We start from the raw sequence: 71,252 nt of genomic DNA, 5'->3' as shown, positions 1-71,252 counted from the left end.
TTTTATTCATATGATTTCTAGTTACATATAACTATCCTATAGCAAGGGTCACTTTTTCACCAAAAGTAGAATGTATCTAGTGATTTTGTAAAAACACCAGAGCCAGGTGATGAGATGAGTAGGAGGAAAAAGAGCCTCTCTTTAGAGTAGAGGTCAAAAAACGTTCCTGCAAAAGGCCAGACAGTCAGTATCTTAGACTTTTGTCACAGCTTTTCAGCTCTGTCATTGTGACACAAAAGCAGCCACAGACATCACATTAGTGAGTGGATATAGCTGTGTTCCAATAAAACTTTATTTCTAAACACTGAAATTTGAATTTCCTATCATTTTAACATATCATGAACTATTATTCTTCTTTTCAGTTTTTTTTTCCCTGCAACCATTAAACAATTTAAAAACCATTCTTAGCTCTCAGGTTGTACAAAAACAGGTGGTGGGCTAATTTGGCGGATAGGCAATGCTTTCTTTGGTTTAGAAAATTTCCAAGGCATAAACACAATGAAGGCAAAGCTTTGTTCCTGGTTAATGTAATCCTTTCCTTATGGCTCTGGTACTTTAAAATAAGACAAGTGGGTAAGGAAAATGAAAGTCAAGGGAATGCATTATTAACACAGGAATTTCAAGAAGAATAAGGGAAAATATTTTGAAGAAGGTCCCCAATTGCCACCTTGTAAACAACTATTGGCTTTACCTTCAGGGGGAATAAGTTCACCTCTATCCAATTCAGCAGACTTTTACTGACCTCTATACCCATATATTCTAGGAACACACCAAGTGCAAAGATGATGAAAATAGCCCCTGCCCTCTCTTGTGGGGGGGGGGGGGACTGCCATTAAATAATGAAGGATCCTTCCCATTTAGTAGTAGGAGTCAATCATTCATTGACCATACACTTTTGAGCACTTACTACAGGGTAGGTCCTGGGTTAGGTGCCAGATGTCCCTAGATAAATACATTCTGAAGAGTTAAGTGGTTTCCTTCCTCATTCTCACTTTGTCATCTCATCTTGAGGGGAAAACAGAGGCACAGAGGGTCAAGATGGAACATCAAAGAGGAAACCAACGTCTTAGCAGGGCTGGGACTGGGATGAGGTGAGTGAGGCCTCTAGGTACAAAGGTTAAGCAGGCATTCAGATGCAAGTACCTGCATGACCTTGAGAATGAACACCTTAAATTTTGTAATTAGTGCTTTCCTTGCCTCCCCCTTGTTCTGGCTGGTGTCTTAGTTTCTCCTTAGTCCTGCTGTGGTCCTGGGGGGGGTGGCTAGAGTGGGCATTTGTGGGTTTGGGGTACCTTCCTAAGTATCCTTCTTAAGATGTCCCTACTTCCTGGTGAGGAATTACTTCTTTCTCACTGTCTAGTCTTATGGAACTCTCTGGGGCCTCACGCTCCCAGGACCTAGCCTGGTGTGGGCATCACATGCTCCCTCCCTGGACTGCGACTCCTTAACTGGATGAGCTGGTTTCTGCTTCTCCCCACCACCCACGTGACAGCCCCAGTCTCCCTGAGAGGTGCCAGCATCACACACCACATCAGCCCTCCACCTGGAGCCTTGCTGCTCCAGGTAAGGCGGGAGACCCGCAAGCCAGGCCGGCAAGGACAGGAGCTGGGGAGAAACAAAGAACTGCACCCGGCCCGACCATGGTCAGAATTTGCATTTCAACAAGAACCCAGGTGCTTGCTGTGCTCACTTAAGTGTGGGAAGTTAAAATCTACACCCTTTACCCGCTGTCCCACCACTGTATCTCCATCGCGGCTGCCCTTGAGCTTCACAACCACAGGGTCCCGGGAGAGTGACCGTTCCTGGAAATACATGACTTGCTGAAACCCAAGGAAACTCAGGGCTGGCTCTGCCCTTCCCGGTGGGCCTCGCTCCCTGGGGACACCTCAGCCCACAGCTCCTCAGGCACATTCCACCTGGTCACTAGCTGACGGCTGAAGCTAAAATAGAGGAAAAAATTAGGCACTGAATTTAGAAAATAATCACAGTGCCACCCTTTGAAAAAGTCTCTGCAGAGAAGCCCCTCCTCTTTAAAAGTTTGGGGCCCTGGAAGCAGGAGACTTAGGAGTCTACTTACTCCAAAGGGTAAAGTTTCCCTACAAAGTCCCTCAGGCTACGATGGGATGGTGGTGGCTCTTTTTTTTTTTTTTTTTTTTTTTTTTTTTTTAAGAGGAGGGACCTGCTTTGTCTTCCTTTGAGAAAGAGCCAGGAGTGAAGAAAGGGTATTAACAACACTAATGTACACTGACAGCCTGCCATATGCCAGGCCTTGGATATGTTTTACCTTTTACTCTTTAACACAACCATAAACGACAAGCTTTTGCAGAGGAGGAACCTGAGATTCAGAGAGGCCACATAACTTGCCTCAAATTCCCCGAATGTTAGCTGGGGAGCACCGGGGATTGAACCCAGGTTTTATCAGTACTGCAGACTCACAAAAACACATGAAACAGAACACATAGGATGTAACTGGTGGTGTGGATGTGGATGTGGAGGAATGTGTGTTGGTGAAAGCTGGGGTGCGGTCCTCAGGAGCATCTTGGGCGAGAGGCTTACAGAGGAGCCCAGCACATGGTGGCGGTGGGCCACGGCACTGATGGGACAGGCCGTCTACTCAAGACACACTTCACACGTTTGTAACACCAAATAAAATATAAAAATTCACCATAAAATAAGTGGAAGTAGACCAAGGATATTCAGATTTTTCCAGTGATGACCCTCAATACTTTTTTTGGGAAATATAAAATATTAAGTTCTATTATTTGTTCTCATTCTTTTGGGGGTTCTGCTTTTGCTGGTGCACTCAGTACACAGCCCTGTAGGACCCGTCTTAGTGCCGGCCGAGAGGCTGAGGGAGGCCCACCCATCTATGTGTGGGGGGGTGCTGGGGCCCTCTTCCTGGAAGTCCAGTGGGGTGCAGCGTGGCCAGGAGGTGGGGAGGTGGAAAACTCCAGTGAGTTGCTGCTCTGAGGATTTCTGGAGTGCCTGCTATCCCCATTCCAGGGCTCTGAGTCAAGAATGTAACCCAAGCCTCAGGACAATAGAGTGTGAAAGGAAAGATGTTCCCTGGTGTCGGATACCCTGACTGCCAGACCCGAAAGCACACAGCAGGTGCTTGGCTTTTGTTCCTGGTGTTGGCTGGGTCCCTGTGCCTGGCCCCACACCCCAGACCTCTCTAGACAAAAGCCTCAGCTGCAAAGCTGGGCTCCTGACGTATCCAGGCCCCGCTCTGGCTGACAGTGGCCTGCTTCCTCCTGCAGACCCCTTGCCCAAGGCTTAAGGTTCCGAGGCAGGAGCACATCCCCAAAGAAGAAACCATGAAACAGGACCTCAGGTGCTAAGGATTTCACATGAGGAAGATGAGGATATTGGTATTGTCTGAAGAAAACTTCAAGTGCCCCAGGTAACTTTCCTGTGTCTGGGAATAGGATCAATAACAAGGTGAGCTGGGTTTTCAGAGTGTCATCGAGAAGTCCCCAGGAAACCAAACCCGGAGGCCAACCCCAATCATGCCCTGGTGGGGACACAGGACCTGAGCACTCTCAACCGGATGCCATGAGGAGGCAGCTCCCAGACAGCTGGTGATGGCGGGTCATTCCTTCTGTCATTCGGAGTCTGCTCAGGTCCCACCCCACTGGCCTCCCGGTGGTTTCAGGAGGAAGGTCCCACTGGGCTATCCAGCCCTGAACCATCCCGATGAAATGAACATCAGAGGCAGCTTTGAAGGAGCAAAGAGAGCACCCCGTGACAGCCTCACAAGTGAGTATGGGAGTGACAAAGGGCAGCCTTTCCTTTGAAGCCTGGGAAGGAGTGGTCTAAGGGCCGATGTCAAGGACAGGAGACTCGGGTGTGTTCAAACAATAACACACCAGAAGCAGCTGTCCACCACTGAGAGTTTGCTGTGTCCAGCGCTCTGCTGACAGCTTTACATGCAGCAGCATCATGCGCTGAATGCAGGTCCTGTTTTTCATCACTCCCATGTTGCTGACGGAGTAAGGAAGGTAAGTAGCTTACTCAAAGTCAGGCGGCCAGTGAGTGGCAGAGGTGGGTTTCAAATTCTGGTCTTATTGCAAAGCCTGGGATTCTAACCACTATCTTAGACTGTGAGCAGTTTAAGCTTCTTGTATCTTTACTTCCTTCTCTCACTGTTCATTTCCACTAATTAAGGGTCTTCCCAGAACTGAGGCAAGAAGGGCCTCTGAGCCCACACACCCATTATTCACTTTTACCTGCTCTGGGTCAAGACATGAGGTACAGGAGAGAGTGGGGCGGCCGCTGTGAAAGTATCTCTTCAAGTTCAAGTCTGTGTGTTTTGTTGGTGGGAAGAAGGGGGAGGCAGAGCAACAGAGGTAACATGCTAGATTTCTTAAAGGCCTCTATTCCAACTAGTTCGCAGGAAGTATTTTGTTCCTTTTTTTAAAGAACGCAAAGCCTGGAAATCAAATGGGCTGTCGGTGCAGGCTGGAGCAGGAATCACTACATACTCGAAGAGCTTAGCACTGTCCAGGGCGGGGCAGAAGTAGGTTTACAGTTGTGGGTAAGTGAAACACAGGGTTTATTTTTGCATTGTTATTTATTAATTATTCTATTATTTTCCATATGAACACCTGTAAACTTACTTTTGCCTCACTCAGTATTGAGGGCATGCCTACACTTAAAAGGAAAAGCTGCTTTTTTTAAAAGTGTATGTTTTCATTTCCTACAAGTCAGAACATATTCAAATTACAAAAATTCACATCAGTTCTAGTTATGAAAGCAACAAACCAGAAATAATCTAAATGGTCAAAACTAGGAGGATAGATTGTGGCACAATAACCAGATGGAGCATCATATAATGATATCATGAGGACTAACTTAGCAACACGGGAAGGGGCTTATGCAAAAGTTTTCAAATAAAAAAAACAAGTTTCAACAAAAAGCTCTGCATGCAGGCAAAGTACATGGAAAATATTTTAAGTGGTGGTGAGATTATGAGTGACCTTTTACTTTGCAGAGTTTTTCTATTGTTTTTGTAATGTTTTGTGACAAAAAAATCAAAATGCATACAATTATATGGTGGCTTGTACCTTATGTGTATATTTTGGCCTATTTACCTTGAAACTCTATACCAAATGTGGCAAAGAGCTTTTCATTTGAACCCGCAAACTGCTGCATGAAATGTACATCTTCCTTTAAAATACAACACGTATTATTGCTCTTATACAAATTGGAATTAATCCTTCAGGTCAGTCTTTTTCATCCAGATTTCATTATGCCATGTTCATCAGTAATACTTTCCCTTTCTTAGGTGGGAACCAAAACTAGAAAAGCAGAACATCCACCAGCAGTTCCTATCATACGGCAGTGAAACCTAAATCTCTCTGGCACACCACCTTACTTTTCGTCTTTCCTGGAAGGCTGGAAAACGCAGGGCTCCGAGCCCACTGGGAAGGCTGAAGTCTGGCAACCCCAGCAGATTAGGCTGCTGTCTTCTCTAAGGACCACAAGAGCGAGCACTGGGGAGACTTCCCTGGAAGAAGGGTTAGTGGTAACTCTCATTCCCTCCAGACCTCCCCAATGGAGAAGGAAGCAGACTTTATAGTCTCTAAGGGTCTATGCAACTATTTATTTATGCTCTTTGTTCTGAAGGTTGAGAGATGCTCTAGGACAAAAGCAAAAGAAGACCAAAAATTTAAAAAAAATTAAATGGCATAAAACAAGGGGTGGATGCAGGAAAAGAAGGGAGAATTTTTAAGTTAAGCCCATGAGAGGAAACCTACAATAAAGAACAAAAAGCCTGGTGACTAGGGTAAACAGAAAAACCAAATTAGCAGATATCTTGTTTCTAAGGTTGGACAGGTAAGGGCGGGTTGTGAACTGCCCGTGGCTGGGGACATTTCCACTGATGCTGGGTGGTTAATAATCTTTCAGGAAGGAGGCGCAGCGTCTGTTTTCAGCGTGTTCCTGTTACTCTCCATTTGCCCTGCCATCGTATCCTGTTATTTGTTATGTGTGTGCATTCTTCCTCTAGATCACAGACTCCTTAGGGGCACTACTGTATGCTTTTTCTATATTGTCCTATATCTACCTATGTCTTCATTTCCATATATTCTCCAGTGACTAGAAGACAACATGAAAGTCCCCCCTCCCCGTGTATAAGAGGAAGTGAGCAGAACAAGAGGTTAGAGAAGCAATTTTCAACCGGCATGCCACAAACATTGGTCTGCCACAACAATTTTTAAAAACATGCAATACCTGATTATTTAGTCAGGGGAACTGACCTCTTTTCCCTTAGACTGTCAAATAAAAAAATGACAACAGCCAACACAACACTACCCATCCGGTGTGGATGCCCTGTCTTGAACCATAAATGTATAGATCATATAATAGAGTTGCATCTTATTGGTCATGTGATATAATGAGGTTGCATTAGATTGGCTAATTACTTTTTTTAAAAAAGATTTATTTACTTTTAGAGAGAGGGGAAAAAACATAGATATGCAAGAGAAACATGGATTGGTTGCATGGCCCCAGCTGGGGACCTGGCCTGCAACCCAGGTCCCTAATGGGAACTGAACTGGCTACCTTTTGGTTTGTAGGCCAGCACTCAATCCACTGAGCCACACCAGCTGGGGCTGACTAGTTAATGCTTGATACCAGAAATCCTTATATACAAGTATAGGCACCTGAGTTTTTAAAAAGTCACTTTGGAGCAAAAAGGGTAGGTGATTACTATTTTTGTTATTTTTTGTAAATCAGTAAAAATATACCTTTTTTTTTTGCTATACAGCAAAATTTTAGTAATTAGTTTACATGTGCCATGAGAGGAAAAAGGTTGAAAATTGCTAGGCTAGAGTAATAAAAAAATACAGCCAGAAGGGAAGGAGAGAGCGTAAGACAGAAACAGTAGACACTCCAGATACGGACTTTCAAGTACAGGATCAGTGACTGAAGAGATGTGAGTTGTTTTTCTAGGATTTGAGAGTAGAAATACTTCATTGAGGCACATTTACGTTATACTTGGTACATTTCTATTCCTGGGCAAACTATTCTACCTTGTTTCTTTTTAATTTCTTGGGCATGTGCTAAGGCGGACGATCCTGGAGTGTTCTAGAAAGGAGTACTCTCTGAGAACACAGCAGGAAGACAAATCATGGAATGGCAATCTTCGAGTAATCCAGTAATCAATCATGCCCTGGCTGGGTTCTGAGACACAGATATGCCAGCCGTCCCTATGAAGCCACCTTAAAAACAAGGATGAAAAACCCTAGTGCCTGGGTGCCCGTTCACATTTCTAACAAGCTGGTCGCTGGGCTTTTGGCAACAATGCTGAACCGTTTGGGGTCAGGTGATGGTGTTGAAGGGATTCAGAAGAGGCCTCCCCAGGATGTGCCAACTTGGCATGTAAATTACTTTGAACTGAAGGTAATCGAGACCCTGTGGGCTCATGAAAAGCTTATACCTCTCCCTTAAAGAATTTAAACTTGGGCCTTGCCCGTAATAAGGGTGATTTCCAGAAATCACCTTTTCTGACCTGTTTACGGAGCAGGGCCAAAATCTAGTTACTGAACATCCGCTTTTCTTGCTGTCTGCAAACCACCCTTCTCCCCTCCGAAGCTCTGAAGCAGCTTACAGCATCCTCACTCAGTCATACGTACTTCATTTTAACCTTCTATCCCTGAATCGCTCACGTATGCGAAGTTCCCCATATGAATGGACATATGCAATTACATTTGGTTATTTTCACTTGTTAATCTGTCTCATGCAGACCAGCTGAAAGAAACTTCAAGGGCAGGGGAAAATCTCTTCCTCCCCTAGAGTCCTTAGACCACAGCATGATTTAAGTAGTTACTTGGCAATTTGTTTTATTGTGAAACATGGCTTTCACAGAAGTGGGCTTGGGGTGGGATGGGGGCTGGTGGGGGATGTGGTCAGTGTATCAGGCTCTCTTATTTCACTGCATGTACCTGGGAGTTTAATATCTGATTTATGAGTGTAGGCAGCGAGTTCCACTGGAAAGAGTTCTGAATCCCGAGTGTCTCCTGAATTGAAAACAGATCAGGATTCCCCACCTTCTCATCCCCATCCCCACGCGGCAGCGGCCCGGAGGAGCTGACTCTTCCACGACTCTGGCCCAGCCAGGCCCCTCGGGATACAGAATGAAGAATCGTCTATCCCTTGGTCTCTAACACACACACACACACACACACACACACACACACACACGGCTTTTTACCGCCCATCACTAGCTTTCCTCTGGAGACAGCAGATTCAGAGGTGGTCCAGCCAGGTGGTTCCTTAAGAACCAGGGAGGGCTGAACTGCCCTCATTTGCACCTGCACAAGGCCAGTGAGCAGGATGCTGCATTCTGTCTCCTTTCACTCAGCAACACGTCCGAATGCAGTTCACGGATGGAGCAACAGAAACTAATTTTCAAGGGTCAGTGTTCTGCTTAAAAATGAAATTCGACTCTATTACTTTGAGACATTCTTCACCTCCTGTGTACAGGTGATTAATGACTCCGTTGTTACTACTTCAGCATGTGTCTGGGCCATTTGTCCTATGAACAAACGTATTTTGACTCTTTTATATGCGGGGTGCCCTTGCAATGCAATGAGTGGCCTCTGGGGGAATGGTACTGGGGATTTTCATCTTAAAAGGAAAAAAGTTACTTTCAGTTTCCCCAGGGCCCCAATGCAGGGGGGGAAAGGCTCAGGGCTGAGCAGAGAGGGAATGGAGGAAGAGTAAGGGGGAGCACTCTGCACACCTCACCTCACTTTGTTTCTTTCTCAGCCCTGTGAAGAAGTGCACAGGCATGTGAAGAGGCAAAACATCTGTCTCCTCTAAGGACAAAGAAATTGCTATTCAAACGGTAAAGTTAACCCGGGGACACACAGTGAGTGGTGGAGCAGGATTCAAAGCTGGCCCCTCTGCTTCCCAAGCCTCGCCCTGGCTGCCTGCCCCACAGGAGCTGAAGTCCATGGGGTTGATCCAGCTAGCTGAATGACCTTGAGCAAGCCACTAGACATCTCTAGGCCCTGATGAGTATGAGCCTTCTTCTCACTCTGAATCAGCATTTCAGTTAGGGCATCAGCCCTGGCAGGCCCTGATAAGGCCTTGACTCGGCTCTTTGTTCTCCATGGCCTTGGTAACAGATGGAAATAAAACTCACAGGCAACAGGGACCAGCTCCACCCTATGGGTCGATACCCATTTGTCAAAAATTTGGCCAAAGTTGCATTCATGTTAGTGAAAGCTCAGCACAGCTTCGTTAACTGTCTGACACAGAAAATTTATGACATCTGTTGGAGATTTGTGGCCCTGAAAACCTTCAATGTCAGAAAGTGTGTATAATGCAAGAAGCACTTCTTGCATTGCCTGACAGTTCTTTCTAAACCCGTCTCCAGTTCCAGAAATGATGGCTCCCTGAGCACCCCAGGATTTTTTTTTTTTAGTAGAGAATTTGTATTTCTTTTTCGGACTGCAGATTGAAAAAAATCACATTTACAAATCATGTTGACAAGTAGAAAAAAAATGGTTAACACACACCCAAATATTTAAGGAAAAAAGACATCCCCTGCCCTCCCGCAAAAGAAAAAAATCAGGACCAGGTTGTTCAGACTCTGGAGGGTACAGACCAGTACACACTACCGGTCTCTCTAGGAGCAGCAAGTAGGGGAGCTGTTCCCTTCCATGTCAGCCTCGAAGAGTTCAGGATGTGTGCACAGAGCACTCGTCTTTCACCTTAGTGAGAGTGTAGAACTCTCGTCGAAAACACCTACATTCTTTTTCTTAGCCTTTCTCCACAGAGTCCTACTGTGCTTTATGATGAACAGGGCAACTTTTCCAGCTCTTCATTCTGAAATCTGGGCCTGCGGAGTTTCGGCAATGGAATTCAGAGTATGAATCTTGAATTCCTTCTCTGTGCTTCACGGTTTCCTAACTGGTGATCTGATCGGCCTCCAGCCTCAGAGCCCTAATCTCTCCCCGGCCTTGCAGAACTTCGTGTCCCGTTATCGCACAGGGTCAGACCCGAGGTACGTGTCCTGTGGAGCTGGGGTGCTCTCCCTCTTCTATATATCAGGAAGATCAGGTAGTAATTCTTTGAAATGGCATGACGTTTCCTTGGTTTCTCCTGATCCTGGGGACCCAAGGAGGGATGTTAAGCCACCCACTTGGGATCACTGTGAGCCACATCTTTCCAGTTTCCTCCTTTCCCAGAGACACCTGCTACATCATCTGTTTCTACCTAGGTAGCAGTTGCTTTGCTTCTGCTGAAAAAACGTCTGAAACGAGGAGAGCGAGCATCCAAGCAGGGCTTTGCTGCCACACAGGGCTGAGCGGGGAACCCAGCCCGCTACTTGCGAGCTATGGAGCTGCGAGCAGGCTCACTCTGCCTCCCTGAGCCCGCTAGTGAAAAGGGGACAGGTGTGATGCCAAAATAACACTGTCAGGTGCCTACCATGGGTTCTGGCATGTGGTATCCGAGCATGGCATTCATAACCACCCTCTGCTGGGCCAAAGTTGGTGTCGTCCCAGCTTCACCAAGCAGAACACGGAACACCCTTTGGGGCCGTCTCTGGCGGACACCAGCAGTTCACGGCACACCCTCGGGGCAGTGCTACATGCCGTATTAGAGGTTATACATTCGAATTCCACAGCAATCACCCAAAGGCTAGGTGCTCATCTCCCCCTCTCACAGATGAAGAATCTCAGGTCCAGGGATCTGACAGGCTAGGCAGCCAGGAAAGCAGAAGCCAGGCCTGGCCCCCGAAGTGAAAGAGCCCTGGGTTTAGGGAAGGCCCCGGGACTAGGCAGGCAGACAGCATCTGTCCGACGAGGACGGGCAGGGGTGAGACCGGGGCAGTGAAGACGTGGGAAGGCTGAGACCCAGGGCATTTATTTGCCCCACACCCTTTCTGTGGGGAGAAACTACTTGATCCAAGGGCCTGGAAGAACAATTCCAGAGACATTTGATACTTTTCAGTGGAAATATTACCCATGCCTCCAAATGGAGTTTTCCTTTATTTCTATTCTACCATGTTTGCTTTTCATAAGGATGTGTGTCCTCTTGCTCCGCCCCCCAGCACAAATTTGGCCAACTAACACTGTTTGGAACCTTTTTCTGCTTGCTTCAAGTCTTCAAGAGCAGCCTATGATATTTTCAGTTTCCTAGTCTGAGAAAACGAGCATGTATCGGAATTTAGAACTCACTGTTAGAAAGCAGGAAATCACAAAGCCCCCGTCAGCAGTACCTCCACGCAGACGCACACTGCTGGGGGACAGCCGCAGGTTTGGGGCCTTGGCCCACAATCTGTTGACGTGTGCGTGCCACTGCCCAAGACTCAGAAAACCACACAATTACTGCCGAAGGCTCCATGTTTGCGCAGACATATGCCAGTAACGGGGAGAAAGGCTTTTGGAAAGCGTCTTTTCAGTGGGTGGTAACTTGCACAGATCAAAGGGGATGCTGCAGCCTTGGAGGCTTCTGGGGAGACAACACACGAGACCCAGTCTTCCCCTGAACTCGGAGATACTGTTTTAAGAAACCATTCATGAGGGAAGGTAGATTAATCACACAATCTAAAATTCACAAAGTAAAAACATACAAACGACAGAACCACTGACTTTAGAAAATGTCCTACAATGTGCATTTTATTCCATACAATTATACAATGTTTATATATACAGGAGTTCCCCCCTTATCCGCGGTTTCACGGTCCTCGGTTTCAGTTAACTGCAGTCAACCATGGTTGGAAACATGAAAAATTTCAGAAATAAACAATTCCTAAGTTTTAAATTGTGCATCGTTCTGAGTAGCGTGACAAAATCTCGAGTTGTCCCATTCCGTCCTGCCCAGGACGTGAATCATCCCTTTGTCCAGCCTCTCCACACTTAGTAGCCCTCTTGGTTATCAGACCCACTGTCTTAGTGCTTGTGTTCAAGTAACCCTTATTTTTACTTAACAACGGCCCCAAAGTGCAGGAGTCATGATGCTGGCAATTCCGATCTGCCCAGGATAAGCTGGACAGCGCTCGCTTTGAGTGGAAAGGTGTGTATGTACAGGAGAAAACACATAGTGTCTAAGGTTCAGTATCATCTGTGGTTTCAGGCACAAACTGGGGGTCTTGTGATGTATCCCCTGTGGATAAAGGGCGCTACTGTAGCTATAACTCTTAAATGTTCTTTATAAATTTAGTGTAGTGACTAAGTTTTCACTGTAACATGGAGACATGAAAGGAGTGGAAACCCACACTGAATGCTTTCCTGTGAGTTGAAATGAGCTCCAGGGGTGCCAACTGGAAGGAAGTAGAAGTCTTAAATGAGCAGTGTGGCTTACATACCCTTGGCTTTAGTGAATTCAGACACACAGAATCCATAGTCTCGTCTCATAGTAAAACTCAAGAGAAAGTAAGTGTTGGACAGATTTCTAAATTGTACAATATTGAACAGAAGACCACAGTGGGACCTTTTGTTTCAAGTAGCACCAATCCACACCTGATTGTTTCCAACAGTAATCTTCCTGTTGAATATATTGTTGGCACTTGGAGCGGAAATCTTTCTGCTTTGGTGAGGATTCCTGGATTGACTAAGCGTACTGTGTTGCTAAACTCTCTACAAAGTGTGGCAATGTCACCCTGGGGAAATGGCACAAGTAAATCATCGTCGCTCTGACATGGGCTTGCCTGTGTGTGTGTGTGTGTGTGTGTGTGTGTTTCCCCCACACCAATGTCGAGGGCATTTTGCAGAGGTTTCTGTGACAGTGGTAAAGGTAAATAAAAATGCATTTAAGGGGTTTCATGGTAAGCATGGTGTTGAAAAACAAAATAAAACAAAAAACAACAAAAACATGAAAGAATGTGGTCGCAGCTAAGGAGGTTTTCACATGTTGTTTAACTCCAGTAAAGTCTGATCCAGCATCTGATGCATACTAAGGTTTTCTTCTTTGGCATGAGCCACTTTCTCTGTGGTGGGATTAGAAAATCAAGTCATGAATAGCTGCGCTTTGGACACAATGATGGTTTGTACATTTAGGCAGGCAACATCAATCACAAACACAGGATGAGACGATTAGGACTAGGCATGCTTGTCAGGCATTACTCATTTCCAGACAAGGACCTACAGAGAAGGAAGCCGTCTTGGGCCCGAAGGAACCACAGGCACAGCAGGTTCTCACAGGGCAGCAGGGTGAACCCTCACCAACACTCCACTCTGAGGATAAAAGGCAGGTGGGCTGGGTGAAGGTTCACTGGTCGTGCGCTGCGGGAACAGGGAGAGGCGCTGGCAGCGCTGGAGTTAATGACAGCAGACACTTCGGGGTTACAGGCAGTTAACGGCCTGGGAATTGTGCGGTAACACAATCTCACAGAAAACAGAGATGCCGTAAGTAGGTTTTCTGACAACTTTTGAAATAATTTATTTCTGTTGCTTATTAAAAAAAAATTATCAACATGTTTCATGCACACTTTAGTAGGACATTCTCTTACTATTCTTACAGCGGTCTATTCATTATCAGCATGACATTCTCACCAGACTCTTATAACACTGTCAGACTGGATAAAAGCATACCTTCCAGACAATCAGGGACTTCTGACATGAGTTCCTGTTTTCAAAAGCGGTTTTGCCCAAGCATAGGTACATTTAATCACATTTCAAACACTATACCAGATATTAAGAAGGTAGGAATAGGAATATGTAATAGGAATATATATATTATATATTACACCCTATATATAACATATATATATATAAGTTATACACATACACACCCCTCTGCTTTGGCTTTCTAACTTAAAGTAGGACTCAGTTCTCTGTAGGAAATAGAAAACATTTTTTTGAGGTCTTCTTTATGTACCAGTTCAAACAAGAGGACCTACTGTTGCAAAGAGGAGTGCTATATTGTTATATTTATTCATATACATAAAGATTATATTTTACCATAAAAGTTATTTGGAGATTAGAGAGAACTGAATTATTCCAGATAGAAAAGAAAAATGCAGACAAGGCCAGCCTTTCAGCTGAATCCTTTCATGTACATTTCTGCAGAAAGCTACCCTATAGCTGAAAGCATAACAGTCTTAGAGTTCCTGACCATGGGCTCCATTCCTAGAATTCAGCCCAAGTTCTTTCCCACTTAAATTTAATCCTCATTCAGGGCCAGCTTTAGTTGGTTAGTTAGGCGGCGGTTTTGCTCAAGTTGCTGGTAGAGTTGATCTGTACAGGTCAGCAAGCAGGTTAGCAAGGAAAGAGGCAGAAGAAGAGAAGTTAGCTAGACTTGGAGAGAGGAAGTTAACAGACAGAACACAGAGATACCTCTGACACTGATTACTTGCTGAACAGGTTACCCATACCCCACGGTCATCTGTCCTGTGCCTGGGAAGGTCAATGGAAAAGGCCTGGCAGACTTAGTAAGAGCCAAGACTTCTCTCTTGGTGGGAGGGGATGGGAAAGAAAGGGAGCAACAGGGTACGAAGAGGAGAGTGGGTGCTCCTCTTGCACCTCACAACCACCACTGCATGAACTGGGCTGAGTGCAGTTTCTGGCAACAGCCCGAGGAACCCAGGCAGGGCTGGAGGCAGGCCCAGCACGCCATCTACTCCTGGCTAGTGCTCAGTGGAGACTGACAGTGAAGCCTCAACCTGCCCATTTGTGATCGACCCTTCCTGCAACCCTCTTCATCCCCACTCTGGGGACTGGCTTTCCTTTCAGGTGGTACCAAGAAGGGGCGGCTACCTCTGCAGCATTAATACGTTTTGAAATGCAGAACTAAGCTCCTTGTCCCTGTCCCCCAGTCACCAAGATACAGAGGGGAGATTCTGAATCCTCATCCAGTTTTGATACAGGTATGTGTTATCCTACTCAGAACAGCAAGAGAACAGGCACATGTCTTCCCTGACTGAAAATTTACCTTTACTTCCTGAAGATGGCATGTATGTTTGGAGCCAGATGCACGCATATAAATGAATAAAACCTTAAACCTCCACACGGAGACCAGAGTGACATAAATTTTACACATTGGCATGCAATCTATTCAAATGGCAAGGAAGCCAGCCACAAGAATCAGTCTGTATCTGATGGTCCAGGGGACACCCAAACAATGAAAAGGCCTGGAACCTACCACAAAATCCTGGAGGACTCAAGATTGTTCTGAATCACAGTGACACCCCGAATCCAGAAATTCTACTTAACGATCTTGAAAAGCTGATAGTCCTACTGCTGGGGAAAATGAAAATGTCCAGTTTCTAGCCCCAGGTCTCTTGGTAAATTGATCAATTCTTATTTCAACTTCTTCTAATAAATGGCAGGAAATGGGGAAGACATTCTGTTCACTGTGCTTTCAGCTTGAGACATCTCCTGCCTTGTCTTCTTTGCTCATCCAAATTTTCTAAATATTTGAAACCCTGGCCAAATGTCACCTCCTCCAGGGAGCTCCCAGTCAGAAATTTCTTCTCTTCCTCTCTGACTCTAAATACACACCATTTATGAGACTCACTTCACTGCTCTATCTTCCCACCAGATGGCGAAGAACATTTCTGGTTCATCTCTACCATATCCAGACTACGTTCCACAGTATCTTGTGTATGGCATATGCTTGGGGGTTTCAAAATTGAAACCGTGCTAGCACATTCACACTCTCACAAGGGCAAGTACTGCCAAGGGCTGGCAGGCTGTCTCCGTTTGCTGAGCCAATGTTCAGCCAAGCTGGAATGGAAGAACTTTGGAGAAACCCTGGAGGATCCAGAAGATCGATGTGAATTCAGCTTAAATGATAGCTGTCCCTACCACACCCTCCTTGGGACCTGTTCCACTTCAGCTGCCATGGAGTTGGCAGGCCTGGGTGGCCTGAGGGCAGGGACCAGAATTGGTACTCAGGAGTACCTTCCCCTCCTGTGCTACCTCCCAGATGCCTGGGGCCTCTAGTGCCCAGACTCAGCAGTGCTTTTGGTTTGGTCCAACTGAGGCTCTTGGCAGCAGCTGAGCTATGGCCTGGTACTATGAACTAGAAGCCTAAGCTCTCAGTTTCTCAGTAAAATCAACTTGCTATTTATCCTTTTGTGTACTCATACCTTCCTGGGCTATTCCAGGTTTACCCTCCCAACCTATCAGTTTCTCAGTTCCCCTGTAGAACATACTTATAGGAAGTGCAAAGGTGCAAAGGTCTCTGGGAGGGTTTGAAAGCAACAGATGTGCCTTCGCAATTCCCTGAGCACGTGCTCAGCAGAACTTTCAGGCTTGTCGTTTTGTTTGCTGCAGGAAGCAGGCTCACTCAGAAGGGCCCACCTCTGTTACTCTGAATTTAAAAAAGAACAAGGCAGGAGTCACAGCCAAAAACCTTAGGAAAAGGAAAACATGAAATCACAGAAGTCTTGATACTCTCAAGGGACAGACATTGTCCAGAATCCAAATTTTAAAAAGCCTACTGTACCATTACTAAAATACTTTACGGCCCTCTTAACTATGTATTCTCTGCACTGAAGTCTTTGTAGAGTAACTGGTATTATTTTCAGTTTGTCCAAATTTACCTGAGTATAAATTGAGTATAAATAGTGGTATATCAAACCTCACAGGCTAACAAAACTACATGCAAACAGATAAAGATCACCCGTATTTACAAGAGGAGAAATACAGCCAGACCGTGGAGGATGGAGAAATGCTGGGAATTAGGAAACTGAAGTCCACATCATTATGAAGTTCTACAGTTTTTTTTTAATGACTTGATTACTGTTTTTGAAGGGAATAGTGAAGCCCAAATAAAATGTAATTGTATTCTGAACAATTTCTACTAACTACTTTTACAGGAAGAAGAATCAATGTTAATGACTATACTTTAAAAGTGCCCACAAATTTAAAAACAGCTATTATTGCAAAGATTGTGTATGTGCAACCCTTCCTAAGGAGCATGATGTGCTTGAGAGCACAAAAATCCCAACCTGAACATAATCAGATTTAGAAAACTTGAGATGTCATTTCATGATCCAAATGAAGGTGGCTAGGAATACACTTTTAAGAAGTTTTATCCTTTGTGCTGTAAAAGGAGGATCAACAATAACTTCAACTTACATAGTTTGATCCGGTTCTTTTTCACCTTCCCCAATATGGAAATTCTTGGCAATGTAGGATGGCTATGAAGACTTCATCACGAGCCTTTCATTCGTTAGCCACACCCTCTGAGGCAGGGCCACCTAACTACAAACCGAGAGGGCTCACCACATCCCCACCTAGACCTCTGGCAGAGGAAGACACTGCCCAAGGTGGATCTTCTGACTCCCAACAGGGAGCGTGTCCTGGGCAGTGGTCCTAATGCGGCCGCATACCAGATCCATCACAGTCCCTAACAACCCACGGATGCCCCGGGCCTCACTCTAACCTGGAAACCAAAACTCTTGAAAGGGGCCCAGGCATGAATATTTTCTTTTAGACGTTCCACAAAGAACTACTGCCTTAGAAACTCTTGAGATTAATGTATAATGTTCAGAATGCAAAAGAAAAAATAAAAATATAAAAAGCACAGCCAAAAATGAACCCTCACATGCGTGAAGCATATTTGTGTTTATTCAGTGTTGAAACTAAAATGTGAAGTAAAAAGAATAGCAAACAGAAATAGCTTACACAGTGTTTATTTTACACTGAAATGAAGCGCTTCTCCACAACAGGAAGCGCCGTGCGCGCCTGGCCCTAGGGCAGGGAGCTAAAGAAAAGAACCAGGGTCAGCTGGAGGAGAGACAGACGGCAGAGCTCAGAGAGGTGGGACATCCAGCTTGACGAAGGGGTCTTGGGAGAAGTGAAGCAAAGAAACTTATCTGCATGAAGAGAAAAGGTGGGAGAAAAAGAGAAAAAAGTGGCACAATGGAAACAAGGGAAACCAGACAGAGAGGAGAGCAACACCGGAAACGCAGGCAAGAAGCGGACATGCACACCTGCTGCCAGCTGCACCTGTGGGGGGTTGGCCCTCACCCCGCCCCCTGGGGCTGGACCTGAGGCTCCACAGGGCCTCTGGGAGATGGGCCATTTTATGAAAACCCATGACCAGAATTTAAAAACAAATTCTGAGCTAAACCCATCTTTCAGAATAATCACTCATACTTGATGCTTCAAATTTTCCCCACAGAAATCACCACGTTTGTGGTCTGATGGGAAAGACCTTGGAGACAGATGATCTGACCCACCCTCCGATTTACAAACGAGGGAAGAGAGGATGAAATTCTCTCTAGTTTCCATGGTGACTGTCATGTCTCTAAGGGAGATTCTATAAGCTGTAAGGCAGCAGGCACATGCCACACTCTTCCAGCTACCATTTTTCTGCATGGGTAAAATTAAATTTCCAGAGTATCTGGAATTCAGTGCCAGAATATTATGATGTAGAGAACCCTCTGTGAAACATTCCAGGTTAGAATTTAAAGAGGCAGAATGAGTTTAGCGCTTAGGTTCGGTTAGTAATGTGTAAATTAGTTGTGTGTTCAAGGTCCTCATGAGCACAAGGCTATCTACTCCACTTACTACCTCACAGCAGTAAATGCTGGGCCACTCACTCCCAGGGCTCATATTGTAATTGTTTATGTCCCATTTCTTTGACACAACTGTGGTGTGTTTTGGGGGGTATTTTAGTTCCTTTGATAGAACCAGAAAATTAAAGGCTTGGTTCCTCAGCAGAGGGTTCACATCTCTCTGTAATTCTTAACAGTGAGGAAGAGGTGATATTTTACAGCTATACTGGATCGATTTCCTTTCCCTCAGAGCCTCAGTAATCTGACACTTTAGGGCTCCTAAATTTATATTTCTTTTTGGAAGACAATGAAATTTTATTTAATGAAATCTCAGGAAATTAATTTTTGGTAGTTCTTTGGGAAGTTCCTGTACAACTGCATGGCCTTCTAATTTTACTTGGACCCAGTTTGATTTCCTGAAAACACGGTGCTCAAGAGATTCATATACCAGTTCACTGCTTGGTGGCGATGGTCTAGCTGAGAGACGGAGCAATGAATAGATTCTGAAGGGAAAATGGTTTGTACAGACCTACTTAATCTACTTGGCCTTTCTATTATGTGAATGTGAAAAAGCCCCAGTGACTACCCTAGGTTACGCAGAGAGAGTAAGCAGAGAGCTGTAAAGATGGAGATTCTGGAGGCACAGAAGGGAGCAGTGCTGAGCTTATCACATTAGCATGAGCGCACGGGTGTGAGCAGGCAGGGTGGATGCACATTTACATGGAAGTCATATCGTTGAGAGCGTGGTCCAGCTCCTCGCTGATGGCTTTGTACTTCAGTTTCTGAGCATACAGCTCGTCTATGACCAGGAAGTGGAAGGCAGAGGTGCAAGGACATGGAGAGTGATCAAGAGATGGAGGGTGAGTGAGGGTGGCATGGGCGCCATCCCGACACAGCAGCAAGAAAAGGGCAATGCAGGAAGGAAGTGGTGCCGCAGCAGGTGGCCAATGCAGGAGGCGTGCGTTTTGTTTTTAAATGAATTGAAACAAAAACAAAAGAACAAAACCCATTAGAAATTAAAACAAGGAAGACGCAATATGAAAATCATAACAAATATGGTAGGTATATCAGTAACTATGGTAAGCCCTAAACAAAAACCACACCAAAGGATGTCTCCTGGGTGGGTAACAGAATGTCTTTCTTTTCTAGAGCTGTATTTTAATTACACTGGAGTCGCCGGCCAACTGCAACTATAAACAGTGGAAAAAATATCCAAGGGCAGTGTTTTGGAAGAACGGTTCGTGACTACAGTCTGTAATCCTTATCTGGCCCCACCTTCCAACCACTGACTTCCTGAGCAGACGAGACCACTGGGACACGGACTCTCCGTGTGCTGCCCATGGTCTTCCCACTCTGGCCGCCCTGCTGGTGGCCCAGAAGGCCTGACCAGTGAGGAAAGCCACACTTTGCCACTGCTGTTGTGCCAAGCCTGCAATCTGGTGTTTGTGGTGATGGTTTCACACTTGGCTGCGGTGGGACAGACTGTTACGCAGCCTTTTGTTACTCTCTCCTCTCTCCTCTCTACGGTTATCGTCTGCACCGACCTCCGGTCCCTTCCCCAGCTCCTTCTGTCTTGGACGTGTGCCTTTTGTATTTTGTTCATTCTTTCTTTTTTACTGATCTTCACAAGACTCTGAGCTCAACATTCAGGATTTCTTTGAGACACAGTGGGTGTTACAATAAAACCTACATATCTTAGGGGACAAATGCTTAAATCTCGAAATGCAGTATCCTACCCCCACTCCTCCTTCAGTCAGTACACAGAGCGCCTACCAAGATAACTGATGACAAATCCCCAACCCCTTACACTGATTTCAAACTTGGAAGAAGATGGGTTGTGTCTAAGAAGAAATCCACACCATTTTGATAATTAAGAGGTATCCCTAATGAGAGAAAGTATACTGGAGTCATTCTCACCTACAATCACCTCACCCACAGTGAAAAATAAACTTGCCACACACCTGCGAGTGTGAGGGAACACTGGACAGCATGTGTCATTACAAAAAAAAGATGTGCCCGTCTGGTGGCTGAGAGTGAGTTGGTGAGCAAAGGACTCAGGTCCGAGTGTTTAAGAGCCACAGAATGAAACCCCAAGGACAGACAGGAAGAATGTGCAAGAGCAAAGGAGTATATCAAGGTGAATGAATGCACTGGGATCAGAAAATCGTTTTGCCAGGTTGATACTCAAACGTAAGGATTAAATGAAAAACACAACTCAAGATCTTACCTTCTAAGTCATCAATGCTCTTCTCCAATTTTGTTACTGACCTCTCTGCAAACTCAGCCCGAGTCTCAGCCTGCAATAATTCAATTTGTTTTGGTCAACACTGGGGTGTTTCAGATTTCCACAGAGAAACCGAGAAACTGGAAATCAAAATGGGCTCGAAACTGCGTGTCAGTCAATCACTACGGGGAGGGTGGTGGCTCGCACACAGGGAACCCGGGGACCACCTCTGCATACTCCCCAGGTGGAGCAGCACAACTTTGAAATGACACAGCCCTGAGCTGCTCCATGAAAACAAACGCATTTACAATTCAGATGCCTCTGCCCAAAACATTCACAGCATTACCTCCTTCAGCTTGTCAGAAAGGACCTTGATCTCTTCCTCATACTTGTCTTCCTTCTGAGAGTACTGTAATTAGAAAGAACGTTCCAGATGTCAGACCACAGCTCACTTTATACTCATGTCTTCCAATACAGAGGAAGCGCCAGCCCAGCAAACAGATGTTGGGGATCTCTCAGGAGGTAACGGAGCCTCCGAGATCAAATGGCATACGACAATGCAGTCTCGGTTTCCCTGCCTATTGTTTTACATGGGATGAGAACAAGATAACATCCACTTGGCACTTGGTTTAAATTAAATTGTTACAGATGACTCATATGCTCAACATAAAATATATTCTCTATTAAGAAAAAAAAGAACCTGTTATTCAATAACCATCATGAAATCACCTCAACACGATGCCATTTACCAAAATGCCTAACGGACTTATTGCTTTGAAAAGGAGGGCCTCAGAAGGGAAAAAGCAGGTGACTTTGGAGCAGCTCTGGAAACATGCCTTCTCCCCCACACCATGCTCCTGGCCTACCTTCTCAGCCTGAGCCTCCAGTGACTTCAAGTTGTTCGTCACAGTTTTCAACTCTTCTTCAAGCTCGGCACATTTGCTAATGTTTTCGATCAGAGGCAGAAAGGGTGGGAGACAAGCCAAAGGAAGGAGGAGAGAAAAAGGAGAGGGATGGGAAAACATGAAAACCAAGTCCTAGAGAACAAAGGGCTGCCTCAAAGTAGCCAAATCATCAGGCAGTGAAGCACTCACTCTTGCCGTGGACAATGCCCTCCAACCTTATAAAAGCAGAAAGGCAGGGTGACAAACTCCAACTACTCTGAAGTGTGATAATTTGGCTCCTTTTTTGGCTGCACCAAAGAGCATTTACGAAGGAAAAACAAAGGAGTATAAAGAACCCAAAGAAAGCACTTAAAGCAAGATATAAGACAGCAGAGGGCGCAGTGAAGGTGCGGTCGTTACACCAAACGAACCAGTAGGTAGTGGAAGCTGAAAGACGTCTGGGCTGGAGTTAAACCTAAAAACCACACATGAGCCATCAGTACCTTATCCTCTGCAGCCATTAGTGCTTTCAAGGTCTGATCCATTATTCTTAATTGTTCTTCCAGCTGTCGAACTTGGCTGTTAGTGGACACAGGAAATGCACAAGGCCATTCTCAAAATCAGTGTGCAGGTAAGGCATGCAGTGATACACGCATTCACACACAAACACCCCACACAAGTCCTCCGTGTTCTAGACTCGTGGCTCATCCATGTCAAATGAGCACATAAGGAGCCCGGAGCTGAAACAGGTCAATGTGCAGCTGCCAGAATGTCATGCTGTTTAGTCACTGTTCTGCAGCACCCCACACACAGCGTCCTGGCACCGGGCCCGCTTACCCTTCTGAGAGCTCGGCCCGCTCCTCTGCACGTTCCAGGTCACTCTCAATGATGACCAGCTTACGGGCCACCTGCAGCAGGACAAACACAGTACACACAAACACCATGGGCTTGCCAGCTTTGAGTAAGGGGGTGCTGGAGTGGGGACTGCATCCACCAGTCTCTAGAAGATCTTGTCTACAAAGAAGATGATCCTTTTTCTTGTGGACTCGAGAGAAGCTGCTCTCCATCAGGAGTGCCAATGGAGAGGAGACCAAAGACCCAGAATGGCTAGTTACGAATGGGCAGCCTCATTTTAAGTGACCCATGGGAAGTCTGTATAATTACATAGCAGCCAAACCAAAGTGTGGAAGAAGGGAGAAATATGAAATTCACAACCTCAAAAATAGCAGTATGATGAGACATGATGCATTTTATGCCAAAAGGTAGAGGCTGCCAAAAATATACTGTATACTTCAATCTCCTTTTTGTGGAGAAGGTTAAAAATGCCAACAGAATAGCAAGAGAAACTAACAGGAGACGAGCTGGTGAGGTAACCAAGGAAGTCAGCTCTGTATTCAGTGAAAGAACTAACTTGAGAGAAGGGATCCTCTGATCCCTTTCGAAATTAGCAGGCATAATGCGATCTGGAAATGATGGTGATAACCATAACAAAAAGGAGAGTCATGCTGTTTCAAAATAGCCATGGTACAATGAGGGCAAAACTTAAACCTTAACAGCTACGTTGCTCTGTTGTCACAGGAAGTTGTTTCCATGGAGACGTGATTGATCAGAGGCTGATTTAACTGTGTAGCTATGTTGATAATAGAATTTGACCATCTTGGAAAGAGAGGAGGGCAAACTGAAAATGTCCTCCGTGAATCAATCACCCACACAAGTGCGTGGTCCAGTATCTACGCTGCCTGAGCTGGACCATGGTAGGTGAATCACTCTGAGAACTCTGGTGACAGCATGACAGGCTCCTTCCACAGACACAGGGGCCCAACTCTTCCTTCCCTGGGCCGAAGACCCTTTGTCCTGGTCTTTTGGGGGTTGGGGAGGGGACAGGAGAAGCAGCTTTGGTCTTTCCTAGTGTTACTGATTGGCTTCAGGAGGAAGCTTGGGATCCCTTAGCCAGACCAAAAAGAACCATTTTCCACAGACAAAGGAACTCTGCTTCTCCAAACCACCCATTTCTGCCGAAGAAGCTGATCATTTCACTTAAGAATGCAAGGCGGTATACCCTGTTCCTGCCACCCCCCCGTCCCGGCCACTGCTGGGGGTCCATGAGGCTTTAGGCCCTAGGATCTGACCTCTTCATACTTGCGGTCAGCATCTTCAGCAATGTGCTTGGCCTCTTTCAGTTGGATCTCCTGGATCTCCATTTTCTCCTCATCCTTTTGGGCTCGACTTTCAATGACTTTCATGCCTCTGAAAAGGAAGACAAGCAACAAGACCCAAGATGCAGAGCTGACCTCCGCAAACCCACACAATGCACTGCAGGGGTTTGTGAGGCTTAGTTTAACTGGCAGATCGGAACAGAGCACAGAGCTACTTTTATTTTCCAAGCCATGAATCGAGAGTTTCCAATGCTGAAGGCAGAAAGATATACACTTCTGTTTCTTGCAAATGAAACCTCACACTTCCAGTACTGGTGAAACTGTCCAGAATCTCATGTTAAATAAAAGGCACCGTGTCAGAATCCTGTTCAAAAGTGTGCGGCAGGGAAACAGGAGAGCCAGCATGCTTTACTTGCTACATAAATAGTGGGATTTCTTTTCCTGGTGGGCAGCTTCAGCTTGAAAATGGACCAAAGTTAGAACAAAAGCATATTTATCTTCGTATACTTCCTGCCACAAAGAAGGTAGTTGTTCTTACCTCATCAGCCACAAACGTAAATACCAGATTGAACCATATGAAACTGCTGATATTTGATCATGCCAGACCCATAAAAACAGCAGTTTCATATGGGTCAACCTAACACTTTAGATAAGAAACTGTGAGTTTTGCCTTTAATGGAACTCTTTAATAATAGAGGGGTTTACAGGGCTGATACCATCTTCTGTGCCAATATGTATGTTTGGATCCTATCGCATGGTGTTAAGTTTTGGACAATGTTAGTTGATTTATAATATATTCCAGACTGATGGTATAACAACTCATGTTAAAATGGGATTCATGACCAAAATCTAAGTAGACAGTAACATAAATAAGCCACTATTTTTTGATGAAGCACTGCAATGTTTTAGGAGACTTCAGTTCCAGCCTGGGCCCAGCCAAAAGCTGGCTGGGAGACCCTGGGCAGGCCACACCAGTCTCTGGGCCCCAGTGTTCTCATTGTAAAATCAGGGGACTAGAGTAAACAATCTTGCAATTCCTTTTTACTCCAAAGTCTACCATTGCCAGATTCAGATTGCCTTTTGGGTTCATTACCAAGTGTATTTCACGAAGAAGTTAGCCGCAAAACCACTGGTATGTGTACACTGTTAGAGATGATGAGTCATCTTCAAGTAATTCCAAAACTCTTGGTTAGAGAAGAAAAAATAAGCAGCAATGAATTATGAGCTGACAACATCAGCTAGAAAGCTTCTTTAATCCTCAAGTCTGAAATCATTCTTTATCCTCGGTGGCAGGGGGCAGAAAGCCACTCGAATATGGAGAAATGGACAAAATCAAGGATGGCATTCACCTGCCCAGCTCACAGTGCAGGTCTACATGTCCCATGTCCTGAGCCACCACACACGCTACTCTGCCACCCCTCATGCATCTGAGCTCCGTCTAGCATCATGGAGTCTTCCCAGGGGCGTTCCCGTGCGACGTGAAAGCATTAACATCAACAGCTGGGCACGAGAGAAAATGCCTTCTAGAGTACGCAAAGTTGTGCTGGTCTACACGGCCACGGTCTGCCCTTTACTGCCACAGAGCTCCACCTCAGCGCAGTTCAGTCAGGGAGAGCCAGGCTACAGTGGGAACGGGCTCAGCAGACACCAGTGTCTGGCTGTATTTATGTGCATGTATGTCTTGTTAGCATTACTAAGTCCAAAACAATTTACTCTTGCAGATTGCATTTGTTTTAGCTGTGTTTCCTCTTATACCTGTTTGTTGGGCTATTTGACAATGATAGCCCATTTTTATCTAAGTCTAAGCCTCCTTGGTATGCTTTAAAACAGTTATCTCTTTAAAAATGCATAATTGCTCCTGGGTCAGCAGGATGGAGGAACCGTTATGCATCCCTAGAATTTCTTGTCTGTCTCCCTGGTCAGATGGTGAACTCTGTGAGGGCAGGAATAGCATCTTCTTCTTGGTAACCTTGGGGTTTAAAGCCCTTATGTGCTTTGTCTAAAAGCACCCATGTTAAACTACCAAAACCAATAAATTAACCACTAATGTTAAATGAACAAAACCAATGGTTACACGTGGGATCAAATGAGGAAATGATCCCACGAAGGAACTGCAAAATTCTGAAAGCCCAAGATCAGTGAAGCCCTCCTGCTCCACCAGGAGAAAGGCCTACGCTAAGAAGTGGGCTGAGAGAAGCGCCCTCACCTCTCGCTCTCATCTGCTGCCTTCTCAGCCTCCTCCAGCTTCTGCAAAGCTGTTGCTAGACGCTCCTGGGCTCGATCCAACTCTTCCTCAACCAGCTGGATGCGTCTGTTCAGAGAAGCTACATCAGCTTCAGCCTAGGCAGAGAGAATGAAAGGCATTTCAGAGTTGGGGGAAGTGAGAGTACCTCTTTAGGGAAGTGGCTGAGACGCAAACACTGATTTCAAATAGGAAGCCTGGACCTTGTGGTGAGCTACCCTTAAGGGCATCACAAGCCCTGGTCAACTTTAGAGTTCTCCAGTCCGTTCACAGATTTATTTATATACAGAATGTCCACATTTGTATATATACAAATCTATAAATACCATTCTCATTGGAAAGATGAACCATTACCAAATGCTGTCTTAGTTCTTTTCTTCCATAGGTTTCAGCACACTGGCTTTACCTCACTACAGCCACCTGACTTACTGGGGGCCTGAGGTGTGGCCAGAGACAACGCGGCTCATTCAGGCTGAGCCACAGAAGGCAAGGGCAGTCCAGCCAGAAATCAGACTCTGGAGTCTCAATTCTCCTTTCTCCAGACCATTTTCTCAAGGGGCCTTATAAAGGAACTAAAATATTTCAAAACTCAGGGGTTCTAACATACAGACCATACAGACACAACTAAGTCCAGTACCCCTCGCCCTGCCCCTTTCTGCTAACTCCTTTAGAGTTACTAGTCACTCTGGAACGCGGTGATACAAATTTCCCAAGTGTTTCCGAGAAAGCCTACTGGAATTTCGTAAAAGTCAAGGTTACTACAAGAAAAGTTTCAGACTCTTTAGGAGAAAGGCAGTACAGACACTTTTTATTAATTGTATCTATCTCTGAAATAAGATGTTTCTTCCTTGGGGATGCCATGATTACCTGCTGTTGTAAGCACTGTTACTATGGGCCTCAGAACACTGGGAAGACTGATGGTCTATTAGATACACTTGCCCTGGTAGCTGTTTAAATATTATGCCTTAAGGTAAGATAAGGAGTTTATCAATCTGGTTCTGTTTCTTCATCCCCATCCACTTTGAACATCTAGTTATCTGGGGTGATGCGGTTTTCAGGACATATGGAGAGTTTTCTAAAAATTACAGTACACACCTAGGGACCTATGCTAGTTCTCTACCTACATTCCTTTCTTCTTTACTCAACCGTAAGCTTCTTATGTGCAGGGAATCTTGTTCTTTACACTTCGTATGAGCTCAGTAAATTTCTACTGAATAAAAGGAGTAAAACCAAGGTAATTTAAATAAAAGGAACTTTCTTAGCTCATGGACCACGCATGACACATCCAGTCTGAAATGTACATACAGTTTAGAGGGAGGCTGTGAGGATGACCTTGAGTCAGAGGAATTACAAGTACCTTCAGCTCTTTGCTCATCTGTGCCAAGTTTTATCCGGAAAAGGGAAGTGATCAGGGCATTGGGTAAAGGATGCTTTATAACAAACATTCAAACACACTTTTATCTTGTCAAAAGTGAACTATGTAGTAAAAACTGGTTGGCGTAGGCAGGGAGTGGGGGGAAACAGAATCCTAGGAGCACGGTTGACAGCTGCGCCGGCCCCCGAAGGAAACCGTTATCGATGCACAGTGAGTAACGGGACCCACTGAGTCGGACCGCAGGTGACTGGCAGTTTTTTTGGAGGAGGGGTGACCGTAATAGGAATAACATATTTCTTAATTATAGGGAACTGTCTTTTTAAAAAGTCTTTAGCCCTATTTTTTAAAAACTGGAAGGAATATACATTAAGTATACTTTTGGGCCAGGTCAGCTTTCTTCACTTTTCTGTTTTTTCCCATGTCCAGTATAATTCTGTTCTTTTATGAATGGGGGAAACACATAAGCAACCCTGAAAGTTAAAAACGAAGAGCAAAAACCAACCCACCAACTCTCGGTGGAGTGTCTAGATCATACATGCAAAAGTATCCCCCTTTCTGTCCTTATTATTATTAATATAAAGGCAAGTATCCTGTTACAGGTGGTGTGGCCAGAGAAATGTCAACATGATTTTTAAAACGATTTTTTTCTTGTAGCCACCACATTGTTATGTCCCTGCTCTGCTTTCAATCTGGGTCTCAGCCTCCAGGACTTTGTACCCACAGAAAGGAGAGGGCTTGTGATCTGGGAACAGAAACTTCTGGGTGACAGGCCAGGCTAGGTCAGTTTCCCACACAGCCGGGGCACCTGAGTGTGAGGAGACAGAATCCCACGTTCAGTTCTGCCTCCGCACACAAGATCCCCACAACCCGAGATGCCGCCTATCAATCTGTATCTTCCTTCTTATTCTAGCCCCTGCCTCCAATTCTTTCCTTTAGCTCTGGACACTGTTTTATAAATGTCACTAACTCTTTTTTCCCCAGGAGCATTTTATAGAATCTTATACTTCCTGACATTATGGGTTGTAACCTATGGAATACCAGCTAATGCAGCCTCGTAAAGGGCACAGAAGCAATGACTGGGAATGGAGATCTGCTGTCGGGGCCAGCACTGGCACACACAGAGACATCCAGGTGGTCTGCAAAACAGAGGCTTCAACTGTTTAGCTGGAATGACCAGCTAAATATCTAGCTAGGCATCTTCCAGCAGTTCCCACAACTGGCTGAGTATCAGAACCCACTAGGAGATACACATTAAAAATACAAACTTCCAGCCCCCATCCCTAGAGACTCTGATTCAGGTCAGAGGGGAGGGTAAGAATCTTCACTGTAAATAAACAACCTGATCCATTTCATTCCTCCACCATCCCTGCCCACCACCTAAAAGCTGGCAAATCCTGTGGGAACAAGAACCACTCTCCTAGCTCTTCCTTCAAAAGAAAACAGAAGGAGGGTGGGATCTTTGACCCAGCATGCTGAAGTATACCCAGGTCAACAGCTGCCAGTGGGAGACAAGACTAAAATCCAGGTGGTCTGGCTTCTTGGGTGCTGGCTCTCTCTCTTCCCCTCACCGCCTTCTGGAACCTCACAGAAGACCTGGAACTGGTGGTTCTCTCCCTTGGAGGCTTTGCTCTTTCTAAGTCAGAGTGGGGGATTCTCTACAGCCATCCCCACCCCTTCAGTGGCAGAGACTAACCGGGACTAGGAGAACAGTCACTGTATTAAATAGCATCCACCAAACAAGTCCTCTCAATCCTTTTTGAAATAAGCTGTGGTATAAAATTGGAAACCGTCAAGTAACACTCCTAACAGCTCACACAGGGACACAGCGCTCTTGCTCTCAATCCCAGAAGCCAGTGCCCACTGCCCCAGATGTTTCAGACCAGGACAAAGGTGCCTGGAGGTCACCTCTGTCTGGGGTACATCTAACTCTGTAAGGGTCCCCTGGGAAAAACCTGGGCTCTCACTGGCTTCTCAGGCCCCCAACACACTGGTCTGATCGCAATTTTGTTTGGTTCCCTAGAATTCATCTTTCTCTTACTCCCACCCCCGCCCCCTTTTTTTGGATGGGGAATAGAATTATGTTCTGTGTTCAAAAGGCCCACATATCTTACCTTCACTAGCTTTTATTGCCACTATGTGTTTTCTAAGTTCTGAGTTAGACACTTTCTAAGGTTCCTGTCATCACAGCACCTGGGCAGTCTGCTTAAGACTTCACCTGCTGTTGCCTCTGCCAGTACAAGCCCGCAGCCACTTGACCATCTGTTATTTAAAAAGCAGATATAAATAACAAGGCCTTTGGGAAGGGTCAAGACCCCAGATGCAAATTATTTCCAGGCATGGAAATTACCCTTAGTGTGCTGGGTTAGCTGCTTCTAACAACAGCCAGTGTGCTGATGCTGCTGGGGAAGTCTTTCAGTTTGGGATGCTACTTTCTTTTATTTCAAAAGTGCTACTGTATCTCACCATGTAATGAGCTACTCAGAAACCAGACTGCTGTATTAGCAGAGGCTACCAATTGTCCTCCTGCAGTTTTGTTGTCAAACAACCACCAGGAACCCTGCACTTGCGAAGTACCTTAGAGTTAGTTGCATGGTCAGCCCTGTCTCTTCCTGTGATGCCCCCCCCCACCCCCACTGCCGCCCCCTAAGATATTAGCTACCTGTACAGAAAATAAGGGCAGGAATACCACTCCCCTCCTCTAGCCACCCCAACAAGATACCACACAGCAATCAAGGGCATGCCTGATCCAACATAGCAAAATATTACTCCAAAATCAGATTTGAAAGAAAACTTCTACAAGACCTAGATTTTCAAGGCATCCAGATGTTTTAGCCAACACAACTAACAAAAAAAGTTAAAAATAGCAGTAAATAAATAACTGTAGGAGAATATTATTACATCCTAAAAATCTGGACTATATTTTCAAAGTTCTGCCTGAACCAGAGTGGAGCAAGGGATGATCAAAGGTCAGGTCTTTTTATTTCAGGCGAACTGCAGTTACACAGAGGCTTCACCCTGCTTGCTGTGTCAGACCCAGTGACTATAGCCAAGTTAAACTTCTGCCCTTATATGGTAAGGAAAGGGGGGAAAACACTGATGACATTAAGGGGCACTCCCATGGATAACAGATAAACACAACCTCCTCTATCGGTGCCAAGGCCTGTAATTTACGAGGCATGTTTGTATAATGAGGGAGAATGGACATGAACGGAGCATTGTCGTGTCCCTGCCTTGCCTACATATGAGAGCAGAAACCGAGAGTACATATTCCAGTCACTGCCCGCCCCGGGGTGCCAGTGTGTACACAAAATGCACCCTCAGCTTCCTGGTCTCGGAAATGTTTGCCAGCTCTGGAGAAGGAAAGGGCTGGGAATTTTGTAAATTGGTTATTTCCATGATTCAATATAGTTACCAATGAAGAACCTTCAGGTGGCAATTTTAAAGTCTCCTTGTTTGCTGGGTACTATCTGGAAAGGAGGAAGGACTGACTCCCCCTGGCTACTTTTTCCTTTGATAATGACATAAACAAGCAAACAAAATCCTCTTGAGTCACAAGAGGTAGCAGCAACCATTAAGCCAAGCAGCCTCATTCCGACAATCTGAAGGGCCCATACACCTTGGAAAAACAAACCAGCAGGAAATAAGGAATGGCTTATTTTTCCAAGGTAAGTGCTGGTATAATAGTGCCAACTAATTACAGCCTCTCTAAACTTTTTGAGAATTTGAATTTAGGGCCAACTCTCCACTCAGATTTTTTTTTCTTCTTCTTCTTCTTTTTTTTTTTTTTTTGCAGTGGTTAAGGCTTTGTCCCTAAACCTCCACTTTCACTGCTGAGAGAAACTGTGACTACCAGTTTAACTCAGTCATATCTTACCAAGAAACCGCACTGCATCAGCTATCTTTAAGTTCCAGTTTCAGAAGTGAGGAATCACTCTCAATCAGAAATGCAATGGCTCGACCCAGTCCTCAAGTTGCTATCTTAAAAGGTTCTGTGTTTAATCACCCAGACAGTTTTAAAAAGTTACTTAAAAAATTGAAGCTATTTAAACTACTTTTACTATAAAGCATTGAAAAGAATGAAGGCATCACCGTTAGCCAATTGGCATGGGAAGATCACTTGTAAAAAACACAAAAAAGAAGGTGAGTATAAAAGTAACAATGTGCCCTTCATACAATTTATCTTGCGTCTAACATCAATCACTAGGCCAGGAGTCAATAAAAGGCTCTCTTGTACAGGACCACACATTCCCTTTCTTAGCAGGGTGCGGGGAGTTCTACTGACTTCTACCACCAATCACGTCAGCCCACCCAACATTCCTTTCAGGCTGCCCACGTCCTCTCTCCAAGTTAAAAAAAAATTATTAAAAGCATGTAAGTGTATTGTTTTAAGATATAATGCAATGAGCAGGCTCTTTCCAAGACCCTTTGATAGGTGGGGAATTGAAGTTGGAAGAGCAACTAGCTATGATATGTGCAGTGTCGTTTTAACACCAGCTGACACACAGCACCCACCCTCTTGTGCCTAGCAGCACTCTAATTCCTCTACACGCACTAACTCCCTGCACCCTCACAACAGGTAGGTGCCGTGATTACCTACATTTACAATGAGGGAACTGAGAGACTGAGAAGGTAATCAGCCCAAGGTCTCACAGGTAATAAGCAGTGGAAGATTCAAATCCTGGCCATCTGGGCCCCGAGCTCTTTTTCTTACCCATCACGTTCCATCAGTTCTAATGGTTCGAGGACAGCTGCTAGCCAGTCAGAGAGGCAGCTGGAACCAATTCACAGCCCAGTTAAATTCAGAGACATCCACGGGGCCATTTCTGACGTGTCCTCTAGAGAAAACTGTTTTTTTTGCTTACTGATTTTGATTCCTGTCTGTATTTTACCTGAAATTTCCTCTAGTTAGGTTTTCCTCTTAGAAAGGAGCTGTTTGCTTTTATGTATTTTATGCAAAACAATTCTTGTAATTTTTGCAGCCAGCTGTACACTTAACCAATAACGATTTACTCAACTGAGAATAGGCCGGTATTAAGCACAGCTGGATACCGTATTATCGCGTGTCATAAAATTCCCAAGGTGTTATGAGTATCCTGACAAAACACACACACACACACATACACACACACTCTCACTCACACACACTCTCTCTCTCACAAATCAATAAACAGCAAATACCTAAACTACCTCTGAAATCCTGTTCCTGTTTGCTGGATACATTTGCCTTAGGAGAAAGAAAGGAAGCCAGGTGTTACACTCAACATGGGGGAGGGGGAAGCCAGCAAGAGAATACACCCAAATAATCATTGACATTTAGCCAACTTTTTCCAAGATTTAGTAACAAAGGAATATCTATCTGTATAAGAAAATGTGGGTGGTTAGAGAAAGGGAAAGGTCAAAGGGCCACCAACTACAGGAGTCAGAACCGGGCGTTGTTAATGCCTCAAGCATCACAGAGAAACAGGCTTCCAGAAAACCAAGGGTCAACGGGAATGGTGGAGGTTAGCATCCCCGGGTCCCAAAGTCTGGCAGGGCCTCACACTTGACCTGCCGGCGCCCGTTCCCAAAAGAAGGGATTTCCCTCTTCCCTTCCCACCCTCGAGTAAATAATGCCAGCAGCGCAAAGTGCACATCGCGAAGCACCCGAGACACTCGGGCCAAACGCAAACAACCCAGAAATGGAACCCTTTCTGGGAAAATGCTACTTCCAGAACCTTCTCAACACCACTCCTGCTTCCTCTCCGAGCTTTTAGGTTAGACCCGAGAGATGGAAGGGAAGGACAGAGAAAAATAGGGAGGACCCCTACGCAGAGCCCGACACCAGCAGCCCAGGTACGTTCTGGGGCGTGGGGGCAGGGACAGGTGGGCTCTAGAGGGCTCTGCAGCGCGCGGTGGGGCCGACTGGGGAGGAGGCGCTTCTGGGTGGGGGGCTGGAGTGGGTGATGGGTGGATCCCTTACGGTCTCCCTCAGCTTCCTCTCGTAGTCCAGCTCGCGCTGCAAGCTGCCCGCGCGCTCCTCCGCGGCGTCCGCCTGCTCTTGCAGGCTCCGGATCTTCCTCCGCACCGCCTCCAGCGAGCTGCTCCCCGCCATGGTGCGGGGTGGCGGCCGGCGGGCTACGGTGGGAGAGGCCGGCTGCTGAGCCTCTCGAACGCCCGGCCGCCCCGCCCAGACCTCGCCGCACGACAGCGGCGCCCCCTGCGGCCCAGGACCAGCCCGGAAGTCGCGGTCTCCTGGGCAGCGCAGAACCGCAGGCGAGTGCGCGAGCGCCGGGGGCGGGCACAGCGGGCGAAGCTAGGCGCGCGCCGCAGACCCCGGGAATTTGCAAACCGCGGGAGGCGCTGCGCATGCTCGCTGAAAAGGGGATGGTAGGCGTTGGAGGCGCACTACGAGGCTCTAGGCGGACTGGGTGTGCCCTGCAGGAAAGGAGGCCACCGCTCGAGGGATTTTACTTCGATTCCCACCGCCCCTCCTCGGCTCCGAGACGTCCGCGGTAACGGGCCTGGTTGCTAAGGGGTATAGTGCCGCCTACTGGCGGCGGGCGCTCCTCTCCAGATCCCGTATTCCCAGGCCCAGAAGGGAGACCTGAGGTAAGGGTTTGGGTCCATAATGTGTCCCCAAGTGTCTTGCTGTTCCTCGTTGCAAAGAACCCCAAAACACAGGATTCTAACAATAATAGCCGCCCCCCTCCAAAACTCACGAAGTGAGAACCACTAACATATTACAGAGTGATTAAATCTATTCTAAATGCAGTCTTCTTAGATTAGAACCTGGCTCCTAGTTCTTTCCTGGCTGTGTGACTCTGGACAAATAGCTTGATTTCTCTGGGATTCTTCTGTGAAAGTGGCGTTAATGGCAGTACTTTCTCACTGAGCTTATGTGAGGGTTTTGAAATACTTAATATAAATCACTTAGCACAAAACCTTGTACATACATTCGTTAAGAACTCAAATGATGGCTTTAGTTAAAATATAGGCAGGTACTATTTTAAGAGGTTGGGGCCCATAATCAGCTGTTTATCCCAGCCTCTATGGGGCTCAGTTTCCTGTCCATAAAAGCAACCATCTTAAGTAGGTCCCTTCTGGTCACAACCTTCTCCGATTTTAGATTAGCCTCTGAGACCTTTTGGAATCTGACCAATTCTGGGACGGACTGGCCTGCTTTTAAAAGGCACACCAAGGAAGGCTACAGAACCTTATGAGAGCATCTGGGTACAGCTGGATGAAAATCCATGTGGACACAATCTCTGGGAACTGTCCTCTGCAAATTTGCCCCTGGGGCTGTGTTTTTAAATGCCTGCTGAGTCTCCCAGCTTTCAATTCTCACCTTTCTCAAAAGAGGCCCTTCAAGTCCATTCCTGATGGGAATAAGTGTGGGAATAATGGAGAAAGAGAAAACAGACTTGACATCCCTTTCCTCCTCCAGAGCCCTAACCACGAACCTCCTTAGCTTTCCTAACTCATTTTCTATGGACTTTTTCACAGCCTCTGCTGAGATCTCCCAAACCCCGGCATGGGCCTTCATATCCTGTAGGTGGAGCCTGTGTCTTTGTTTCCACACTGTTCATCTGGTCTGTCAGGAGGTTACAAAGCCTCCCCTAAAGGAGTACAGAACATGGGCCTCCAACTTTGATAGGGGCGGGGATTGTCTTATAGCCTCCAGGAGGAGCCTGGGAAACTGCTGGACTTGCAAGTGCTTTAAGCAGACAACTAATGTTCTGCCTTTTCAAACACCTTGGAAACTCCATTTCACGTGAATTAATTTTCATGGTGATGTCATTATACAGGCGAGTAGGACAGTTCTCAGTCTTGGTTGCACATTGGAATCACCTGGGTATTTAAAAAATACTAATACCTGAGTTCTACTCCCAGAGATTCTGATTTAATTGGCCTGGGATTTTGGGTTTTTAAATCTCCCTAGGTGATTCTGCTTAGATAAGGTTGAGAATCATTGATTTAGAAAGTAAAGATCTACAGGGAATAAATATCAGATACATACAGTTATTGGGGCAGAGGTTGGGGGCCAAAGCCTTCTATCCCTTTCAGCCTCACTGAGGTGGAATGACAACAAAATATTCAAAACAAAACCATTGGCGATGCTACCTTATGAATTACCCCCTTTTAAGCTAGGAAGAGCCCACTTCTGGAATAGGATGTGTAAAGCAGGTAAATTAGAAAAATGTTTTTAGTCATAGTAATAGTAGAAAACTATCAGACTGTTTTACAGGTCTTAGCTATGGATGGACAAGGTAATTACAGGGAAATGTCTTAATCACAGATGTCATATAATACTGTCTCAGGAAGCTGACCTCTCTCCCACTTCCCCTTCTCTAGCGACATCTAGTCACTAGTTCGGAGTCCCTCTAGAACATTTCTTCACCTTTTTCAGCATCCCTAGATGTTCCAAACAACGTAAAATGTCTTAAAGGGAATGGTGGCCAATATATACTACCAAAATAAATAAATAAATAAATAAAAAGAATCAAAACAGGGTTGCAAAAATCACCCTCCCCTGCTGGCCCCGCCCCTCCCCTCCCCCCCAGCTGGCTTTAAATATCCTCTTTCCCACTTCTGCCACACCTCATTCCTAGGCTCCCTTAAACAGCTTTTCAATGAAGACCTGGAGCACTACATAGTCCCCAAAATTATCATCTATTTTTCCTTAAAAATTGTAGTATCTTTTTCCCCCTTCTCTTGCCTTCAGCCTTACTGAGCTATTTTCAAATTCTCTGCATTCTTTACCTTATAAGGAATATCTCTCCTTGATCTATCAGCGGCTCTTTTGAAAAAGCTAAATAAACGTCCTGCTGGAGAATTTTGGGGAGACAGACATCCTCCATTTAGCCTTCTCCGCAGCAGACATCTGATCTGCATTATACAGAGCAGTCAGAGTTATGTGTTCTCTGGCTCTTTTCTAAAGCCAGGTAGTTTGTAACTTAAATATTTTAGTTAAGTCAGCGCTTCCCTGAACTCCCTTTCTAGAAATCTTGATTTTCACTGAAAAAAATTTTGTCAGCTTCTAAATGTTCCAAGTCTGGATTTTTCACTTGCAAAACACACTTGGAGATGACATGACAAGCCTTTTTCATACCACAGAAAGCCTTTCCTCATTTCAAGACCCAAGACTCTCCAGCAATTTGCATTTTACTTTCAGACAAAATAGTCTACCAGTTCAACTTCTGGGCACGGCTTTTCCCTGGTGCTCACACATTCTTGGAATTGTTCCCAAGGAATTCTTCCTAATTGGGCCTCCAGGCTTAATTAGCCTCTAGAATGGAATCCAACGGTGTGAAAAGAAATCCTTCGGAAATCTAATGCATAGTTTGACTTATGCAGCAGAAGAGGCAAACTCCTCAGCTAAAAAGATTCCTCCAAAGGGCAGTGAACAGAGTTCCGATTGAGCTTTTACGTGAGTGCACCGCCCCTGAAACTACGTGGTGGTTGTCAGAAGGCTGACAGGTGGGGGTGGGGAGAGCAGGAGGGGCCCGGGGGCAGCTAGCTCACTATACCATATAAAGCACTGAGCTATATATAGCCCCCAGCTTACTTTTTGGACCTAGTGCCCTCAGAATCCAGACCCAAGCAAGTATCATCTTCCCAGGAAGATCTTAAGGGCTGAATTAAGGCTTCCCGGGTGAGAAAGGCAGCCTCGAGTGTCTGTGTGCCACACCACCCAGCTCAGCCTTCTAAGTAAAAGAAGCCCCAAACTGTTCCTTCAGTCTAGAGGCCAGGCCCCCTGACTAGACCAACCACCGAAAACCAGGCCTTTCCACCCACCAGAGTTGGCAAAAGGAAAGAAAGTGAAGAAACTAGGCATTCTGCCTCCAGAAACCTTGGTTGGGACACTTCAAAGGTTTTCTGCCACAAGGGAGGCAAGGTTCACCCCCAGCATCCAATTTCAGCTGCTCTGCCCTCCCAGCTTCTCACCCCCCACCCCCCAGGGGTGGGGGCAGAGAAGGAGAAAAAGAGAGAGGAGTGGATGAAATATGAATGAATGTGTGCTGTAGCAGTCTGGGGCAGCATCCAGTGCTCTGGGCTAGGGCAGGGCTATGTGCAGGTGTCCAGCCGGAGGAAGTGACCCTCCTCCACTGCTCTCTGGCCCCTGTGGTGGCTCCAGAGTGGCGATGCGACACGGCAGGAGGTGAGGGAGGCAATGTGTGCATGCACTTACGTCGGTGGCCTTTTTCTCTGCCAGCTCCAGCTTCTCCTGGGCATCTTTAAGAGCCTCGGAGTATTTGTCCAGTTCATCTTCGGTGCCCTTGAGTTTCTTTTGCAGCGACACCAGCTCATCTTCCAGCTGGGAGTTGGCCGTGGGGGGTGGGGAGTGGGGGTGCAGCAGGCAGCGTGATCCCGCAGGGGAGGGGTGTGGGTGCACAGAACCAAAAGGACAGAGACAGCGGGACAGACAGAGGGAAAGACAGGGAGGGAGAGAGAGAGAGAAAAAGAGAGAAAGACAGAGTTAGCCATTCGTGAGCTGAGCCGCGCGATCCCCGGTACCTTGGCGGCGGTCTCATTGGCGGCCAGGAGGCTGTCCTCCGCCTTGTGCAGCTCCTCCAGCACCCGGTCCCGCTCGTCCTCCGACGCCCGCAGCAGTTTCTCCTTTGCCGCGATGTCCTCCTCCAGCTGGGGGGGCAGAGGCGGGCGGGCGCGGGCAGCCGGCACGGACCGGGTGTGAGACACACACACAACACACGGCGCCGGGTTGGCTGGGGCCCCTCCGGCACGGGGCGTCGCCGAGTTGGGGTTCAAGGGTCCCCAGGTAACCTCCTCTCGCTGGAGCTGGAGGCGCACCGTGGCCCACCCCGTACCCCGACCTCCCCCAGGACGAGACTCCTGCCGGGGTGTCAGAGGGCTCAAGTCCACAGCCTGGTGTAGAAAACCGCCCCTCTCTTCCTGGCCTTCGGGCCCTGCTCTCTATTCCAGCCCATCTTTGCCCTTAGGGGGAAGCTCCATGACCCTCACCCCCACTCCCCAGCCTCCGTCCCAGTGGAAGGGTTTATTATCCCAGGCAAATGAGGCCAGAAGAACTTAGGACACTTTCTGGACTTGAATCCCTTCAACCCCCCACCCTCACTCCTCCTCACCCCGACGGATCCAGAGAATCAAGTGCCTCTAGGGCTTGAATTGACTCCACGGGCTCTGGAAACCAGAGAAGGTTACTATGCGTCCTCAGACACGACCGAAAAGTTAGAATAAGCCTGAGTCTTGCTCTTTCCCTCCACCCCCTTCAGACGCGGGTCCCTGGCTGTACTGGGAAGGGGGTGGCTCCCCCAGTCTCCGGGGTAAGGGGCCGGGAAGGGGTGTCAGCCCAGGTCCCAAGGCTCGGGGACACCCAGGTGGGCGGGCGGAGCACCGGCGCCCAGTGGGCGCAGGGCGGGAGGTGCAGACCTGCTTGCTCCTGTCCTCCGCCGCCTTCTTATCGGCCTCCGCCTGCTCGGCTCGATCCAAGGCGTTCTCCTTGTCGAGCTTCAGCATCTGCATCTTCTTCTTGATGGCGTCCATGGTGGCGGTGGCGAGGGGCCCGAGGGCTGCGGCGAGAGCAGCGAAGCGCGAGCGCGGTGGGGCGGCCGAGCCGGAGTGCGAGCGCGAAGCCGCCTGCTGCTCCCAGATATGTACTTTCCCAAGGGGACGACCGCATTCCTCGAGACAGCCAATACTTTTTTGGAAAAGCTTTTTTCCCCTGCCCCCTTTCCCCTCTCCTCCCTCCGCCCCCTGCGCCCTCCCCGCTCCTCCCGCGGGGGCTGCTCGCCCATTCGCTGCCGCCTGCCGGCCTCCCAGTTGACGGTGGATTTGACTATATATGGGGACCGGAGCCGCCGAGGCGGCAGTCGGTGCGGCCGCCCAGTTTCCAAACCTGCACGCCAGCGAGAGGGCGTCGGGACTTCGCTGGGGCCGAGCTGGGGGCCAGGAACTAACCTCTGCCCCGTGCGCCCCCTCCTCTGGGAGCCAACGCCCCGCCATTAGGGTCGCCAGCAGAGCCCGCCTGAGTCACAGGAGTGCGCGGGAGCGGGGCAGGTGGTGGGTGCTCGTGGCCCCTGTGAGCCGCGGGACCCCAGACCGCCCAGCATCAGGTCCCCGTGGTCCCCAGCAGCCGCGGCACCAGGCGCCGGGGCCAGCCGCTCAGGGCCTCCGCCCAGCGCTTCCCAAGCCGCATTCAGCTTGCCAGGTGTCATCCTAGGTGCTCACTTTCCGGAAACTAAACTGGAGCCGGGAAAGGGAGAGCTGAGAGCAAGATCTGGGGGCCACTGCTGAGACTTTCTCCGCTGGTGCCAGCCAGAATGTCGGGAGTCTATCTGCTGCGTGCCCCTCCCCTCGGGAAAGGCTAGTTAGATACTTTAGGGACACAGGACCCAGTTGGCTTAGCTCCGTATGTGCCTGTGCAGTGCTCCGGTAAAGGGTAGGGTAGGTGGGTGGGTGGAGTTGAAGATGAAAGAACATTGAGTGTCGACTCAGGCACCTTGGTCTTTGGTCTTTGTCCCTGGCAGCTGTTGACTGGAGGAGTTAGCCTCTGCGCCCCAGTTTCCTCCTCTTTAAATCCAGGGGGTAGGTGATCCCCAAGGTGCCTCCAGATCTAACTTTTTATAGCTTTTCTTGCACTGATTTTAGGGATTTGGCCTCTTGCTGTGTTAGACACTCAGGTACCAGGTTGCCAAAACGTGGGATAAATATTAACCCAGCTAAGTCATTGTATCCACAATCTTAACTCTGAGGAGGGAGCAGGCCCAGCTCTGTATCCTGATCTCAGCTTGGAGGTGGCAGGATTTCCCTTACATCTCTTGCTCCTCCCAGCCCCCATGGGGCAGAGTCTGCTCTTTTCAGAGCTTCGGTGGGAGGGGAAGAAAGGAGGCTGCCCAAGGCCCTGCCTCAGACTGGTGGCCGCAGTGTTGGTGAGGGTCTTGTTAATAATCCCCACAGAATAATTTACAACCTGTACTACATGGATACTGAATATTCCCTGGATGGTATCTGAGCAGATTAGGCAGGCCAAACAACTTGTAAGTCCTTCAGAGAAAGATCAAGTTCCTCTCCAGGATTTTATCAGGTTTCTTCCACTAACCCAACTGCCCAGGAGGGAAAATATACCCTGACCTAATGGTCAGAACAGTAGATCTGTGTGCACAGGGGCTGCGTGGCTCTAAAACTCACCAGAACCCTTTAATCACCATATGACAACCCAGCCACTGGACCATTGACAAAACTCAAGGCCTATGAGCAACATACAGATGTGTGGACCTCAGGGAGCTGATTCCCCAGCCTGGAGATCAGCACAGGGAGCAAGAGTAGGAACTCAGGAGTTAGACTCTGGGATCCAAACCTGGCCCAGCCTCTTCCTTGCAATGTGTCCTTAGCCATGTTGCAACCACTTTTGTAAAGTGGGTAGAAATTCATCCCTCTTAAGGTTGTTACAAGGATGAAAATTAAATAAAGAATGGAAAGCATTTTGTCTAGCACACAGCAAAGTGCTCAGTAAATTCTGGACTGCTTGGGTGGCAGAGGGTCATTTCTCTTCTCTGGGTTTCAGTTTTCTCGTCTATGAAACGAGACAACTGAACTAGAGAAACTCTTGGAGGGACTGTACGTTACTGCCTCTTCTCCACTGTGCCTAATGTAGCAGAGGGACTTGCTCAAGTCTCCTTAAGTGAATAGGTTCTACAGACAAGTCCTCAAACACACGATTGGTGAGCACTTGCTATAGGAGTCATATATTCTAGTTCCTCAGCTGATGGACCATGACTCAAGGACAGATCCACAGGCTAAGCAGGGACCTAGTGCTGTGGCCTGTCAGGCAGAGATGGACTGGGACACTCTCTCACTGCAGTTTGAACTAAAGGATGTACAAAGTATGGATCATTAGCTGAGGCTGCTGAAACCCTCAAAAAGGGTTTGCAGTCTTGGGCTAGAGATACCTGTAGAGGAATGGTTAAGGCTATTCACAAATAGTTAGATTTCCTCCCCAATCAGGGTCTGGGTAGGATTGCACATCTCCATCCACCCTTCCCCAGTGAAGTTTGGTGTGGTCATTCGATTTACTTTGGCCAAGGACATGTGAGCAGAGTTGATTTATGGTGGACACTTGAAGAGTTAGCACATGCCTCACCATGTTTATTTTTAAGATTATTGTTGCTGCTCTGTCATTCTGGGTTCCCAAGTGGCTACGATCAGCAGAACACCCCTTTCTCCCCTCAACTAACCCTCAGTGGACATGCGGCAAGAGAGAGCTATAAACCTTTGCTATTTTAGGTCACTGAAATCTGGGGGTTGCTTGTTACTGAAGCATTAACTAGCTTTTCCTGACTAATGTACCACAATAGGCCATGCATCAACTAAGCTATGGATGGGGAAGCAGAGAAGTCTGGTTATGGAAGAAGGAGAATGGAGCAGACACAGCAAGATAAACAGAAGCACCATTGGGAGAAAAACTGGCAGACTATGACCAAATTTCAGTCCTAGGAGTTCTTATAATAACCCCTTTCCTTCCTGAGGTGGCATGAGAGAGTCTGTGTTCCATGGGAGCCTGTACAACATCCTTGGCCCTGAGGTTCTGTGTGCACAGGAAGGATGTCTGTGGAATTTCCAGGAGATCATTCCCAGTGCTTGGCATTTAGTCCGCTCTCAATAAATGTTTTTTGAGTGATTGTTTGTTGGCTATCAGCCATACAAATAAGTAGGAGAAACAGTGTCTGGGAAGGGAAGATTTAAAAACTAGGCTCAAAAGACTTATTTCAATTCAAAATACAGGGTCTATGTTTTATTTTCTGAAGAATGAACACAAGTACTGTGATAGGGTAGGATGAATGTCCCATAAATGTGTATTGGGTGCCTTTTGTGTGCAAGGCATTGCACTGGACTTCAGGGGACCCAAGAAGGCAGATAAGACACATGACTTTTTTCCTCTAGGAAAAGTATTTTGTCTATATATGTTGTGGGGTAAAACTCTCTGGGAGTCATTTAATGTATATTTCCAACCATGTCACCATTGTCCCAAATGCTGCCTGCCCTCCCCTGTAGCTGTGAGGATTCCACAGCTCAGGTGTCCTAGCAGAACTTTAACAGTCAATGTCCTGCCCTCCCCCATGTACGAGCACCCAGGTCTGCCGTACTCCATTTCCCCATATTTATTTAGAAAAGAGAGTCAGCACTCACTTGAATATATACATCAAGGTTGTTGGTTAAATTTTTAAAAAAGCAAAGCATAACAAAAAGGTCCTTATGTGATAGTCACACCTTGTTTAACAGCAAGAGCTCTACCTGGGCTGCGTGACTCCCCCGGAGTCCACAGGATTGACTCAGGCAACTTGGGGAAAGTGAAGAATCTATAATTAAGCCAGAGACAATCGTTTCTCCACTGGATTCTGGAATGCAGTATGTTATGCTCAGGGCTCCTTGGTCCACTGAGCAAGACGCAGCATGTTCTCTTCCTATACAATACGAGAGAGCTTTCTGTCTCAGGGGTTTGCGACACTACCGTCAGAACCCCAGGAAAATGTGCTCTGCTTCCAGGGAGGGCTTGGCACTCTGGGAAAGGCCTTCAGGCCACTGTGGAAGCCTTTCCCCATTGCCTAGTGACGCCCAGCTTGTTTTTACTCAGCTGTAAGGCCCTGAGTTCACTTGCTACCTGGGGGGTTTGCACAGGCAAGTGGTTCTCCCAGTTCCAAAGAGGAGGTGAGTTTTCCTTCCTGACATCTCATCATTTTTTAAAAGAGATTTTATTTTATTTTTTATTTTTAGAGAGAGGGGAAAGGAGGGAGAATAGAAATATCGGGGTGTGAGGGATGCACCGGTAGGTAGCCTCTCACAAACGTCCAACCGGACGTCCCCAGTCTCGGCCTTGGCCCACAACCCAGACGTGTACTCTGTCTGACCAGGAATCAAACCGGCAACCTTTCACTTTGCAGATGAGGCTCAACCAACTGAGCTGCGTCGGTCAGGGCTGACATCTCATCTTCTGTCTTTCAACCAGAGCAACTATGGGGAGATTCAATCGAGCCGACGTGTGGCCTCAAGAATGGCAATCTTGCCTATGTATATAAAGTTTCAAAAGCACTTTCAAGTTCATTATCACCTCACAACCTCTTATGGCAGCACCAGGATGGTGCTGGGAGGTGGCAGTGCAGGGACAAGAGCGGGGATGTCCCAGGTCCCAGCCACAGTGCTCTTTTCATTAAGCATTCCCCAGCCTGTTTTTACATTAGTGTTTGATTTCATATTTAAAAGGACACATTATAAAGTGAAGGGAGGAGGCCGGGGGCCGCCAGAGGTCTTTTCTACATATCAACGCGATTAAAAGATGAGTGCAACGAGGCTGGGACGGATAGGGGGTCTGGTCCCGCATGGGCCAGCCTAGTGCTGCATCCCAGGCCCCGGAGCCCCCCACCCCCACCCCCAACACTCGGCTAATGGGAGAATCTGGTGAGAAAGTGTGGCTGGGCCAAGGAAACCTTTCTTGCTCTTGTGTTTTCGGCCCAATATGGGACAAAAAGGGACACCTTCACGAAGACAGAAAGGCAGGGGTGCTCATTTTGTTCCTAGTGACTTCAAGGGAGAGTTTGAGGTAATCATTAGAAGCCTACCCTGCTTCTCTCAAAACCCTTGGGTTGGCAAAGGAATGAGCACCACTAACGAATGCCGGCAGCGTGTTTGGGAGGAAGTGAAGATAAACGCGGTCGGGACAGCGTGCAACGCCTCCTCCAGACACAGCCTGTGGCAGAAATAAAAGCATCCCCAGGCTTCCCCGTCCAGACACCTGAGCCAGGCTCGGGGGCCACATCCAAACTTTGGAATGGTTTTCACCATTGTTTCCCGGCAAATCCCACATTCTTTCTGTATTGGAGGCCACCTGTTCATTTTTATGTTTTTTATACTTGGTTCTCAAGTTTCCAGTGATGTCCTTAACAGGAACATATGTAAACGTGACCTCCGCAGACTCCTGAGTGGTGAGCAGAGCTCCACCCTCTTGCTGTGTGGACCGTGAAACCTGATGCAAAAGCGCCCGTGAGGCGGGCAAGCCCGGCCTGCTGACGCCCACCCACTGCTCCTCTGGGCTCTAGGGGACCACTGCGTGAGGAAAATTCAATATGGTGATTTCTGGTACTTTGGTCCTGCGCCCATACCATCCCTGCTGCCAAAAGCTTAATTTTCAGCTGCTGCTATTTGGTTTGGAGGACTGTGGGTGGGCCCAGGTTACTGAAAATAGGCAGTGGGCTCCCTTGGTTTTTGTCAAGACCCTCTGTCGGCTGACCAGCAAAACCCTTCTTCCCAAGCACTTTCTACTGGGACCCAGGCTTCGCCCTAAGAGAGCCTGTTTTCTTTTTCTTAATTGTTAAATGTACTGGGGGCAATAGCATTCGTTGATAACATTATATAATTTTCATGTGTATGACATTCTAATTTGATATCTGTGTATGCTACTGTGCGCACATCACCCGGAGTCCAGTCTCCTCTCCTCTGTGACCGTGTATTTGTGCCCACTTTAACCACTTTGATTTCCTCCCTTCCCTGCTGGGGACCACCGTTGTCTGTATCTACTGTTTCTTGATTGAGTAGAAATGGCTGGTTCTCAATAGAAAGGCTTCTTTGAGTGTGTTTTCTCCAGAGGACTCTTTCTCCCTCAGTAGCTTCAGTAGAGAAGGGAGTGAGACCTTTCTTACTGCGTGAGGCAGAGGAGACTCTCCGTTCTTTTCCTGAGGTCCTGCTGCTCAAGGAGGGAGCTCCGGGCCGCCGGCAGAGTTCCAGAAGAGGCTGGGTATTTTTAGCGTGGCCTTCTTTCCTTACCAGCACCTGCCATGGCCTGTAACCCAAGGGGCTACTTAAATGCCAGTGAGATGACTGAGAACAAGGCAGCCTGAGCTAACATCCCAAAATACCACCCAAGGGAGTCTTTTCTTGAGGGAGTCATCTCATTACTAAGCTCTGTTCCTTTCCTTATTCTGATTTCCCCCCGAACGGTGGAGCTGTCACAGATCCTGGCTGAGAGGCGTGGCATCTGCCGTGGGAAGGGGTTGGAGAAAACCTCTTGGTCTGTGTCCCTCCATGCCAGGTAGTTTTGTTGTGTGGATTCTGCTCTTGGCTCCCGAGTTCAGTGTTCCCCTCTGCTGTCCATGCCAGATGGAGGCAACAAGAGAACGCCTACACAGCTTTCCCCGAAGCAACACCTTCTTTTGATATCCATAAAAATATACGCAGAGGAGAAACAAAGCCCAGCGAACGGTCTAGCTCAGACGACGGCAGTGGGGATTCAGATGTCTTTCTCCCGGTGGACATAACTCATTGAGCTCACTGTCCTCTGACAACAGGATGAGCTGGAAATAGAAATGTGTTCTTGAGAAGCCCCACACATTTGCAGAGGGCAGAGGCACCATGGGTCATGAAGGATAAGGAGAGCGTCTTAGGATGGCTCTAATCCTGGAGCTTGACATCAGCCCCTCTCACCCGTTGCATTCCTTGGTGCTGCGGTCAAATGTACCGCAGTGCTGGGCTGAGGCATTCTAGGGCCCGCCCGCCGTAGGGATTTTTATGTGCCTCTGGTAATTTTCTCTGGCTACTCTAAATTCTCACAAACGGCCTGAAAGCTTTGGTAATGAAGTTAGCAGCTTATTTCAAAAGGGAATGAAGCAGAGCTTAAATATTTAAATAGGTTTTGTGCCCTTTAATGTGGTTAGTTCTCATTTAGTGGAGTGGAAAATGCAAGCAGTAAGTTATACAGTGATACAATGTAGTAAAATTTGTATGTATGATATAGAATACATATTATAAAAATGTATGATGTATATATATGCACATACAAACAAAAATTTGAAAAGTTACCCATCAGTCTGACTACTCAGTTCACGTCCTCTGAGGATGTAGGAAGGGAAATAGGATTGAATGTGGTGGCTAAAGGAAAGTATGGCCATATCTTTAAGGCTTAGTTTGTATAAGTAGAATATTTGTATGAATTATATAATGAAAGTATAAGCAATCTCTTATTTTTATTTGCTACAATTTAAAAATATACTCCTGAGTATCTTACAGAAAGTTCTGGAGAGCTTGTAATTGTCTAAAGTTCACTTTGGTGTGTACACTACTCAAAGCCACATAGCAATTAAAGACCAGTTAAAAAATAAAGTGGTTGATTTCCTCCAGGGCACCTGTTTTTTTTTAAGTACCTATTATTTGTCAGGCATAACTTTGGGCACCAGACATTTAACGAGCACCCAGCATTCTGGCTGTCCATGAAATCCTGTATTTCTAAGTCGTCGCCTGTGGCAAACACAAAATGTTAAGCTACTCACTGGAACTGCCTTACTGCTATTTTACAGCCGCCCAATAAAATTAGTTTCATTGCTTTACCGTCCTGTGTTTGCACCAAAAGCAGCATGCTCCCAGATCAATCCCTCTATCAAATTTGCTGCGCCTGCTTCCTGACGACAAATGGGTGTTTCCCAAGTGCCAACCTACCTTCAAAGGACTTGACTCGTGAGGCAAAGTTAGAAAAAATGTGCTCGAGTCTAAGGGAATGGAGGCTGCAAGTGCGGAGCTCAAAAATACTTTTGGAAATACTAAATATAAGAACATACAGCCAAATATCGATTATAGTTTTCTTAGATGATAGAATTATGAGACGTTTCTGAAAAACTTTTTGTAGTTTCCAAAGTTTCAAAAATGAACATGTTTTGCTATTATAATAATAAATTAATAAACATTCAAAAACTCCTTTAACCATCTGCAACCACATAAATACGAGGCCTCCCAAAGAGACAGCTTTGAAAGAGGGAGGCATATGGCTCTGAATTACCCATCAGGTCATATATTCTGCATGTTTCCTATTTCACAATCATGGGCCATTTGTGTGCATGTCTTAATGCCTCTCCTAGCAGGAACACTCCTTGAGTATGGCCCCCCTCCCCGCCAGAGCCCACCTTGGGACTTCCACATTACTTACACCACAAATAATAACAGCAGCGGAGTCTCACTAAACCAGGCCTGAACAAAGCCATGAGTTGACCCCGATTTAGACAGGCTCACCTCCTTGAGCACTAGACTGTATCGGTCCCCCCGGTGCTTGGTGGGAATAGACTTACATCATGTGTTTATCGAGTAAACAGATATTCCACATGTACTTTCAAAATCAGTTGTACAGAAGGCACATTTCTAAAATGTTGTTTGAAATAGCATCAAACCCCTGTAAATTTGTAGGAAGAAAGCTAATAAAATATGTGAAAGACCTCTTTATTCAAAACTGTGACATATTATTCAATAAAATTAAAAGGGACCCAAATACAGAGTGACCATGTTCCTACATTGGAAGCCTCAATATTGTGAAGATGTCATTTCTCCCTAAATTAAATCCATATTCAATTAATCTCAAAAAAAGTTACAGTTGTAATATCTCATAGTTGCATATCATTAATAGAATAGGAAAGCCAGCAGCCAGAGAAGAGAGAAAGCAAAAGTCACTCTAGCCTGTTTTCATCTCTCTCTCTCATCCTCTGCCTTGAAGTCTGAGCAAGGACAGTGAGCTCCTGCTGCAAATGATGTGCTTCCCCCAGGTGTGAGGTCAGTGCGGCAGCTGTTACTCACATCCTTCTCTCCTCTGGGGGAGCCGGTGGGGTTTGTGACTCCTCAGGCATCCATAAATCCAGGGTGGGTTTGCCTCTCATCATTATCACTTCTTGGTGCTTGCCAAGCTGGTGAACCTGGGCGCCTGAGTATTTCCAGAGACTAAGAGAAGCCCTGAGAAGTAACAGCATGGTCACTGAGCACACCTGGTCCAGTGCAAGGCCAGGTCACATTCCAGCCCTCCCGCCCAACCCAACAGCCAAGTGGATCCCATTTCAGAAGTCAACATCAGGATGTGGACTGCTGTGTTTGAGGGTAAAGGTGCCTTCTTAAGCTTTGGAGTTACCCAGGCTAGAGCCTGAGTAGGAATGAAGGCCTTTAATCTCTCCCAGCCTCTGTTTCTCCTTCTGTAAACTAAAGACAATAATACTCACCTCAGAATTGCTAGGAGGATTAAGTGTGATACTAGAACCACTGTGTCTGCCACTTTTCTAATAACATTTGGGAGAATGATCTGCAAATTAATTATCTCCTATTTACCGCTTGAACGAAAAAGTTCACTTGTCTTGCTACCACATACAAGGTCTGTCTGGAAAAAGTCCAGTTATTGTTAATATAATGAGATCAGTTTGCATGACATGGATGTAACCTGGCAGCCAAGGAGAGTGGACTGGAATGTGCATGTGTGAACAAAGGCAACTTCACTGTACTAGTCAGTGGGGGCAGTAGATGTCATTGAGTGAGCATGTGTACTGTGTGGCTATCACATACAAAATGACTGAGCAAGCAATGGAATGACTCTGCATCAGATTTTGCATTAAGCTTGAACATGCTTCCATGGAAAGTATTTGGATAATTCAGAAGGCTGCAACTATAGGCAATTAGTGATTGACAGCTTCATCTCAACAATGTGCCCACTCATGCATCACGTACCATGCAGAGTTATTTTGCAAGACATCACATCACCTCGGTGACTCAGCCCCCTTACAGCCCACACTTGGCACCCTGCAACTTCTGGCTTTTCCCCCAAACTAAAATCACCTTTGAAAGGGAAGAGATTTCAGACCATCAGTGAGATTCAGGAAAATATGTCAGGGGAGCTGATGGTGATGGGGAGAACTATGTGAGGTCCCAAGGTGCCTACTTTGAAAGGGACTTAGGTGGCATTGTCCTGTGTACAATGTTTCTTGTGTCTTATATCTTTTTCAATAAATGTCTCTTTTTCATATTACATGGCTGGATACCTTCTGGACAGACCTTGTATGTCCTCAGTTTAATCCATTGATGAATGAAACCAGACATTTCTTGTCTTATATTTCACACAGAAGAATCAAGGATACACACTTCCATTTGTACATTTTTGGGGAGTTGGAAAGTGCTATTTTAAAAGTATAGGCTTTGAAATTAGACCAGCCCAATTTGCCATTTATTAGCTGTATGGCATTAGCCAAATCACTAAACCTCTCTGTGCTCAGTTTCCTTGTCTGAAAAATGAGAATAAATAATAGTACCCATTTCATCAGGTTGCTGAAATAATTGAGCTATTTAATGAATGTAAACCACAATGCCTTCCATGTAGAAAGGTTCAATAAATATTACTTTTATAATTATTATGACTTTATCAAAAGGTCCAAAACATGCGAACATGTGCACACACGTGTGTGTTTGTGGGTCTGTGTATAAAACATTAGTCCAAACCATTATCATCACACCATTTGGGGTTGTCTTCTGGGCAATGAGCTCTTTTTGACCCCAAACTCTCTTCCCAGAGCACGGCTGCTCTTCTGTGAGTCAGTCCCCTGGTCCCTATTCTCCTCTAGGCCACATTAAATTTTTATTTTACCCAGATATCTCTTGTGTGAAAATTCTAGGGAGGTGAGACCTTGAAGCTCTCCCAGGGCTGTATCAGGTGGGCTCTGGGGTCAAGTTAAGACCTGACCCTTGTTTTATTTTTAAACTTTGTTGACAGGCACCATGCGTATGGCAATGCACACACACATATCACACACATGTGGCTCAAGGAGCTTTCCTAAACACAACAGACCCATGTAACCAGGACCCAGAGCGAGAATCAGAACATTCCAGAGGCCTCCTATGTCCCTATTGACGTACCATCTCCCTGAGAGGAACCACTATCCCGTTTCCTATGTTTGAACTTGATATAAATCTGGTCCTTGATTTTGAGTAGCTCATCGCATATTTGTTTCTCCCCTCAATCTACACTGTGATTAGGTCTCCATCTGTTTTTGGTTATTAATGCAAGTGTCAACAAACTTTTTCCAGCAGCAGCCACGTGCAAGGCACTGTGTTAATTAACTAAAGCAATGAGATAAAAGAATTTCAGTGCCTTGGGTGAGTGTGTTTTGAAGCCTTTTTCATGTGGAGTCACCTCCTTGAGCTGTTTCTCTCTGGAATGAGGTCCAAGTTTCCCATATTCTCCCTCTTGTCAGGCTTCCACTCTGTGGCTCACATGTGAGAGTGAGTCTTTCACTCACCAGTGTATTTGATTTCCAATTCCCTATTCCCAGGAGGGAGTATATGGACTGGCCCGGCTTGGTTCATTCTTGGTCATGTGAACTGTGGCTGGAGCGATAGGGACACATGAGGCCAGAAGGCTTTGCGCCTCCAAACCCCGCCCCCACATGAGGGGTGCTTCTGAGGAAGGGGTGGGACATGGCTTGAGGCTGTCAGCGAGGACTGTGGTCCACACTGGCCCCTTGCAGCTCTGTAATTTCCTTTTCTTTTCAAGGTCAATCCTTGACCTAAAGTCTAAACTGACTTAGCCACCCTCCGCACCAAACTTGAACTGAAGTAATTAGGTAATAAATATGGCTCCTGGAGGACTAGGGACAGTGCTCCCCAAAATGCCATTAGAGGGGTGTTTCCGACTCACACATAACGGCCAGCCTCTCGGGATGGTGGTTCTTTCACCTCGCTCTGAGAATCAGCTGTGCTTTTATAGACGCACATGCTCTGCAGTTTCTCCCTCTGAGGGAGGGGCGTGTTCCACCACAGCACAGACCTGGCCCCTGAAAACTAATTTCCTGGATTCAGGGACCACCAACTGTTTATGATGATGATGATGATGACAATGATTGCAGAGCGTTGAAATTCCTGCCTGGATTCCAAAGGTCACCCTGAATCCTGCACAGCCTTGTGGTCTGAGTGAAGAGCTGATCCCAGGTCTACAGTCCCAGCTCTGCATATACTGTGTGGGGCAGAGACAGAGCAAGGGCCTGGGCTCGGTTTGCTTCACACCTGTGAGCCCATTTAATTCTTACTGCAAATCCAAGAGGGAGACACTATTGCTTCTCCTCATTTTTATGAATGTACAATTTGAGTCAGAGGGTGGTTAAGTGTAACACAAGCAAAGCCCTTGATCATTGATGAAGTGCTTTCCTCCTTGTTATTGCATTCACAGCACGAGAAACCCCATTTTATGGACGAGGTTCCCGATTTTGCACAGGTCATCAGTGGCAGAGGTTGGACACAGGCTTGAAACTCTGACTCTAATCCCCCAAGGCAAACCCACAAATAATTGTAATAAGGAGCAGATGGTGAAGAATGCCTTTAGATTGTCCAGGTGAAATTCTGTGGTATTTCAGAGACTGGTGAGCTCATTTACAGATGGAAGAAATGGAGAAAGAACTGAGGAGGTGATTTTTAGAGCCATTTCTTGTAGATGGGCAGTATCGGACAAGCATAACCGGAGGGAAGGGCATTGTAGGAGGGTTCGATGATGCCTCCCAAAGCCTGGGAGGCAGAGGGTTCGGGAAATAGTAGGAGTCTTTGATGTTCTGGGGAGACTGGTGGGCAGATTGGGAAATGAGACTGGAAAGCCTCGGTGCCTCTCACCGGGGCCATGGTTATTGTCTCCTCGATAGGTTGGGGTAGATGGGACGGTGGGATGACAACCCACAGGAGGAGGCCTGTGATCTCAAAATCCCCCGACCAACTTTCCTCAACTTCACTGGGCACCTACAGGAAGGGACAGAGTGGGGGCGAAGGTGGGCACCATATTATTTACAAGTGCTGGGAGAACTTAGACGTTCTTCTCTACAAGAAGGAACAATAAACCTTTCATAGACTCTTACAGAGTCAGCTGCCCTGTAAGGTGGAGTGTGTGTGTGTTGGGAACTTCGCAGGTCAGAGCAGGAAGGGAGCAAGCCAGCCAGGGGGCAACAGCTGGGCACGGCCTCCTCTGGCCCCGTGTTAGTTTCCACCTCTGGAGGGGTGGCTCATGGGAGGACCGCAGCTCTCCACGCCTCAGTTTCCTCAGCTACAGAATGGGAGATTATAATATCTGCCACTTGTGATAGCTGCAGGAGTCCAATGAGATGTGCCAGTGTGTCTGCTGACTTTACTTTCTTTGCTATTTATACTATTATTTTTAAAAAAGATTTTATTTATTTATTTTTAGAGAGAGGAGAAGGAAGGGAGAAAGACAGGGAGAGGAACACCGATGTGTGAGAGATACATGGATTGGTTGCTTCTCACACACTGCCAGCTGGGGACCTGGCCCACAACCCAGGCATGTGCCCTGACTGGGAATCAAACCAGTGACCCTTTGGTTCACAGGCTGGCACTCAATCCACTGAGACACACCAGCCAGGGCTGGTTTGTACTATTATTAAACTTAAACTTTCTTGTGGGTGCATACCTTCCCAACTAGAAAACAAGTCTTTAGGATAGAGGCCATGTCATCGATTTCTTTACATCTTTAGCAGTGCCAAATTAAAATATGCAACAAATTGTTTCAACAAACAAAAGAGATGAATTCTTAGTAAGGTATATTTGCTCATGGTACCAGCTGGTACCCGGGTGAAGTTCTTTTGGAGCCTCGCTTTCGTTCCTGAAACTGTAATGAGCCAGATCTCAGTGAGCGGAAAGCAGCAAGGTGAGTGTCACACAGCCCCCATATTCAACAGCAAAGCTGCAGGGATCCCCTGTTGTGCACTGGCCAGGAGTGAGTTCTGCTACATTGGTCATTCTGCTTTAAAGAAGTCGATTGTTTTAGAATCAAGAACATGAAATATGTTTAGGTGATCATATACTGATGATGTTAATTTTTAATAACAACCAAGTTATTGAAAAAAAACAAGGGTCTTGTCCTTTCTGCTGCAGCAGCATGGAGTTAACGCTCCCTTGAGCCTCCCTGGAGAGGGCAGCCAGCTCTCCTGTTCCTGAGTCCTGCATGCTTGCTCTGGGGGGTGGGGTGGAGAGCTGGTGATGAACAGCTTTTGTGTGTGTGTGATTCCAGGAGTGAGAGGAATAGCTCCTGGGATTTTCTGGGAAGGTCCAGACCCAGCTGGAAGGAAGGCTTGATTGCCCTAGAGGAGAAAGGATCAGAGTCTTGGAGCCTGGGGGAAGGAGAGGATGGGAGACCTTCATCAGTCCTGAGGGTGGCAGGACCCAGGGAGGGATGGCCGCCTGAATCCTTAAGGACCATGGCACACCTAGGGAGCTCTGGATCAGTCCCATGGCTGAGCCTGGCATGGTGGTCATGGATGTGTTCGTGAAGCAATCCATCTTTGAATGGACTCCACAGGTATGGACCAGGGACTCCAACAGTGACCGTGGTGGACCGCAACTAGAGGACCTGCCTCTGTTTCTCATGGGCCATGAAAGCCCCAGAGAGAGGGCAAGAGAGCAGCAAGAAATAACCAACATGGGACTTCATACTGAAATTGTTTTGCGAGGCACAGGAGCCCAGTTTGATTCAATTCAAAAACATTTCCAATAGCAACAATTCTTACAGCTCAAGTGAGGCACAAAGATCCACACCAATCTGGCCAACAGGGAGGAGAAAAGCGCTGTGCAGAGAAATCGCTACAGAGAAACTCTCCCAGGACCTGAGCGTGGGGTGTTGAGGGTGGTGGGAGAGGGCAGAGGTTGACGTGGAAGAGCTTGATGCCAGTCCGCCTAATCTTTGGGTGATACATATTTTGGAGAATTTACTTTTGGGATGAATGCCTGGAAGGTTTGTCTTTGGTATATTTGAAAAACTAGAAGTGCCACAGGTAGTCTCTACAGTGCTAGGAGGGAATTTGGATTTGAGTTTGTCATTTCATGTTGTTATATGTTTGTGGTTATGGTATCAGCTTTAGGAGAGGCAAGGATATTTTGGGCAGTGATGGCTTTATTTGGGAAGTGACAGTCTTATTTTGGTCACTTGTATTTTGTTTCCATTTGCTTATCTCCACAGCTCCTGTGCTAAGTCCTCTTTTTCAATGCAGTTTCCTGCCTGGACTCCCTGTTGGAAATTTCACAATGTGGTGTCATCAGTAGGTTTTCATTGCCACCTGTTTTGGCAACATTGTTTCTATCCCCAGTAGCCCAGACACCAGAAAAGGGAAAACTGTAAAGGTATAGTTTAGGAGAGAGAGCTTCTCCTAAGATTCTGATGTAGAAGGATGGTGACACAGCACCTTCATCCCAAGTCAACATCAGTTCAGACTTAGGGGTAAGAAATCTTGGGGGTAAGTCTGGTGGGAGCTTATCAGTGGGAGGGGTGCCTAGCCATGTGCTGGGTGAGGGGCAAGGGTGTTCCTTGGGGCAGCAGCTCAAGGATGCTTTGGCAGAGCTAGCATGAAAAATCACACTGGGGAGGGGGTCAAAGCTGAAACCAGAGGGTCAAAACTGAAACCAAGGGGCCCATAGTAGGTGTCAGATCCAAAAGGCTAAGGCAGAAGAGTGGGAGCAGAAAAGAGTGGAGTTGGAGAAAGAGGTTGGGCTGCAGAATCAGGACCAGGTGTGTGAAGGGACTCAAGTACTAGGGCACCCTTGTAACCCAGTGACTGGGTCACTCTGCAGAGGAAAGTGCTGGTCCTTAGGGGCTAGCTGGGATGAACACTCAAGAATCTACAGACTCACCTTCCTGTCTGTCTGCTTCTCTGAACTATCTTGCTGTCTAGACTTGACTATGACTGGCTGCATCCACCTATCTGCCCGAGACTCCATCTCAAAGTGGCCAGAGAGAAGGATGCACAGAGAAAATATAAGCATCCTCTTGGCCACCAATCACTAACAAAAAACAAAACAAAACAATGTTGACAGAGGATCAGAGGTTGAAACCAGCAAGCATTTCAACTCATGGTTTGGTTTATGCCTCCTTGCCTCTCTCCATTCTGGTGAAACATCTAACAGCTCACACCAGCCAGAGCCCTCTTCCAAGTTGCAAATGGGTCTGATTTTTGCCACTCCTCCCTCCACTGCACTGGATGGGGCCTCTTCAGCTGTCTCCTCTGCACATTGTGCTGTGCTCTGGGCTCCTGGTCAAGCTAGATCTTAGACAGAAGCAATGGAAGAGGCCTGGAGCTGTAGTTTTCCTGGCCTTCACTGTGTCAGCCTGTCAGTGGTCCTTGCTGGATCCCTTAGCTCCACGTGGGCCTGAGCTCCAGTTGGGGGCTTCTGGCTTGTTTACCATTTCTACCATGATTCTCTAAGCCTCCGAGACTGGGGTCCTCTATCTTGTCCCACCATGCTCCCACCCAGCAGTCATCTCTCTGTCTGAAGTCTTGCCCTTGAGTACCTGTCCTTTGCCCTTCCCTCAAATTATGCTTGACCAATACTTTCCTCCCTTCAATCCAGACTCTCCAGCCCAGATCTGCCTGAATGTCATGCTCTGAAGAGCCACTGGGGTGTCCACTGGTTAGCCCCAGTCCTTCCTTCAGCCAGCCTGTCACTGAGACCATCCTTGACTGCCTGCCCTGCCTTGGCGGGTCTCTCTGTGTCTTGGCCAACCTCGTGTAACCTCTCCCCTGCCCTTTAAGCCTTAGCTGTGCTCAGAGGTTCTAAAATCGTTAATCTAACAGCCAACTAGTAATTCTTTCTGGAGCACTGACTATATGGCTGGTGGTATGGGAGCAAGGTTCCTCAAGTATTGATAAATGACAACTGAGAGGCAGCAAATATCAGTTTGTAGCTATCTGAGACCAAATGTGGAATTATCTGGATTTATCCTTTTGGAAGAATTATTTGACCAAATGGATTAGTTATCAAACACTGTATAACAAATTGCCTTAAAGCAAAAAGTTATTATCTCACCTTATCTATGTGTCAGGTTTTTACCTTGGCAGCTGTGGCTTGGGGTTTCTCATGAGGCTGTAATCAAGATGTCAGCTGGATGGTGATCTGAAGTTCGCTTGTGCCAGAGGACTTACTTCCAAAGTGAAGCACATCTGGCAATTTGCTGCTGGGCGCCGAGAGAACACCACATTGCTCCCTACAAGGCTTTACTTAGCTACGGAAGTGTCCCTGTGACATTGTAGCTGCCTTGCTCTTAGAGCAAGTAATCCAAGAGACAAAGGATGAAGCAACAATGTCTTTTATGACCTAACCTTGGAAGTCACAGGCTGTCATTTCTGCTACATTCTGTTGGTCACAGAGGTCAAATTCAGTGTGGCAGGGACAACATAAGGGCACAGATTATAGGAGGTAAGGATCGTTAGGCACCATCTTGGAGACTGATCACCACACAAAGAACCACTCAACTTAAAGACCAGGAAGAAAATCAGTTCTATGCATTAAAAAGATAGTATTTGTTTAATGCTTTATCTCCAATATTGGAACACTGCCTAACACTTAGAAGGTACTCAGTAAGCACTGAATGCATGATAAAAGTGAATGCATGATTGAGCGAACAATATAGATTCCTTTCAGGGAATGCTATGAAATTTATAAAGTACTTATCCAGATCTTATACAATTTGATCCTCGCCTCTGTGAGGTAGATAGGGAGAGTGTTGTTAATACTACTATAGAAGTATCAGTAGTATTATTGATACTACTTTATTTCAAACATGTAAAGCATCGCACAGATTCACTCAGCCCCGAATCTGATGCTCCTTCCCCCACGGTCCACTCATATCCCACGGCCATGGTGTGACTGCAGCTCGAGAGGCTTTGTCCATGCCTGCAGGCTGTGAGGGGCTGACTTAGAGTGGGGCTGAAATGACCTTGGGAGCCCCTTTGATGGTGTACAGGGCGGATTTACTGTGAACCGAGTGATACATGAGGCCTCTCACTTGCAGGGGCCTTCTAGAGCAATTGCAAACTTTTGGCAAGTGAGAACCATTCATCTGTGATATCACTCAGCAAATTGAAACAAATTCTAGAAGAAGGTAACCAGCTGTTCAACAACATTCACAGTCACTCATGACAATGCAGCTGCAAGTGTCTGCAGCAGCATCAGCTGGTTCTTGCAGTAGGTGCCACGTGCAGCTGGTTCCCCGAACGCCCCCAGAAACCTCTGTTCCCAGGAACCTCTGTTCCCAGAAACCTCTGTTCTGTGATAACCGAAGTTGTTGACAGTTTCAGTGTTTTCCAACAGTTACATTGTCTCTTTTTAGGTCTGTCTCGTAGGTGGATTAATTTAAATATAGATACTAATTTGGATTTTTCCCTAAGGAAGCTAATTTTTCTTCAGCTAAGTAACAGAAAATTCAGATAAAAGTTAGTAGATTATGAAATTGATGGACATAAATTATTCTGATATCAAGAAACAAACTATAACAAGAGATTTCAGTGCCAAAAGCAGTAATTCATTAAGATAATAAATTCATTGAAGATAATAAATAGGTTCTTGGGCTGTTGATAATCTCATCTCTAGGGAGGGGGCTTATCTGGGGAAGGGGAGGCTTCCTGCAGAAGTTACTCCTCCTTCTCAGCCCGGGGCCTGTGGGGTGCAGCTCCTCACAGCCATGGCCAGGCAGGGGCCCCAGTGAGCTGGGGCTTCCGCAGGCTCACGACCACCCAGTTCCTCCTATGACCCAGGCGACCCAGTCTCTCGCTAATGAGCCAGTTGGGAATTCTTAGGCATGAGCAAATAAAGGAACCCAGGAGAAAAAATTCTGTATTTATTTAAAATAAATATTTGTTCCCCCTGAGTCCCCTGTCCTTTTTCACTTTCAGAAGAATCTTTGTCTCTGGATTAGTCCAGCTGAGGTTATTTTTCTTACCATCTGTAAGGGGGATTTTCCATTTTTCCGACAAGAAAATAACCCTTGGGCCAAAGGAACTGTGAAGATGTTTAGTCTCCAGGAAGGCATGCAGACTCTCGCCGCAGCTCCACTTCGGAGAGTGCCATTGTGTCATCTGACCTCCCTTGCCTTTCCTCTGCATGCCCAGAATCACACCTCTGGCCCCCACAGCTTACGATAACTGTTCTTTGGGATGTCATGGAGAGATTTACGGGGATGGAGAGGGGGGTGCTGCTGGAGTGCCACACAATTGTCCAAACAGGTGGTGTGGATGGTGAGCAGACACCAGGCCTGGAGCGTGGAGAGCTAGCTCTCGTTTCAGTTTTTTTTTTTTTTTGCTAGGTGACCATGGGCTAGTCATTTCCTCGCCTCATGCCTCAGTTTCCCCAGTTATAAAGAGTGTGATGAACTAGATGACCTCCTTTCCAGGTTTAATGGTTTATATGAGTTACCCTGGAAGGGGGCAAGGTGAGGCCAGGCTCAGGAGGACAAGGACCAGGCTCAGGCGGACAGTGGCTGGAGCTATCAGTTGAGGCAGACCAGGAAACTGGGTGAATAGTTAGGAACCCAGAGACAGTTGGGAGCCAAGGTCAAAGCGAGACAGAGTGAGGCACTGAGCAGTAGACGTAGCAGCAGCTGGAACAGCTTGTCACTGAGGCCCTCCTGTCCCAGCCAGGGTGCCTCTGGCGTGCCTCCTGCTGAGCCAGGTGCCCCTGTGGAGGCTCCACACCTGGCCAACCCCCTGTTTGCTCAGGAAGGGTCACGGTAGGGGTGCGTGAGTGTGGCTGGAGTGGGGAGTGCGCCCACCCAACGTGACCACGTGACTGCACACTTACACGGTCAGATACGCAGACAACCCATGGAAATGGAATGACAAAACAGAAAGTACAATGAATTCCAATCAACCTTAGAAATCAACATGACTTCGATAAAAATTACTTAATTCTTTGAAAATGTAATTAAGTCTTTAAAAATATTTTTATAGAAACAAAACTAGGCACCATTCTGGCTTTCAGTGTCTTCCTGTGGTTGACATAAAGAATTAGCATTGTGCTTCCCCTGGGGTATGGAAACACCTGAAAATACAATTTAAAAGTATGATGGTTTGTTTGCTATTGTAAAATATTCCCTAGCCACAACATGCAACGGTCGTGAACGCTGAATTAATGTTTGAGCGTCTCCAGAACCACACGTCGGAACCACGCAGAAGCGAGAAACAGGCATTCAGCATGACTGGGAAAGGACAGTTCATTTTGCACAGCTGCTGCAGTCATCTCTGAGAGGAGGAATACATGTTCACTGTTTTGTTTTTGTTCTTCTCTAAGTGGTCTGCTGCTCTAATCCTGTCCACCCTCTGAAGGAAGGAGACCATTTCCAATATGGGCGGCAGCACAACTCACAAAACTTTACGGCATTTGGATACAGTTTCCCATTGGCCCATAGACACGGGGCAAGGCATGTGGAGCAGCGCTCCCCTGGGGCCTACGTGGTGTTGCTCGTGAGAGCAGGTGGTTAGGGCTATGGGCTGCGCTCTGGATTCTGAGCGACAGAAGCACTCTCATGGTCTTCAATACTGCGACTTACTTTGCACTATTGATGTGATCCCTAGTGAAACAAGGGCTCCAAGAAGGGGTTCCTTTGCCTGGATCTTGCCCAGGTGATGGCTGGCTCAATCCGTAGTCACCAGGGTGGGTATAAGATGGCTTAAGGTTTCAGAGTAGAGATTAAGTTGAACCATAAAGTTCTTTAAAAAAAAGATTTTATTTATTTTTAGAGACAGAGGAAGGGAGGGAATTGTTGATGTGTGAGAGAAACATCAATTAACTACCTCTCACATGCCCCTCCCTATCTGGGGACCAGGGCCACAGCCTAGGTGTGTGCCCCTCCCTGGGAATTGAGCCAGCGACCTTTTGGTCTGCAGGACAACTCCCAACCAACTGAGCCACACCAGCCAGGGCTAAAGTTCTATTGCTGAATGTTCCTTGGTGCAGCCTTTATTAACCTCTTTTCCTCCTTTATAGACAGAAATAATTATCCTTTGAACCAGTCCTATATACATATTTTTTACTACAAATGTCACATTGTAATGTATAATTTAAAAGCTGTGTTAATATTTGCTTCTCTGATGAGGAGAAAAACTTGAGTCAAATTGACAGTGCTCTGGAACCAGACACTCCTGAGTCTGAATCCTGGTCTCACCACTTCCCAGGTGGGTGATTTTGGAAGTTTCTTAAAATGCCTAACCCTCAGTTACTTATCTGAAAATGGGGGTAGACAGACTCCCCTCTCAGATAGTTATTCTGAGGCTTACTTAGGATAGTATGTGTAAAATGATTAGCACAGTGTTAGCTGTTGTAATTATTCTGTTGTTAATCACTCATCAAATATGCAAACCAGACTGTCTCTGTGTCCTGCCTCATAGCGCTGGAATGCAGGTCCTCCAGGCAGCACACGTGAGGGCACTTGCAAGGGTGTTGCAAGGAGACATCACCATTAAGTCAGTTTCTAACTTAAAAGGGACACTAAGTGTGTGTGGAGGGCCTGCACATCTTTGAACCAACTAGGAGGGAGGGAGGGTTAAAGAATCCATCCGAAGTGAAAGAATCCGGCAACAAATGCGATGTTGATCTGCAGTTGTCATTCTCCTGGAGTGTGATGCTCTCTGGCAAATATTTCCTGTACTAATGGGGTGGTGGTGATGGCTCTGTGTGGAAGCAGCTCTCATCAAAAGCTCAGGAGCCGGAGATGGGGTGTAACCGGAGACCTCATTCCAGCAGGCTTGAAATCTCAGCTGAGACAGCACCAGCTTTCTGAGCAGCAGACTTGCTGGGGCTCTGCTCTGCTTCTGAGATGCCTTGTCTCTGCAACCTGAATAAACGCAAGGGCTCTCATGGGCTGGTGTGTTCCTGCCAGCAGGCTTTCTTAACCATCCTGGCTCGGAGAGGTGCCTCTGCTTTCCATTGCCCACTGACCACAATGTTTGCTACTTTGGGTCCTGGGAGGCAGGGTCTGCAGCCTGTGTTCTATGTCGTCAATGTGACAGCTAGTTGACAGACATCTGTAAGCTCTGATTTCTCTCTAGGCAATGGGCCAGGTGTGCAGGGGCAGGAAAAGTGTAAGAAGGCTCTTCACTCTGGCAGCTTACACTCTAATTGGGAAAAATGTGGATGGTACCTGATCAGCTGTTAATGTACTAAATGCATTCCTAAGTGTCAAATTAATGCTTTGGAGGGTAAAGGAGGGCCCCAAAGAGTTGACTGAAATGTTCAAGAAGGGATTCTCAGAACAAGTGAGGTTTCTTGCCATTTTAGGATGACCCCCCGACCCTGTAGTTCCGATTCATCTGCAGTGCTCGCGCAACCAGCAGAGGTGCCCTCACCCAATTGCCAGGATTTGGTGCCGGGGTGGGGGAGGGGTGTCAGACTCTTGTGCACACTGGGATGAGAGTGTAGATTCTTAGAGCAGCCTGGGATGAGGTTTGCAAACCACTTCTCACAAATACCCCAGGCTCAGGGCCAACCGGTAGAGAAAGGGAAACACCATGGCACAGCTTCCCCAGCTCGAAGAAGGGCTAGGAGAAAACAGACCTGCTGGGCTGGGGCTGAAGCCAGCTGTCAGCACCAGCAGTGGCTCGGCAGCCATGGGAGTGAGCCACCTCGGAACCACATCTTCCAGCCCCAGTCAAGCCTTCAGGTGACTGCAGCCCCAGCCGATGTCTTGACCTTATGAAAGACGCCAAGCCAACCTAAGCCACTCGTAGAATCCTGACCCACAGGACCTGTGAGAGAAAATAACTGCATACTGCTTTAAGGCACCAAGTTTTGGGGGGCAGTTGGTCACACAGCAACAGATAACTAATGCAGGAGGGGAGACAGCTATTGGCTCATGTGTTGGGGTGGGTGAGATCCCCCTTGGCATTTCTACTCCCTGTTCTGTTGGAAAGTCCTCATCTTCAGAAACAGCAAAGAGGAGCCACAGTGTCCCTCTGTCCTCTGTTGCACTGGGAACAGAGAATGCTGCCACCGATGCTGCCCCTTTGGCTCTCAGCAGCGCTAGCCGACAATGCCGTCACCATTTCTGCAAGGAATCGGCACACTTTTCCTTAGAAGGCCAGATAGTAAGTATTTACAAATCCGGGTGAGTGCTTCATGGGCCTAGTGTGCTAATCCCTGGGTTATACAAATGGGGGAATGCAATACAGGGAGGTCAGTGGCCAGACAGGCTCAGAGGGCCAGAAGGAAGGGGAGGCTTTCACAGAGGGAGGCTGTTCCTGAACTGCCTTATGCTGGGCCCACCACTGTCTCACCTTTGCCCCGGGAGGCCCAGATACTTAGCATCTCTTGCTAGCGCCACTGTACATGAGGAATAGACAAGGGAGCTGGGAGCTCCAGATTTGGTGACAGCTGGGGTACCTGTCAGGGATGTTACACAGGAAATGGCACACCTGCTGGAAGGTACCTTTCAGTCCTGAGAAAAACTGTGTGCCAGGTGTTGTTCCAGTGGTTACTGCTTCTACACATACTATCTCTTTTTTTTTCCCCTTCACCTCCAGTTATTGTATGGGGAATTAGTCCAAAACGGCTCACTCACATGGCTGGCAAGTTGGTTCCTGCCCACAGGCATCTCTCCATGAGGCTGCTTGAGTGTTCTCACAACCTGGCAACCAGCTCCCCCGACAGCTGTTTACCCCGGAGACAGAGGAAGGAGCTGCAGTGCCTCTACGGCCTGGCTCTGGAAGTCACGTGTCATCCTACCCCCGTATCCTACTGTTCACGTAGGTCAGCCCTGATTCGGTGAGCAAGAATTCGAGGAGGCAAGGACAACTGGGTAGCATGTGGGTCCTGAGGCTAGTATCTCACTGGGAACAGCCACTGTGAAAGCCCACCCACTGAAGTTTGGCTGTTGTGTGAGGAGGAGTAAATGCAAGAGACTCCATCACCTGCTTGCTCAAATCTGTATAGGTGACTTGTTTTTCCGGGCCCTCAGTTTTGAGGGGATTAAGTCTTAAGTACCAATGCCTGTGGTTTTTAGCCAAATTGGATCACAAATTTGCATTATTGGGGTTCCAATCCCACCATCCTTGTCGCTCTGCCATTCCTAGGAGTCTGGAGTAAATGTTTGCCGCTCTGTTTTGACTCCCCGGTATCCCAGTATCTTCCCAGAGGGATTTCCCACTGTGTAAGACTTGGTGGGGACAAGTTCCTTCCTGGTTCTCTTCAGTCTTTCTGTCAGTATTTGATTTCCCCTCTAGCTCTCCAATAAGCCCCTTTGCTGTTTAAATTCACTATTCAATTCTGTGGCTTGCAGCCAGGATCCCCTGGCTGGCCCCGCATCTCCCCAGGAGTTAAACTCAGAGGAAGCTTATTTGGTGGCAAAGCCATCGCATCTCTGCTGCTGCCACCGCTGAAGGAGAACACAGACTTCAGAATCAAAGAGACCTGGGTTTGAAACCCAGCCCTTCCAGTTTTATGCAACAAGTTAACTCTCAACAAGTTATTTAACATCTCCGAACTAGAGTAACTTCACCTGTAAAAGGAGGAAACGAACATCTAGCTTGAAGGATTGCTATGAGGAGTAGCACATAGCACTGTCCCTGACACAGAGTAGGTGCTTTATCACTGCTCTTACATAATACATAATAATGGCGATATCAATGGTGGACACGTACTGTGGTTCCTCCTTATGTGAACCCCTTTCAGGGTTTCTTGAAGAGGCAAAGTTATTCCCATTAGCTGGCAAGTCTTTTAAACTACCTTGGATGGCCTGGACTCTCACTGATAATTACTCTTTAGAATTCTCAAAGTTGGCCTTCCTTGTGGCATTCAATAGAATCTTCCAGTAAAGAACTTGCTGCAAGTCTTCCAGGGACCAATCCAGAGCATGAATAGGAGACACCCCCACTCCTATCTGCAATGCTTTGCAACTGGAACTCTCTGTGGCCTGCCCTGAGGTCCTAGAGCATCCAGGATGGACGTGCTACTTCGAGCCCCATTGCTGTCCTTGCAGCCTGGTCCCAGGCCAGCCAGACCTTTGGCCTTGCTCCACCCCCACCTCCCCTCCCCCCGCCTGATACAGCCTCAGTGCTGCTGGACACGTGTACAGGTTGGAAAGCCACTCTGAGATGCTCTGCTCCAACGGGAGCTTTCCCCTCATCCTTTCTTTGAGTTGGATCACCTTTTCTAATGTGGCTGCTGAGCCAGTGATGACTGTTGACAGGTGGCTTCAGTCCTACTCCAGGTGGCCCCTCCACAGGTCGCTTGAGTGTCACTACAGCATGGCAGCTTACTATAGAGTAAGCTTCCCTGAGAGAAAGCACACCATCATTCTTGTAGCAACCTATTGGCTATGCAGTGGGCGGGGAGGGACTCCACGCAGGGTGAATGCCTAGAGGCAAGAATTATTGCAGGCCCTCTTAGAGGCTGGAGGCTACACATGTCACCCCAAATTAGGCTTCCTGTGAATGTTAGGAAGTGTCCTTTGCATGGAGAAACAGAAGGGTTCTCTCACTGGTCTCTGCATGGTGGGGTGGAGAAAGCCGTAGGTTGAACTTCAGCACACCTGCGTGTCAGTCCTGGCTCTGCCCTGGCCTCCTGAGTGTCCTTGAACAAGTCATGTCCTTGGCTGGAGCTGCAGTTTTCTTAACCACAAAATAGAAAGGCTTTTGAACTTGGGTCCATGTAGGAATAGGGGTCCACCCCTTACCACTTAGACAGTTCCTTCATCTCTGTGGACTTGGATGTGCTCAGCTGTGAAAGTGAAGATCAGGACACCCCCTCCCTCTGAAGGCTGATGTGAGGAACAAATGAGCGAGGCATGTAGTATGCCCCACACATAGAAGGGGCTCAAAGGTTAGCTGCCATTGTTAGCAGCAGAAATAGTAACATCACCTCCAGCTTTAAGATCTCGGCTTCTACAATCTGCTCTGAGCCCTGAGAACAAGGGGCTTCTGCCTCCTCCCTCCTCCTCCAACTGTTCAGATTCCTCCTGATCCCCTCTGAGGCTGGCTTTGGGCGGCTGTGCTCAGGCCTCTGGGGCAGGCCAGCGGTGTCTGTTTTCTTCCTCAGCATCTGGTGGGCAAGGCACTTGCACACCTGCTAGAGCTGGCTGACCTTAGAAACTAAGCTTAGAGTTGGGGTCAGCGCTTGGGACAACTGTGACGTATGTGATCACAAGGCAGCAGAGATGGAATGAACCTCAGACTACATCTAGTTCCTGACCTGTCCACCCCTCCAGCCTGCGGGGCCACCCTCGCTCCCCATGGGCTCTGCTGGAGCAGTTGTCTGAAGACTCACCAGCCACCACATGAGATCCATGGAAGCAATCATTAAAGGACAGCCAGCCGAGGCCAGTCTGCCTGTCCAGCCCACCCTGTAGCCAAGCCACAGGGTGAAGCCTTCAGCTCCCAGTCCTCTCCCACTGCTAGGGGCCATGAGGTTGCAGTCCATCCTCTCCATCTGCATTCTCCTCAGTGTCAGCCAGGAGCCCAGGCCTCTTTCTGGACCCAGGGCTCCCAGACCTGGTCACCACTGCTCTGTTCACCGCGCCTTGCCTGCCCTGCTTTCCCCATTGCCGTTCCCACCTCTTCATCTTGTGAAGGCCCCTTCCCCTTTAGACTCACACTAGTCAGCCCCCTCTGCATCCCTTATGCTCTCCCTGGCCTCTTGGATAAGCCTCTCACTCACTGACCACCTTGGCTCCTGGGCTCCCGGAAATCCTTTCCACCCCAACTCCCTTATCATCCCTGGGCCCCTTGTCATTCACGTGGGTAACTTTTCCAGGGTCCCCTTGACTTCACTGCAGAGCACACTTTCGAATTTCAGCTACCCACTCCCTTCCCATCACCCAGAGACCATAAACTCCCAAGTCCCAAACCCCAGCATCTCACCCTCTGGCCATCGCCGCTGGTGCTCCCAGCTTACTTCCTCAAGGTTCCCTACCACAAAAATTCCTTGACCTCATCATGGGCCAGGACCTACGGGGCCCAGTTCTGCCTCACTATCTGTCAGAGGACTGCAGGCTTCACGTCCCTTTCTTTCTGCCTTAGATTCCCTGGCCCCTCATTGGGGTCATCCCCTTGCACACACCTCCAACTCCCTTGGCCTCTAGGCCTGCTCTGCCCTTTGCCCTCCCTGCAATAATGTTCGGCCTTAGTATGGAGCTCGTGTTAGTGGAGCTTCCGAAGATACATGATTCCGTTTGAACATTTTGGTGGTCACATAAGATGTAGGGCAGGTAGCAGGTCTGGGATGCACACTTCTGTCTTACTGATGAGGTGCTAAGGCTCAAGCAGGTTAAGTGGCTTTTTCTAAGTGGTTTGTCCAAGCTGAGCCTCAAACCCATGTCTAGCAGCCCCGAGTCCACCGCTCCTCTCAGAGGCAGTCCTTCTGGAGTGGGTTGGGATGTGGATACTGGGTGATGGGGGTGTGATTGGGGGCAGGGCACCCAGCAGAGGGGATAGTGTTTGCTAGCAACGGCCAGGACAGGAAAGGAGGGGGGTCCAGAAGGAGTGGGACTGTGGTATTCTTCCCAGGCCCCGTAGAGGCTGAGAAATCCCCTCAGAGGCCTTTTTGCAGAGCCGCCCTGGCTGCGAAATACAAAACCAGATGCCGCTGGTAAAGTACACTGTCTGAAACAGAATTCCTCCGGTGTCCCAGCCTTCTGCAAATCTCATTTCTTCCCTTGCTGGGGCTTGGGGGCCTGTGGACCCTGCATCACTCTGCACATCAAAGATGCCCCAGGTTTCCCAGCATAGCTCTCAGAGGCTTTTAACCAGCCTCTGACGATAAAATCGCTTTAAAATAAAAACCAAGACTCAATATTCGGCAGAAAAGGGATTAACGGGATCAGTTGGGGATGACATCATGCTATTTTTCTTGGCACTTTCCCAGCTCAAGTGTCTGGGTGTGGAGGGAGGACATATATCTTTTTTTTCTTTTCAACTGCCTCAGCTTCTCTGAGTTTAGGTTTAGAAAACCCAAGGATCTGGAGGGCGCTGGCACGGCTGGGGCTGATGCTCCAGCGAGGCCAGGGCAGCTGCTGGCTGCGGGGGTGGGGGGGGGGGGGGGTGGCGGGTGGTGAGCACACTGGGTCCGCCAGGGCACAGTAGGGACTGACTGAGATGGGCTTTGTGCCGAGTCATTCTCCTGGGGACGCAGGCTACAGGAAAGGAGAGGCCCCGTTTGGTGTTCAGGCCCTGCCTTAGAGAAAGTTGCCCTCCAAAGTGGGTGAACACCCTGGTACAACCCGAGGTGGAGACAGATTGACCTAGAGAGCGAGTGCCTGGCCCATTCACGCACAGACCTCAGGGCCATGGCCACCAGGCAACGCCCAGGATGACAGAGCAGCGAGGGCCTTGGAGGACATCTGCTCCAGCCATTCCCAGACTTGTTATTTTTTTGTTAAGAAACTGTTGCTTCAAATGAGATACTAAAGGCACCCCACTGCATACAGGACACCAGAGGAGGAGGAGCTCCAAGGTTTGGAACCTTCTGGCTGGGTCCCCGGCTCCCGAGGCTGCCTGGGAATGTAACACCGAATGCACACACTGAAAATCTCTGATCACTCGATGGGCGAACACGTTTTGAGTGCCTGCTGCCTGTCTGACACTGCTCCAGCTGCAGGGCTGCGTCAGTGAGCAAAACCAGGCCCAGTCACCCCTCCTCCTCAGGGCTTACGTTTTGGTGTAGGAGATAGACATTAAATCAGTGACGACACAAATACTTGTTAACTCTCTCCTCCCAACATGTAAGAAGAAACCGATGTGTGAAAGGGCCGGATTCTTAGCTGGGTACTCCAGGTGCTGAACTACTAAGGCTTTCCAACTCTGTCCCACATGACTCACCCATCAGCGTTAGCTCAGCACCATTCAGTCTCGATGCTTTTTACCAGGGATAACTTGTCTTTCACCCTGGGCTGCCTCAATCTTCCCTTTCCCCCTTTTACCTCACCAGTCAGCTCCGCCACCCCTGGAAAGCTCCGTGACAACCTCGTGTGTCTGAAGTCTCCCCAGTTGGAGGTGATCCTGCCAGCTCCCTGTCAACACTTCTGCCAAGTCCAGGAAGGAAGGGAGCAGCCAACATTGGTGAAGGAGCAAGGAACCTGGGCAGCGTCCTCAGTCTGGCTTCCGAGACCTGAGATGACTCACCCAACCTCATAGAGGAGCCCATGGACTCACCTTGGACTGGCTTAATCTCAGGTGTCCACAGTTCCTTACCTTAGGAAGCTCTTGAAGGCCAGGGTTGAGTCTTCCTGTCTCTGTCTTTCCCCAGTACCCAGTTCAGTGCCTCGAGCTCATTAAGAGCCAAATATGCCATTCGCTCGTTACCAGCACATTTTGTTGGGTGCTCCTGGCCCGGGATCTCCCACTTGTTCCTCGACGGACCAGGGCTGTGTCCAGGCCACCGCTCTGAGCTTTCTTCTCATGGGAAGGCTGAAGGCACTCCTTCTTGGATTTCATTCATACCCCCAGACATCTCTTGAGCACCTACTGTATACCAGGTCCTGTGATAGGATAGAACATCATCTCTTCCCTTCAAAGCATATAGGATCTAGGGGAGGAAGCAGACAAGTAAAGCAACAATGACATTATTGTGTGCTAGGTGGAGTCAGGGATGCCACCGAGATGTGGGGTCCCCTCCCTTCTCCTTTCAGAGAAATGTCCTCTAATCTACAGGAGTGAGAAGGTCAGGCTATCCACTGTCCTCCCAGGGCCTCCCCTAGATCGGGGCTCTGTGTCCTAGAACCCTGGAACCAGACACTTGAGAGGCTCCCGGTCCCTCCTCCCCGAGGCAGCGAGTGGGTGAGTGCTCCTCTGCTACCCCTCTTGTTGGGCCTCCTAAAGCAGCCACGCCAGGCCGGACAGGCGCAAGCTAAGTTCTGTGCTGAGGAGGTTATAGCTACTTTGGAATTATGACACAGGAGAATAAAAGTCAACTTTCTTTCGAATTTGGGTTTTCTCCTGAACCTTAAAGGAAAAGCATGTAAAATACAGTTTATCATCAACAGACATTCTCTTATACCTGGCCCGGTTCACCAAACCCTGCTGAACTTCTCCCACACTTTAGCAAAGGCCCAGGCCTTCCTGTCTCCACTGTCCTCTCCTCCTCTGTCCCTCTCACGGCCACTAAGATCCCAGCAGGAACCAAGGAGGGAGAAGTTCCAAGTCCTGCAGCCCATGGTCAACGATGGATAGGAATCCTTCTCTTTGAATTTCTTCTCGATGGTCACATCCCTGGGAGCTGATGTGTGTGCATCCTAGGATCTAACAGCACTGCTGGATTTTGACTGTGCTCTTCTCCTCTAAACAGCAGTTGATTTGGGGAGACGGTACTGTTAAAGCCACGCAGGAGAAAGCCAGCTGTTCAGTGGTGTGCCGAAGCCAGCCCGTACTGGCTCGTAACAGGCAACTGATAAATTTTCAGGAACTCCACAAGCCAGTTGTTAAACACAATCATTATTAAACAGTAAGTTATATAAACTTAAAATTAACCACACAGTATTAAAACACATTTAATAAATACTAAAAATCATTACTTCCTAATTGTTTTACCACACTTACCATTATTTCTGATTTTGGCTTACATTTATTATGTCTATATATGGTAGAGTAACGCGTGTGCTACTGCACATTGCGCTGCCCAGCTCTGCGTTCGGTGACTTCACACTGGTGCTTGAAGTCAGCCGTGGTGCGAGTGTTCGCACTGCGGAAGCTGGCAGACACTGCCAGGCGGGGCTCCCTTCCCCACACCCAGAGCAGCTGGTAAACCCTCACCAGCCCTGAGCTGGGGAAAGGCCCTGTCTCCTCAGCTGGCTCCGCGCTCCGCCACCTTCCTCATCTCGTTTTGCAGGGTAGCACTTGGTCTCTTGCCTGCTGTGCTTGGGGTCTGTCGGAGCTAACAGTCTTCAGTGGCAGGTGCTGTCATTACTCAAGGAAAGGCCGAGTCCTGTCTTAGGGGACAGGACAGCTGGAAGAGGTGGATGCTGAACGTTCGGTGAACACAGGCTCTACCCCTGCCTGGAGGGGTGAAGTTAGGGAAGGTTTTCCTGAGGAAGCAGTGCTTGAGCCGAGGCAGACTTCACGTTCCTGGGGGATGAGGGGCTTGTGCAATGGGGTGGGTGAAGCCAGCGAGTGAACCTGGTGCCTCTCTCTAGAGCATCAGTGTACTTAATGGCAGTTAAAAACATTATTTAAAAAATAAAACATACATGAAAATATTATGTAGAATACAAAATTTGGATGCATTTTTAAATTAAAATAAGCAACTGCAAATAAATTTGTCCTACATGACAGACTCCTCTAGCCTGGGGTCCCAGGCCCCAGGAGGACCTATCCATTCTTCTTTGGCATTAAAAGTCCTTTGGCAGAAAAATTTGAGCAGCCCCGGACTAAAGGTCTTTGAGGTATCCATAGAAATGAATTGAACAGAGGCTGGAGAGGACGTGGCTGGGACGTTTTGGAGAGCAGAATTCAGTAGAAAAGAGCGAGGACTTGGGTCAGCCTCCTTGGGTTTGAATTCCTGTTCTGCCACTGACTGACCTCCAGTAGATTACTTAACCACTCTGTGCCCGCTTCCCATAGCTATAAAGTGAGGGTAGTAGTAGTACCTATTTAACAGGTTGTTTCAAAGATGAGCTTAGTTGTGTGTTTGGCACCTGGAGCAGTGTTAGTACTTGTTCTTTCCAATTATTTCAAGCAGAAGAAACAGTATGAGCAAAGCCCAGAGCCTGGACAGCTGTGTTCAAGAAGGCAGGCTTGTCCTGACTGGTGTGGCTCAGTGGGTTGGGCATTGTTTGGCAAATCAAAGCATTGCTGGTTTGATTCCCAGTCAGAGCACATGCCTGGATTGCGGGCCAGGTCCTTGGCTGGGGGCATGTGAGAGGCAACCACACATTGATGTTTCTCTCTCACACTGATGTGTCTCTCCCTCTGTCCCTCCCTTGTCTTCTCTCTAGAAATAAATAAATAAAATCTTAAAAATAAAAAAAGGAAAGAACGTGCAGGCTGCTTTATGTTGTCAGGGCATGTTATATACCCCAGGAGAGATGGAAGAAGAGTTGGGGAGCTTTCCTCTTGTATCTGCAAGGAGACCTACTGTGCACCGCACCTGAAGGCCCCCGCCATCGCTCTCAGTTCTTCCCCGTGCAGGTCCCGGGGAGGCTCTTGGTCTCCGGGATCCCTTTCAGTGCTCCTGGCCTATGCTCTATTTCATCGTCTCTCCAACTCCTCTCTCTCCAAACACCCACACAGAACATTCAGATCCGCACAGTCTAATGATTAAATACATTTTTATATCGCTCACTGGTTACCTCACAAATTAGTCTTTCCATCCCAAACGACAAAGACAATTACATATTTGATTTTAAAAGCTAAGCTAAAGAGATAACCCAGTTTTATG

General features: G+C 47.4%; 1 protein-coding gene across 22 annotated transcripts; it reads right to left on the bottom strand.

Annotated features, from left to right (window-relative positions):
* Window positions 1-11,606: 11,606 nt before the first annotated feature.
* Window positions 11,607-39,028, bottom strand: TPM1 (tropomyosin 1). Of its 22 annotated transcripts, none has more exons than XM_028508292.2 (10): window positions 38,730-38,930; window positions 37,839-37,964; window positions 37,513-37,638; window positions 25,934-26,067; window positions 23,701-23,818; window positions 22,409-22,479; window positions 21,554-21,629; window positions 21,034-21,096; window positions 20,691-20,760; window positions 11,607-12,943 (listed from the first exon to the last, which is right to left on the bottom strand). In XM_028508292.2, the coding sequence occupies exons 1-10, from the start codon at window positions 38,841-38,843 to the stop codon at window positions 12,861-12,863; spliced, it is 981 nt and encodes a 326-aa protein (XP_028364093.1). In that variant the 5' UTR covers window positions 38,844-38,930; the 3' UTR covers window positions 11,607-12,860. The 22 variants fall into 22 exon arrangements, with proteins under 22 accessions (XP_028364093.1, XP_028364107.1, XP_028364102.1 ...); XM_028508299.2 differs by lacking the exons at window positions 11,607-12,943; window positions 21,554-21,629; window positions 37,839-37,964 and adding exons at window positions 17,648-17,779; window positions 19,184-19,262; window positions 22,075-22,150 and having other exon boundaries at window positions 38,730-38,929; XM_036034364.1 differs by lacking the exons at window positions 11,607-12,943; window positions 37,839-37,964 and adding exons at window positions 17,648-17,779; window positions 19,184-19,262 and having other exon boundaries at window positions 38,730-38,928.
* Window positions 39,029-71,252: the final 32,224 nt, after the last annotated feature.

The sequence above is a fragment of the Phyllostomus discolor genome, chromosome 1 (genome assembly GCF_004126475.2).
Source record: "Phyllostomus discolor isolate MPI-MPIP mPhyDis1 chromosome 1, mPhyDis1.pri.v3, whole genome shotgun sequence".
NCBI lineage: Eukaryota > Metazoa > Chordata > Mammalia > Chiroptera > Phyllostomidae > Phyllostomus > Phyllostomus discolor.
The sequence above is the reverse complement of the archived record's forward strand: the minus strand, read 5'-3'. Positions and strand labels throughout refer to the sequence as shown.

Excerpts from the sequence above, each read along its gene's own strand:
- TPM1 (XM_028508292.2), bottom strand. The coding sequence starts at position 38,843 with ATGGACGCCATCAAGAAGAAGATGCAGATGCTGAAGCTCGACAAGGAG. Across the intron at positions 26,068-37,512 it reads CAGAGAAAAAGGCCACCGAC|GCTGAAGCTGATGTAGCTTC; the intron begins GTAAGTGCATGC and ends CTCTCTGCCTAG. Across the intron at positions 21,097-21,553 it reads TGGAGGCTCAGGCTGAGAAG|TACTCTCAGAAGGAAGACAA; the intron begins GTAGGCCAGGAG and ends TTCTAATTACAG.